The 72,089-nt window shown below is 42.2% G+C and overlaps 2 protein-coding genes across 5 annotated transcripts; one reads left to right on the top strand and one right to left on the bottom strand.

Annotated features, from left to right (window-relative positions):
• Window positions 1-4,890: 4,890 nt before the first annotated feature.
• On the bottom strand, window positions 4,891-38,991 carry KLF3 (KLF transcription factor 3). 4 transcript variants are annotated; one of them, XM_079152868.1, is made up of 7 exons: window positions 38,531-38,991; window positions 23,589-23,684; window positions 17,106-17,592; window positions 16,305-16,458; window positions 11,178-11,338; window positions 7,936-8,763; window positions 4,891-6,972 (listed from the first exon to the last, which is right to left on the bottom strand). In XM_079152868.1, the coding sequence occupies exons 2-6, from the start codon at window positions 23,643-23,645 to the stop codon at window positions 8,582-8,584; spliced, it is 1,041 nt and encodes a 346-aa protein (XP_079008994.1). In that variant the 5' UTR covers window positions 23,646-23,684; window positions 38,531-38,991; the 3' UTR covers window positions 4,891-6,972; window positions 7,936-8,581. The 4 variants fall into 4 exon arrangements, with proteins under 4 accessions (XP_079008994.1, XP_079008992.1, XP_079008993.1 ...); XM_079152866.1 differs by lacking the exon at window positions 38,531-38,991 and adding an exon at window positions 29,276-30,679; XM_079152867.1 differs by lacking the exon at window positions 38,531-38,991 and adding an exon at window positions 20,979-21,089 and having other exon boundaries at window positions 23,589-23,677.
• On the top strand, window positions 38,611-51,217 carry LOC306669836 (uncharacterized protein; the record flags this gene model as incomplete). The annotated part of the gene is made up of 5 exons (XM_079153981.1): window positions 38,611-38,851; window positions 38,899-45,208; window positions 45,891-46,002; window positions 49,776-49,928; window positions 50,334-51,217. The coding sequence occupies 2 exons, from the start codon at window positions 38,611-38,613 to the stop codon at window positions 39,675-39,677; spliced, it is 1,020 nt and encodes a 339-aa protein (XP_079010107.1). The 3' UTR covers window positions 39,678-45,208; window positions 45,891-46,002; window positions 49,776-49,928; window positions 50,334-51,217.
• Window positions 51,218-72,089: the final 20,872 nt, after the last annotated feature.

Consider the following 72,089-nt stretch of genomic DNA (forward strand, 5'->3'; position numbering starts at 1 on the left):
ACTCAAAACAGCTGCAGACATTTACAAACGCAAAAGAATAGGGAAGCAATAGGCCTGGAGGCAGGGATTGACTACAAAGGAGCCTGAGAGGATTTCAGGGAGGGGTGTAAGCATGCTGTGACTTGATTGTGACTATACTGTATGTTTGTCAAAGCTCATTGGAGTCAGGTGTGGTGGCCAATTCCTACAATCCCAGTGACTCAGGAGGATCACAAGTTCAAAACCAACCTGGGGAATTGAGCAAGGTCCTGCCTCAAACTAAAAAATAAAAAGTGCTGGGGATGTAGCTCATGATAGAGCACCACAGGGTTCAATTCCCAGCATCAAAAACTAAAACAAAAACCGACTCATTGGAATGTACACCAAAAGGAATGATTTTACTTTATCTAAGTTACATTTGATATTTTAAAAAAATATACCAAGTCTCTTGTTTACAGAATCCATCAACATCCCCCACAACACAGGCTCTTTTACCCCTTGGAGGAAATTCTGGCCTTGTAGGCATTAGAAAAATTAATATTTTTCCAGTTCAGGATGAATGCCCAGGGTCTGGGATGGTGGGCAGGGCATGCCAGAAGGTGGCTGAATATGGGCAAGCACGTAGGGGGCGACTTTGAGAGGAAGCACTAACATACCCTGGAGGGGAGGTCATCCAGAGACCCATGTGATAATCGAGAGTATAGGCTCTGGAGATAGATGACCTGTATTTAAAATTGGTTCTCCTACTTCCTAACTTTGTGAGCTTGGGTAAATTACCTGTCAGTGCCTCAATTTCCATTTGAGAAATAAGAATAATAGTTGTATGTCTTATCATGATGAGAAGCAAGCTAATCAATACTTGTAAAGTATATAGAATAATACTGGGGAGAGAGTAAGTACTCAATTAGTGCAAGTTCTTACTCTCCCGGTGTTTATTCAAACACCTCTTTGACACACTTCCAAATGCACACCCAGGCACACTTTGTGCCTGGCCCTGGGAACTGGATGCTGGGCACCTGGAGTAGAAACACATTTGGGACATCTGAGATCTAGTGGAGAAGGAGACACGTGGGCAAACTGAAAATATAGGGTGATATGTTCGAATAACTGAGAAAACGCAAGGGTTATTATAGGGCCATGGAAGGAATTAAGAGTATATCTGTGAAGAGGGTAAGTGGAGTTCACTCAAGGAAAAACCCCCCAGAGCCCTTACTTTTGAGTAGGGTTTTGAGGGGTGAATAGGAGTTTGGTGAATACTTCCCTGAACACCTTGTGTACCCATCAAAGTCAGAGCTTGGAAAGTGTTTGAAGGTTCTTAGGGTGGAACTCACACGCTCAATGACAATAGATGAGGCTTTATAGGAGGCAAGGCTGAATTAAGTAAAACCAAGTCCAAGTGCAAAGAGGATCATGGAAGGATTTTAAATGTGATCAGATCTTAGTTTTAGAAAGATGGCTTTGGTGCCTGGTGGAGAGGGTGATTGTGGGAGAGAGTGCGGGTACCTCTGTGCATTCCAAGCAAGAAACAAAGAGGCCCACGACTGGGGCGGGACGGTGGCAGTGGATAGGAAAGGCAGATGGAGCAGGCATCCGAGGTGCCAGTTGCATGTGAAAGGTGAGAGAGATTGTGCCAGAGCTGCCGCAGACCTCAGCTCCTCCTGTCCTTTCACATACTGTCTCACAATGCCTCCTCTGGGTATGGGGCTGAGGACACGCGTGGCAGGATTCCCGGGCAGGTCTTGGACAGAGTGCTCATGCTGGCGGGGAGGGGTCTTGGGCTGTGATGGGAGGTGGGCACTGACAGTGATCTGGGGGAAGCTGGCTCGATGGTGCTGGGGTTTGCAGTTCAGGTGAGAGACGGCCTGAGCACAGCCTGGCAGGCCTGTCGCTGAGCAAGCGGTCGGACTTGGCAGCAGGAGGTCGGGTCCGTTCCAGAAAAGAGCAGCGAGGCTGGACGTCTTGAGAAGCTAGTCCTTGGGTTGATGGAATTTCTGAGTCTTGAGAGGAGGAAGAAGCATGCACTGAAGAAGGAATGCACTGAATATGTGCAGCCAAAGGACGCCATCTAGAAGCCGGAAACCACTACCCAGGGCCAGAGGGAATACGAAGCCCAGGGTGTGAAGAGCAGGACTCAGGCAGTCAACTAGTCTCCACTCCGGAGGCGCACTCCACTGCGCCTGCTCTCCCACCCCCAGGTCATAAGTTTAAACACTTCTCATTGACAGCTCCAGTCATCCTAGTTTGGAAATCTGTGTACATACGGCAGCATTATCAACCGTGACCATGACCTGCTCTGACAGAAGATAGCAGGTCTGGTTTACACATCATAAAAGTGCATGTACCCTGGAGGGGCAACTCACTGTTGAGTTTTGTGCACACTCTGGTCCCCAGCCATTTAACTTACATGTTTATATGTGTTTACTACCAACTCAGCCCATTGTTAAGGATGAACTGGGAGGTGTTATGGTTTAAATACGTGGTGTCCCCCAAAAGTTCATGGGTGAGACAATGTAAGAAAATTCAGAAGGGAAATGATTAGATTGTCAGAGGTCTAACCTAATAGTGGATGGATCTACTGAACAGGGAGGTAACTGCAGGCAGAAAGGGCCTGGCTGGAGGAGGTAGGTCACTGGTATGCCTTTGGGGTTTATATTTTGTCCTTGGTTAGAGTAGCTCTCTCTCTGCTTCCTGGTTGCTGTATCCGGTGCTGCTTTCCTCTGCCATGCCCTTTTGCCACGATGTCCTACCTCACCTTGGGTCCAGAGCTATAGAGTCAGTGGACAATGGACTGAGAGCCAAATGAACTTTTCCTCCTCTAAAATTCAGATCTTTCGGTCACAGCAGCACAAACCTGACTAAACCAGGAGGCCACTAGGTTGAGACAGCTCCAGGGCCTTGGGTCCCCGTATGAGCAAACTGAAATGCAACCCAGATGCTGGTTAGAGCCTGGGAAAAAGGAACTTAAGCTTAACCAATCAGAAATTGCCAATTCACCGCTAGCTAATTTCACCTATCAGAAGCCATCAATTAACCTTTAGCGATTTCACCAATGAGAAACTGCCAATTGACTTCTAGCTAGAAATTTCACCAATCAGAGGCCACCAGGGTCAAACCATGTACTTTTCACTTCAGCAGGTCAGTTTTTCCCTCATAGCTCTTTGATGAAGCCCTACCACTTGGGATGGCATTGTTTGATCCACTAATTGCTGTCTGCTCAAACTGTTTAAATTTTTAACACACTCAAGTATATCTTTTATTTATTTTTTGCAGTTCTGGAGATTGAACCCAGTAGTATTTTCCACTGTACTACATCTTCAGCCCTTTTCTGATTTTTATTTTGAGATAAGACCTCACTGAGCTCAGAGGCTGGCCTTGAAATTGGAATCCTCCTGCCCCAGCCTCCCGAGTCACTGGAATGACACCATCCTTCCCTAAACAGTCCCTTCTTTCTTTTAATTCACACTAGAATTGATACTCTCCTCCCACTGATCCAGCAGATCCCTGCTCTCTTCAACCTGACAGCGTTTAAACAATTGGGCAACGGTTATGCATTGTCTCTCTTGGTATTGAACATCTTTACTTTGTTCAAGCATTCCTTAATATTTTTCTTGTAGAATTTGTATTTGTCACCATCCTGATCATTCACCTGGACAGAATCCATTCCTTGTAGGACAGGTCTCACTGAACATGGCATGTGTCTGGTCCTCAATGTATTAGAAATTCAGTGGACCGGTTAGCCAGTCCTCTGGATAAGTCCCAGTCAATATTCCACCAGGATTTAACAGGGAACTTTTCTGCTTTATAACATAGTTGACTACAAGCTCAAAACTATGTGACGGTTGAAGGGGAGTCATGTGCTAAGTGCAGGTCAGATGTCATTTCATGTTAAGATGAAGTTCAGGCTGGAGGAAGCTGCCGATATCTAACCAGCCAGTATCTTCGTTTCACTTACACTGAGTGGGAGAGATGGGGAAGAGGCAAGGCTATTACATTTTGCCTCAAAATAAACTCTAGATCCCTACCAGAAATTTCCTATTGTCCCGGTGATGCTGCAAAGACTAGTGTCCATGAGCGTGGCCTCTAAAGACATGGAGAACAATCATATTGATCCAGAATCATTTACTTATTTGATGTGGTCACACTCCTGTTTCTGACTACCCAAGCCATGACTCCTGATGTTTTATCCTACTTAAAAATGTAAAGCACTGCCTCAGTCTTAGTCCATTCTCTGTTGCTATAGCAGAATACCCAAGACTAGGTAATTTTTAAAGAAAAGTTTATTTAGCCTTACGGTTGTGGAGGTCCAAAGTCCAGATGGGGAATTGGGGGTGGCCACACATCTTGTGAAGGCCTCATGCTTCCACATGGTGGGAGCTGGAGGGGGAAGGGAAAGTGTGTGGAAAAGACAAACCATGGGTAGCCTCACTTTGTAACAGTCCACTCTCCAGTAACTAATTCCCATGAGAACCGCCTCGGGAAGGCACGAATCCATTCACCAGAGCTCCACCCTTCTGACCCAAGACCCCAGTGCTTCTGCACTGAGGAATTAAGTTCCCAACACTTCAACTTCTGGGGGACAGACTCAAACCAGAGCCAGCGAGGCTCTGCAAATTCTTCTTGGAAACAGGTAAGGCTTCTGACAAATAAATATTTCAAGAATGCACTAGGTGGATTTATAGGTTTATGCTGGGTTGTTTGTTTTATGGTTTGAGCTTAGACTTCCTGCTAGCTGGGTTACAGTTTTAGGGCCAAGCTAAATCCTTCAAAGCAATGCACAATTGGATCTGTTTTTCTTTTCTTCCATCAACTAATGCTCAGAGTGATTTACTTTAACATTTCTAAGCAGGGTATTTCCATGGTTCTTTTTTATTCCTAGTGATCACTGCCTACATAGTAATCACATGATCACACTTAATATTCTGATGGTTTTATTAACAAGTATATAATACATATATTGCATACTGTATATAGTATATGAGGACTGTACAGTACAAATTTATGTTCACAGTTTGACATGACAAAATGTCATTACTGAATTCCCATTGGACTACAGAGTAGAAACAGAGAAGGTACATTAAACATTCACATCTTTAGTAAGAAAGATTACCAAAATGTTTCAATATTTGCAAGTATACTAATGCATGCTAAAAACCTTTACCCATTCAGTCTTATTAGCTTATAAAATATATTACACTTTATTAAAAATTTCTGCATAGTTTATACAAGTATTAAAGTACTGTAAATGTAATAATCCTGCTATACTTGCAGGTATGGTTTAAGAGATGCTAAGCAGAAAGATTATTTTGACCCTCTAACACTAAGTACATAACAGAAAAAAAAAGTGCTAGTATTTGTAAAACATGTTGTAGCCCTCGTTTAATGCATGTAAAATGGCTTTGTAAATGTATTAAGTGAATTTGCTATCATTTAGAAATTGTTAACCTTGACCAAGAAGAGAGTAAAGACAACTCTGAGTGACTTTATGTGTGACAACAATTCCTTCAAGACAACTGTGTATTTTCAAACCAAATTGTTTTAAACCTTAGATCTTTGAGATTGTCTTTAAACCAATCTAACCAGGAATGATGTGCAGATATACAGTCTCAGCAATACAGTCTTTCAAATTCCACATTAGTGCAATACTGATAGTGCAGATGGGTGTTAAATAAAACATACATATACACATATAGTTCCCCTGTAATTCTGTTCCAAGGCTCTTGAAACTTCTGCATATTTAGCATCTCCTTGCTTGAACATAGCTATGCTGCAAACATTCTCCAAACCAAGCAAATCAGAATGTTAATGCCCATTTATGATGTAGATTCACATTTTGAAACTCTAATATGACGGATTGATTTAATTTGTGACTTCTCCAAGATGACACTTGAGAAATAATTGAATAAACTCTGTAATGATTTACATGACACCAACTTCATGTTTACAAATCATCCTCACCAAATTAAAATATTGCAATTAAATAATGATTGATAATAATGTGGCATATCATTAAAACCACATTTCAAGGGCATCTTATTGTATATCTGAGGTCTTCCACAATACAGCTAAAATGACTAAGAGACTAAAATTTCTCAACTATCATAGTAAAATACAAATATATATATATATAAGAAAATTTGGTAAGGGCCAATTGGCATCTAAAGAATATCAAACCAGCATGGGAATAGAGAATGGCCTCTCTGAGTTGTTTTTCTTTCAGAGTTAAAACGGATCTTCGTTAATGAACTGTTAGCAAGATCGAAGCAAGCTGCATAGTAACATAATACAGTCTTTTGAACAAAACTTAAACATGCTGCAGCAGACATCAAATTTCATGAGAACCCATGAAGCCTTCTATTAAACTGCACTCAGACTTGGAGCTGATTCACAGGTCAATTCTACTCTTTCTCGCCTCCTTTCTCCCTTTTATATGGGCTGCAACACAAGCTGGTGATCTCCACCAAACAACTACAACAAAAATCCCCTGCACTCGCTCTCAATCCTTCAGTGTATTGTAGAAAAAACCATTTCAAGACATGAACACTCTGGCATAAGTGTGACTAAGCATTGACAATATAGATGATACCTGCTAGAAAAGAAGCCATTTCTATTCCTTAATTCATTTCATAATTGCAAAGAAAAAAAGAAAAAAATACCCCAATTAGCATGTTGTAATATTCTAAACATTTTGCAGTGCTGAAAGAAAAAGAAATCCAAGTGCCGAGATAAATAAATTTCTTTGCATTTCTCACCTACATTTCCTTCCAGCTGGTGGGCTGATGAGTGGGCCCTCTCAGGGGTGCTGGCCCTACAGCTAACTTGAATATAGCGCCATCAAAGTAAGCTCCCCACACAATTTGCAGGCCTCCAGAATCACTCATTCACTGATGTTTTAAAACAGTTACGTATTCCTCCCGGTTTAGGTTGTATTGGGTCCTGAGCTGTGGCTGGGATGAATCTTCAGGATTCCATTCTTCTCTCTTCTCCTCCTCCATCCTTCATGGAGGGATGAAGGGGCATTTGGTTATGCAACTATATTTGACCACCTTTGCTCATTTTCTTCAAATTTAAGACTAATGGCATTTCTACGTATTGATTATTTTATTGGACTATGATACTCAAAAGCCTGCTTTTGAAAAACTTTCCAATAATGGTGCTATTTCTCTTAAATTCGAGTCATTATTTTCAGTTTCTTCTTCTGACAGAATAATTGATAGTGATAGGAAACTGCTAATTCTGACAGTAAACTCTGGGGAATTTTCAAGCCACATACATATGTAAATCCCTGAACTGTGGTTTTCTAGATTTTTCAAAAGTCTGTCCTTAAAATGAAGGTATATGTGCTTCACAACTAGTTATACTTACAAATAGTGTCACTCACGTGTTAACTGAATCAGTCTCCCAAAGCCTTAGCAGATGCTCACTTATGTTATGTGCCATGAACACAAAGGACAGCCCATCTGGCACCTCCCAGCTCACAGAAGTGTTTAGTATAAAAGCTGTGACTGATTTGATATGGGAATAAAAGTACCACTCAATGTTTCCCTGTATGCAAAAAAGCTATAAGTAAGTTGGATAAAAGAAAGACCATTCATACTCTTACCCAAAAGATTCTTTTTTTTTAACCATTACTGGGCAAATATTATCTGTGGATTCCTTACTCTCAAATCCTGACCATTCATACAAAGGATATTGTATGAATGGAGACAGGTGTGTGGATCACCCCACAGGCATCTGGCTTTGCAGCGTGGTTCTGCACAGCCCACTGTGCACACAGACCGAAGCTCTAGAGATGCACTGCACAGCTGACCAAATCTGGACACCTCAATGACAAAGCTGTAGCTCAAGAGGAACCGCCCACTTCCTCCTTTGCACCCTGTCTCCCCCCTTTGGTGCCCCTCTGCTTCTACTGCATGCTACGAAGCACAGCACATCCTTGAACTGTCACACGTCACCCACCTAATTCAGCAGCCCTGGCTCATCTCCCAATGGTGGCACAGCCCTCCACATAGCTTCAGGCACACAGGAGGGCAAAGGACTTGATTTAGAAGTGATAATCCAGGAAGACGCATGAAGGATAGTGGCAGAGTTGACTGGGCTAGTATGTCATATTGCTGCACGTCCTCCTATACATGGTGAATGGGGCCACCCTTCTCTTTGCTGTCAAGGATAAAATGGGATCACCGGGCAGAGAGGTACGGATGTCTCTGGCAAGGACTAGCAGGCTGGATACTGTATTTCTAATACATTTACTTTGACATTCTTTGAGGAATACATGGAGAAACCGACAATTGGTTATGTTAGTTTACATGTTCCCTTATTCTCATTACATTAAACGTTTCTGTAAGAAGGGTTTGCTTAGCATCCCCAGGAAAAAAAAAAAAAGTGTTCACATTCTTTAGGTCTGACCCGTGGTAAGGAGAGGGAGGATTAGAGAGTATAGACTACTGACCATATGGAAGTTTTGAATGATATAAATTCAGAGATTCAGGCCAGCTGAATCAAAATTAAAATGTACATGTAAAAAATGAGTTAGATAATGGGAGGGAGGACAGAGAGAGAGCCGGGAGAGTGGAGAGTCACAATGAGGCGGAGACGGAGGCTTTCAGACTAACATGTGGCGTTTCCTATGGAGGGCAAGGTGGTCGGAACGGGAGAAGCTGCGGTCACAGTCTGGACACTGGAAAGGTTTGATTCCAGTATGTTTGCGGAAATGTCTTGTTAGTTCATCAGACCGAGCAAACTTCCATGTGCATCCTTCCCATGTACATTTGTAGGGTTTTTCTCCTGCAGAAAGGAAAAAGAAAAGAGCTTAAGTTTTTTGGAAAGATGGTAAAGGCTGAGTTAATGCTACTGAAAAATATTTTTCAAGAGAAGGTCATATATTTGTCCCTTTAACAACACATTTGTTTATAAGGCATTATAGGACAAATAAGAAAAAAATAGAGTCATTCAATTCTACTCATGTTTAACTGACTGCCAACAAAAACAAAACAAAAAATCCAAAATCAAAACCCCAAAAATGGGGATGGATTTTTAAGAGTTATTAAAGCATAAAGGGAATGAGATCCATTGTGAGTGACGGCCAATCTTAGGCATGTGGTGATCTGTACTGGTATATTTCTAAGTCTTCATCCTATTTGAATGCTTAATTATACATAGTACTATGAATTCAATAATTCAAAATTGGAAGTTTGAGGAATTTCCCTATACCCATTCAATAGTTTTCAAAAAAGGTAAAGATTCTATCAACTGAAATCTACTAGGAATTTCAACATCCTATTTTGAGGTTTAGTCAATGACAATTATGCCCAAGTATGATGCTTGAAATTCGCAAAACTGAAAACACAGCAATTCCTTGCCACCTGTCAGAAGCCAGGTTTCTACACCACCCTCCTGGTATTACAGTGATAATGACAGGTGATGAGCACAAGACCCTTATGGGAAAATGATGGGGAGAGCCAGTCTGAAGGCTCTTACAAATAAAGAGGGCAGTTAATGGCAATCCTAATGTTTAAAAGACCAATACAGGTTAAGCACCCCTAACCTAACAATCCCAAATCCAAAATGAGCACGTTGCTGCAGGTGAAAATTCTGTACCACAAAACTTCATGTCATGCAGAAAATTAAAATATTGTACAAAATTAGCTTCAGGCCATGTGCCTAAATAAGGTAGATAGGAAAAAAAATCTTGAGTTTAGCCTTTGGTCCTATCCCCAAGATATCTCATTATGTATTTACAAATATTTCAAGTTCCAATCAAATCTGAAATCTGAATCATTTCTGGCCCTAGGATTTTGGATGAGTGATACTCAGTCTGTATTGGGTAACGGGTATCACAGATTAACATGCTTGCTCTCTAGAAACCTAGCTAGATTTATAGGAGCTGCTTTGCCCACAGACTATACATAGCAAGAGGCATATTTTGTACATCTGAATTGTCATCCAAATATTCAATGCCTTCTTCATTTTAGGCTGGAAGTTGTTAACCATGCCTCCAGTCCCACTGACACCTCAGGATGCGCTGACTGATTTGCCATTGCTGTCTGGAGTTCCTCTGCACACGAGCCTGCCACCCTCAGCTCTCCCCATGATGATGCACCAGGCTGACCTTCTCTCAGCTTCCCCCACCTCCTCCCTAGGACTCACTGAAAACCCTTCACTTCCACATGGACAGCCATTTCTGCTCCCTTTCCTCTTCCAAACCCAAGATTCCTCTTTCTGTAAATGTTTCTAATACGAAAAATTCTCAACACTCAAGAGTAAAGCAATCTGTATTCTGAGTTCAGGAAAATGTGCACAGAGGCAAACTGCAGCTAAACCAAAATTTCACACTGGACAGTCTGAGGTGAGGTGAGCTTACTGTACATATCAGTCAATACTGACTGCAATCATTTAGGCTATTGAAAACATTTCTGTTTGATTTCCTTAAGATTTTTTTTTTATCAACATGCTCAGGAGCACTGATAGCACATTTTCTCCATCTATGTAACAACGTTTAAATGCTCTGGCTGCTCACTCTCTATATTCAATATTGACCAAAATAGAAGATTTCCTAGAACAAATATGGTAGGCAATAGCATAGGAGTTCCTTAAATTTAAAAATGTTGCATTTATTTGCTGTGTGTAAAAAAATGCTCTTTGCTATCATAAATTTTATCATGTGCCTATGCTACAAGAGCTCACAGGGAGGCTACATCCTTGGCGGTGAAAGCACTTTCCCTTCTGTTCCAGTAACAGAGTCCCCATCCCTTTCCTGGCTAGAGGACAGAACTTCAAGTGATTGTGAAGGAGCTGCTGCACTGATTATTCTAATCTACTCTAATTTATTACAAAAGGAAATCATCAAAAACTGTTCTTCATGACTGACAGAGACATCTGTGGGTGACTGCAATAACTTTCCAGATGCCTGAAAAACTTTCATTATACAAGCTGAGAGCTCCTTATGGAAAACCCTCGAGACTAGGGAAGTGTTTCAGATTTCAGAGTTTTTCAGATTTTGGAAAGTCTGTACAGACTTTACCAGTTCAGCTGGTATAATCTAGAAATTCAAAGTGCTCCCCAAAATTTCAGATTTCTGAGCATTCCAGATTTTGATTTTTGGGTTAGGGATGCTCAACCTGTAAATCCTGGTGAAAGTCAGAAGTTGATTTCCACCCTTCTCCTTAAGAAATTGGAAGTGGGGCTGGGGTTTCTACTACCTGTATGTGTTCGTCTGTGTGCTTTCAAGTGGGAGCTTTTAGTGTACACTTTGTTGCATCCGTCATAATCGCATCTGTGTATCCTCCGCTTCCTTTGGGTATCTGGAGATTCCACAGGTAAAGGTCTCTTCCCGGGCTGCACTATGACTGAAGGGTGATTCCTGTGAAAGTCAAGGTCAAGTAAAAACTGTTGAGTAAAGGTGCTGCCTTTTCTTCAGTCTACTAAAAGCATTAACAACACTGGGCAAAAACAAACAAAAAAACCCAACAAAACAAAAAAGAAATTAGCTGATCAACCCAAGAAGCACTGCTATATTCATTCAACAAACATTGAGTGAGCACCTACCATGAGCCAGGCACTGTGCTTGGCACCGGGACACAAAGATGAATAAAAACAGGGTTCCTGCCCTCGAGGAGCTCACACTCTAGGGGGAGACAGACACGGAGATAAGTAATGACAGCAAGAAGGGTTAGGTGCTATGCTAGAGGGAGGTGCCAAGCTGGGAGAGGCTCTTTCCCACAGTAAAAATCCTGCCTGTCAATGGGATTCCATGGTACTAGGCAATGCTGAACACTGTACTGTAATTTTTCCTTAGGTGGCACTGATTTTTGTTATTATTCTTTAAGGAAAAATAGAAAAAGTCAAATTCCTACATCTTGGGCAATGATACTAAAGGATGTCTCTACATTCCATCCTTTACATAACTAACATTCAGTAGCATCTTTTAAAGACTGCCAATTCACGTTTAATTTTCAAATGCCAGCTCTTATGAAAAAATGTTGGCATTGCTATCTTCACAAACTTAAACACATAGTATAGATATCAAAGTCTCTGGCTGCTCGCGAGCTCCACATACGTGGGATAGACTGACAGCAGCCTGTACTGTCACTACCGCTCCTGCACTAGGCAGAGTGCCAGTGTAGTGTAGGAGGGAGGCGAGGGCCAGGCACGGCGGTGCACACCTGTAACGCCAGTGACTTGGGAGGCCGAGGAAGGAGGACAGCAAGTTCAAGGCCAGTCTCAACAACTGAGTGAGACTCTGTCTCAAAAAAACAAAACAAAACAAAAAACCGGGGTAAAGCACCCCCTGGGTTCAATCCCCAGAACCGTCCCCTCTCCCTGCAAATACAAGAGGGAGGCGAGGAAGGCCATTACCTATGACACCGGCTCCCCAGCCATCAATCTGCCAGCTCCCCCCAGGATGCCTGACCTCCTCCCTACTTTCCTGCTTTCTCTCACATTCCCGAGTTTGCACAATTTTCTTAGGTGGATCTGAAATCAAATCCCATTGAGCATCAATACTAGGAACTGTGTCTTTCTCAGCAAGGATACTGGTAGGGGGGAAAGGCAGATGGGGAAAGGCTGAGGAAAGCGAGCCTCATGCTCTCAGGCTCCCTGCTGGTAACACACGTCACCAAAAAGTTCCAGCCCGCCCGTTCTCTCCTGATGGTACGTTACGAGGGTATCTGCTGGCCTCCAACTGTAACGAAAGATGTCTTTCCCTTTTATATTAGAATCTAGCTCCTAAAAATGTTCAGAAACACATGTACGTGTTTTGTATGAGTGTGCAGGGGAAGGAAAAAAAAAAAGACTGGCAAAAAGGGGAAAAGACCCAAACAAACAAATCAAGTCACGAAATCAAAAGGGAGTGCCTGAAATGAAATTTGTTTTTTGTATTGGTGAAAATCTGGATACACAACCCTTGTCAGTCACGTTGAAGGGATGCTAAGAAGGGAGGAGGAAAAGAATGAAAGGTGTGATTATTTTAAGTGACCTTGATGTACTCCTCACACTCCTCTATTAGCAAAGAAAACTGTCAGCTGTGAGTGTCACTTGGCCTTCCTACCCTGATGCCTGCAAGGGACAAGGGAACAGATGGATAAACTACTCGTGGTTAGAGACTCGGAAACGTGGATGTAAGCAGTGGGTGTGGGGTGGAGAAAAAGTCTAATTACACGTGCATATACATATTCACCAACAAACAGCAGGGAAAAATAGAGACGCCAGAGGTTTACAGACAGTTTCTTACAAGGTTGAATTATTCATTTACAATCCTTCATAAAAAAGAAAGTTATCAATTTATTTTTAACTTTCCAGTGTAGGAAACCAAATGCTAAGGAAGAAATTCAATGATTAACTGTATCTCCTGCGTCTCTGGGATACTGGGAGAGTATCTACCCCAGATAACTAGAAATCTTTTCCAATTATTGGATTTTATGGGACAGGAATTCAATAGTTTCAGTGCAATAATTACGACTGCTTTTCCCAGCTGCGTATCTGGGCACACTGAAAGGTTTTGGGCTCCAACTTTAAATTCCAGCTCTGTCACTGACAGCATCTGTGGTCCCAGGCCAGGTACTTACCCTCTCTGTGAGAGGGGATGCTGAACACACTGCTATCTCAGAGTGCTGCTGTGAGAAACAGTATTTCCTCAGAAGGTTATTGTGGGAAATGTGCATGGAGCACCTAAGAATGACATCTGCTCCGGAGGTAAAATTCCTAAATGGCAGCTGTTAATATTCTGAGGTTCTGAAATGCTTTATCTGTTTGGAACTTTGCACCCTTCAGTTCATGAGAATTTTCTTGGGGTGTTTCATCCACTCCAGGAAATCTCTACGCAAGCCTACATCAACCTTGAAAGGCAGTGGCACTGAGAGCAAGCTGAAATTAGAGAGAAGGGTCTTGGGACCTCACAGTTTTCTGGTCTTCTCACTCCTCATTTTAAGAGGTGGTTCAGGATCATAACCATAATATAAGAAGATGTAAGAAGAGTATCAAATATCAGATCTGATCACAATTTATCTGGTCATTGTTCTGAGTTAGGCCAGCCTCTTCTAAGTTTGCTATAACACATACTAACAGAGAAATCTGATCCTTAAGCTTTCTGTTCTAAATACAGCTTAACATATACAAATATATTAACAAGAGGCATCTGATATACCCGTGAGTGCTGTTAATAAAGCTAAAGTTCTAATTCTAGGATCAAACAAGTGGATTTCAAAGCTGTAACCTTGGCCTTTGGGAAGAGGTGCTTCCTAAGGCAAACATTCCTGGTCTGCCATAGTACTGGGGACTTGGTTCAAGTGATTCTTTCCTAGCTAGCTGGTTTCCTACGTGGGCTGCTCCTGGGCCCATTCCAAGACATTACTTAATCACATCTGTAAGAGAATTACTTAAAGAGTACATGTCCCAGTTGTGGTTAATTTGTGTGTGTGTGTGTGTGTGTGTAACAAAATGCATTCTTAGGTCAGCATTAAAATAAGCGTATTACTCATTCATCATTAAAAGCCACTGGTTGTGAGATCACCCAGAGAATATTACATAAAATGGAGGGCAGGAGGGAGGGAGTATTTTGAGCAGTACTCAGAGCATGGGAGACTGTTTTCAAATATTCTTCTAAAATGTTTTATATTATAATTCAGAATAGCCTAGACTTTGGACAACAATTTTTCTGTCAATGGATCTCTCCTTATGTTGATACTTGGCTTTATTCAGTTATGTGGTATCTCTTCTATCACCTGGGCAGGAACAATTACAAGTGCATGTTACCTTGCCTTCTTCATCAAAAAGAGCTAATTCAGCCTACAAGATGTGACCATTTTACTCAGTCACTGTGTTTCCTTTCACCCGAGTGCTGGAATAGATGCAATCAGTCAACTAGCATGGACAAGACAGAAGGGAGAGCACTCAGCCAGGAGCAGATCAAGTGCAGGTCCCCACAGGGAACAGTGTGATTAGGGCCAGTGACTGAATGCCTTTGCTCATCAGTCCTCTATTTACCCTAGGAAATAACTCCTCTGAAAATACCTGGAAAAGCTTCTTTAGGGGAGGGTACTCTCTGAGACCCTGCCTGCTGCTACAGCTGGGTAAGAAGATGCATTCTTTTCTTCACCTATCAGGGAATATACTATAACAAAAACAGACTACAGCTCATTGTAGTGGAAAATTAATATGTGAGCTACGAGGAAGGCACCTTCAAAGCTAAATGTGGGTAGAGTTAGGATATATTCGAAGTCACCAGAAAATAGCTCCTCTAAAACCACAGACTTCAATTCGGCTGTTAAGTGTGTAAGGGAGAAAGGTGGAGAAGGTAAGTGAAAAGATGGGTAGAGCGTTTATTCAGGGTGGAGTAGAAGGGGATGTGGAGGATGATGGTGGGACCATGCAGAGACAGTGGCTATTGCTTTTGAACTAGGAAGCTGGCCACTGAACTGAAGCACCGCACCATAATCACAACAGCAATGACTCCAATCAATAATGAAAGTAAAGAGGGGTGATCATGATCAGCCCATGGCCATACACATGGTCAGCAGAGTCAGGATTCAAAGGCCATCTTTGCAGCAACTGCAATCACAGTCTGCTGAGTGAACACCCCAGGAAGGCGAGGATGTCTACAGTGGCCGATCCCATGCAGGTTATTATTTAATCTGTGTGTGACCCGATCCCATTACAACATGTGCACACAACACAGCACAGGCTTCCGATTGATGGCAGTTCTATAGGACGTGGAACATCTACAGGCAGCTACGACCAAAGCCCTGAAAATAAAGAGTCCTTTCAGCGCTGAGCTTCTCTGGGTCTCAAGGACAACCTTCTGTTGTCAGCACTGTTTACAGAACTCATCTGAGTGCCTCTTTTGGGCTTGAGGTTGCAGGAAGACTTTGACTAAGACATCTCCTATAACAGACACATCAGGAGTGACAACTTGAGAAGAATCTGTGTGCCCACGTGAATCTTTTCATGACCTGAGCTATGTGGACTCTCTAGAACACCAAATCCAATCTATGCAAGGATTTGCCTTTTGCACAGGTAAACTTTTCATATGTAGCCTGGAAGGATGAAAAAAAAAATTTTATGTGGTAAGGTGCAAAATCATGGGTGACGAGTTCACTGAAAAGCCGAGGTAACTGCTGTCGTAATGCTGACTAGGTAAACAGAGAGCACATTGTTTCTGGAGAGAGTCTCTGGTCTTTGAACAGTGATACAGAGCTACTGCCCAGTGGATGCCACATACTATAAGACATTCTTGGTCATCCAGTGCATAGAGTTTGCAACCCTGTCTTTCCATTCCAGGTCCCAAGATGCACGCTATTATGCAAAAGCCAGGTATGCCTAAAGATACTTACTCTTGCAACAATGCTTGAGGGGGGGACACCGAGTTCATTAAAGGGGGTGGTGACATTTCTTCGGGATAATAATCTGTTCTCTGTGGTTCAATCCCAGGTTCAATTTTAATTTTTTTCTGTAATATGGGCTTCTCATATGATTCAATTACAGGTACTAAAAAATAAAAAAGGAAAAGTCACTCTATGTATAATTTGCCAATTTCAGCTTTTAAACGCTCAATACATAGCTCCTATCTACAGCATTAATGTGTGGATAACTATTTGCCTTTGGCATGATTAGAGGAAGAATAAATTTGTGAAAGATTGTTTCTCCTGACTATTGTTTTGCCAGTAAGCAGCAAACACAGGGACCTGGACTTCCTCACAAAGATTCTTCCTTATGACTTTTGGTTGTTTCTTTCAACCCCATAGTCTTATGTATGATCAGCTGGTAAACAAAGTGGTTTTTCAGAGGCACTAGTTTATTATCATGACCAAAAAATATTTTATTAAATGCCTTCTGTACCCCAAACCATGTTGGAATTCAATAAAGTGAAATACAAGGTCAAGATTTTTACTATCCCAAGGCTGACAATCATATCATGAAAGTAATCATCTCAGGATATTAAACATCCTAACCCTTGGGAGTTCTTCCAATATGGAATCTTCAAAACGAAAAAACAAAACCAAGGAAGCGCCTCAGGCTGATGACTACTTCCTTCTGGGAACTCAACGCTTTGCCTGTGTTCCCCCCACCCACCACTGTCGGGGAAGACCAGGTACACCAAGGTGGTCAGCAGCTCCGGTCCAGGCAGAACTTACCTTGCATGCTACTGTTTGAGTTTTCCATCTCTTCCGACAAGGAGACCATGAGCGGCTGCTGGAGGTGGCTGGTGTACATGAAGGGGACGGGCTGCACCACGACCGGCTGGATGACCGGCAGAATGCCCGGGCTCCGGATTCCGTGCCGAGAGAGGGCTGCCGCCATCACTGGTGGCATGGACAGCGGCACGCTGAAGGGCTGCACGCCTGGGGAAGGGGGTGAGTACTTCTTAATCGGTGGGCTAGACGAAGGCATGCTCAGCCCAGGCGACGCTCTCCTGTGTGAGGATGGGAACTTGAGCGACGATGGAGAATTCCCAGCCGAGGGCGGCGAACCCCGCTTGTTCACTGTGAGGTCCACTGGCTCCATCTGTATTCCGTGGGACAGGCCCTCCGGGGTCTGAAAGAACTTATCAGGTAACGGTGTGGAGTAAATGACCCCATACTTGTTGGGCTTCATTGACTCCATGTAATTAGATGGGTAGGACTATTGGAAACAAAGAAAAGAAAAGAAAAAAATATGTAACCACAGTCAGGTGAGAAGGGTTATTTGCTTGACATGCAAAGTAAGGCAAAAATATATAACAGGGTACAATCACATGGAGTTTAAAAAGCAGTTTACATATATAATTGATCCCCCTGCAAAAAAAAAAAAAAAGAAAAAGAAAAAGAAAAAAAAAAAAAGACCATAAAAGAGATGGTCTAGCAAGAATATGAGAAGTAATAAGCCCAAAGTGGTCCTGGGATATGTGGGAAATCTGAAGTTTAATTCCAAGTTTGCCCAGTTCAGTGTCAAGGTTGATACCTGGCGAGGCTCTAAAGCAGGTTGTACCACAGGGCAACCTGCCCTGTGGGCTTTTATGATTAGGACTCAGTGTTAGAGAACACCAGGACCTAGCCAAGCCACACTAACCGTGTTGCTTTTCTGATGGGACTTCTTCAACTGGAAGCGAAAGCTTTCTGGCTTTAGTAACTTTAAACTCTACAGGACAGGAAATATTTCTTATGATAGTAGTACCTTCTGATGGGTTTCAGCTATGAAGAACCCTTGCCTAGAACGGCAGAGGCAGAAGGATTTCAAGTTCAAGGTCAGTCTTGGCAACTCACTGATACCCTCACTTGAAATAAAAATGAAAGGGTTAGAGGTGCAGCTCAGTGGTAGAACACACCCAGGGTTAAACTTCCAATACCAGGGGCTGGGTGGAGGTGGGGAACTCGTAGTGGTTTTGACTGACTGAGACCTCTACTAGGACCACAGCTTTCCTCTCTGGGCCTAGACTACATTAATCTCCACCTGGCTACACATCAGAATCACCTCCTCTTGCTACAATTCCGGGTGCCCGGTCCCCACTCCAGGCTACTAAGGATCATCAGAGTACCCAGGAGTAGGGGATCAGCCACTTGACTTCATTTGTCTTCATCTGGCTTTGATGTCAGTTCCTTCGCCTTATGCTTCTGGGTCGTGTTCTTCTGCCCTTTCTTTATCTGGAATCATTATAATCTGTATAATCTCCCCAGATAGCAATTCCAGCAGTAATGTGCATCCCCACTGGGGACACTTACGATGCTCAAGGAAACGTGCATAGCTTTAAAATGCTTATGTGTTTACTTAAATGTGTAAGAGAAAATGGTTCTATTTCTTACAGTAGTGATACATAAAGGTCCCTTCAAAACAAATTTACTACGTTAAAAAAGCAATTCCAGAAAAGAAGGCAAGAAAAATGACCAAATGTTAGAAGTACAGGTGCTCTGAAGATGGGTACCCCAAACCCAACTTCCTGGAGGTCGTGAGGTCAAAATTAAAATTGGATTTGAAGAGATAGTCCATGTAATGAGCTTAACATAATACTTGACACACCAGGTTGTCCTCGGAGTCCCTTCTTGTCCCTTACACAAGAGATGCAAACTGTAATAGGCTGTGCAATTCCAAACAAGGCTTCTGTCTGCTCAAATTCACTTGGGAATCTAGTTAAAATGCAGATTTTGAATGACCTGGGAGTAGCCCAAAGTGCCAGAGACCACTTTTTGAATAGCAAGGCTCTAAATGACAAAGAGACAGAATAAAGATCAACTGAAAGGGGGCAAAAAGAATTGTAATTGCTAATACTGCTGAAGGACATGAAGGATATAAAAATCAGGAAATACAAAAAAATATAAAATTTTAACACCAGCTTTGAGTTATAAATTGAGGACTGAATGAAGAAAAGATGATTTCTACATTTCTATAGAACAAAGAACACCACCACCAAGTGAGAGGTCCAAAATACCCAGCCATATTAACGTCAAATGTCCAATTTAAATATCAAAAAATCGGTATGATGAATAAGAAGCACTAAGCTCACTAGAAATCATTATAGATTATGCATAGTGAAGGTTTCAGGAATTAATGAAATTCAGGGAAGACACAGATTTCTCCTAGTTCTAAAGTTTTATGTGCTTTCTGTAATTCTCCAGAGGAGAACCAAAAGTTCTGGTGCTAGCAGAAAACGTCAGGAAATGGAAGGCAGCATCGCTCCTATTTACCAAAATGTAGCTTCTCCCTCATTTTCAGCCCTATTCTTCCAAGACCTCCCTCTGACCTAGATTTTAAGGCCAATAGTTATTGGCAGCTAAATAGGAAGCAAAATGAGGACATACTTTTATTGCTGTCATTGCTGGATTTTTCCATCCATGGCACAGGTTTAAGGCAAGTAGGAATTTAGAACCTTGGAGGATTTGCAAATTTAACATTCTCAGGTTTCTCAAGCCACCGAGAAAGAAAAAGTCATACATGAAGCTAAGTTTTATAAACATGCAATTTCACCAATATTTTGCTCTCAAATACATACCCTCTCCCCTATATTGGATGTGTATTTATTCTGAAGTGCCAGGGAGACATATGTCGCCAGTCACCCAACTCCTGAGTACTAATTAACTATTTCTAGTCCAACTGCCTCACAAAAAGGGTGAAGAAATGTGGTCCTCCAAACCAGCTCACTGGCATATTGCACTGTAATGTTTACCAGAATCTTCTCTAAGCCATGTTTACTTTAATTATTTGGGTGGAACACACAGCTACTGCAATCAGCTGGCAACAATTTGGATCTCCACAGCAGTAAGGACTGATACAGGGTTCCATCTGGGTGTGCCCTGGGCGAGTCCACTCTGGTAACAGTTGCTTCCCTTCTGTTCCAGACCGTTCCTATCTTCTAACAAAGCAATGCAAATAGGCGTGGCTGTACTGGCCTCAAATCTAAATCAGAGGCAAGGGTCGATGAAACAGAAAATTCTTTTGTGGCTATGGATGGACATCCAATACCCACTGTGTTCCAGAACAGATCATCCCAAAGGCAAGACACAAGCAAGTTCTACCCTACCCCCAGCCTCACCAAGGGAGCTAATGGGTCTACTTTTCAAAACCATCTGTTATGAAGGAAAGTTCTTTCCTTCTGTTGTAACGTGTGTGCACACCTCCAGTGTGTATTTATCCACTGGCTGCTGCTTCTTACTGGAATGTGAAGCGAGGACCTGGCGTAGGTGCTCAATAAACACTTGACAACTGCTTGGAGCGAATTAACATGCTCTCAGCAGGCCTTCACTTCTGCCAGGCTAAGTAGAGTACCAACTCTTTTGAATCTTGGGGGGAAAAATATGTTGGAGAAAAAGGCAGAGAGTTTGAATAATTTCCCAAAAGGTCTATCACTTTATACCAAAGCGAGATTTTCCACAGCTTCTTATTTTATTAGGAAAGGTTTTGGTGAATTTTCCATTACAAGTCAATTTAAGTGGGTAGGGTGACAAGAAAACACAAAACCTCTATTTCACTTTTCACTATTCATTAATGTCAGGGTTGTGGGGAAGCATCCTGGCAGGACCACTCAGGGATCCACAAACCCAGGGTGGGGCTGTGTGCACAGGAAGGCCTGGTGTGCTCATCAACACACCTGGAAATGACAGACATCCTGTCTTGTCCCTCTGGGCAACCAAGGTAGATGGCTCTTTCTACTAGACCAGAAAAACCACGAAAAGTTAGTTAGGATGGAGCAGGGGAAACTACTGGTTCTAAGTACTTATCCATCTATAAGGAGTCTGAAAGATGACAATAGTGACTAAAACAAGAAAGAACAAAGAGGAACACCCTTCCTCAAAAGTAATCTTCCCATAGGAACACAAGATATTTATAAAAGGATATTAAAGGACACATTTTAAAAATTAGCTTTTTAAAAAACAATGTTTTCTGACTTTCTGAATCAAACCTTTTAATTTCAACCTTTTTAGAAATGGTAAAAAACAATTTCCTTACATGTGCATTATTTCACAAATTAAAAAAATCAAGGCCCAGGGAACTGCTGGAGTCTGCCAACTCGGGGCCAGGGAGCAGCAGAGACCCTGGCGCAGACCTGGGAGTGGGGGATGCTCTGCTCCCCATTCTCACACATTTTAACAGGGTGATCCAAAGCCGTGAAGCACAAGGTTTAGCAGCCAATAGTAGGAAGGTTTATATTTTGGTAAGAGAGAAAATGACATTTTTCACTTTTTCTAAGTTATGGCAAAATACCAAATAAGCAGATTGCTTCTGCTGGGCTCTCCTTTCAAGGGGTGAGGAATAAGTTACCATAAAATATTTTTATTCATAAGAGGGACTTAAAAAAATTTGTATAAATGTCCATGTTGTCTTAACATTTACAACATATACTTGAACAGTCAAATACTCTGACCCTCAGGCCAAAGACTGAATTAAAAAGAAAAAAGAATGACAAATTAGATTCATATAGTGCATCTATGAACACAGGGAAGATGAAATTTGAAGATTTAAGAGTGGAAACCCAAAGCTCTTTATTTTAACTTTTTAAAATAAAAATAATTACAACTCCCTACTCCTCTAATAACGTTTCTTCTCTGAATTAAGAAAAAAGCCCTTCATTATAAAGACTGACATTAACTTTTGGTGAAAATATCTAATTAAATTCTGTAAGTGCCAGCTGAAATTCAGCACATGAAGGAGAAAAAGATCATTAATGGCAAAAAATATTTCTACATATTTTAGCTTCATGTATTAATAGAACTTACAACATTACAAGTTTAAGAGTTTCTTCCAATTTATTTTATTTCCCATTTTTTTTCACTTAAGTGCATTTCCTTGCACTTAATTATTTCATATCAATTTAGCAATGTGGATCTTCATTTTAGCTTGAAATTAGGCTCTTGAGCCATATTTCCATGCTTGATTAAAAGCACTGGAAGTACACCCAAGAGTGAAACGCATCAGTGATGGTTCTGCCTCATTTGTCAAATCAGTCATATTCTCTAGCACTGAGGACCATTCACATTTCAGAGACAGAATTAATGGGAAATCTTTTCACCCTGATTTTCCTCCAAGAGGACCATGCATGGTTGGGGGAAAAGGGGTTGATAAATGACCACATGGACTAACACCAGAAGCAAATTTAGTTTTTCGATTAATAAGATTCTTATTGCTCGGTTATTATCACATTCCTACACTCAGTTATCCAGTTATCATGCTGGAATGTAAATGTCATTTCCTTCGAGATGCTCCGACTTAGCTTTTCATTACAGACACTGGTAAATACTTCACCGGCTTAGTAATATCCATGGCAACTTGGTTTCGAGGGCCTCCAACTGACCCCCTCGTCTTGTATAAACAGTTTTGGCAGGAACCTCCTCAGCCAATGCATAAGGATGATCTAATTTTGCAAGCGTGTCATTACCAACCTTCAGATACATAAACTCAGGCCAAGTTCTTCCCCTTGTGAATATTTTCCAAGCCGGAGGAAGAAAAGAGCAGGACAGAGTGGGAGCACTGCTTTGTTCAATTTTCACTAAAACAGATCACCTCCGGTCTTAGCCGCTCCTGCTCTGAAGTCAGACACCTCTCTGTCACCCACGCCTCATCTCCATGGCACTAGAATTGTACCTACGTAAACACCCGGACTAGTGACTAGTCCCCTGGCGTCGGACAGCACCGAGGGGCCTGGCTTAGAGTGAGGCCAGCTTAGCACAAAGACGTTAAAGAAGACAATGAATGTAATTCCCACCCCGCCAGACTCTTCCCAGTGAAATGAGATTCTGTCCTCACCGCCACGTTCCATCTCTCTCTGGCTTCTCAGTCATTTCTTGTGTAGTCGCAAGCCCCTTGTGGCTGTTGTCAATGATTTTTTAGCAAGTCATTTTATTCTTAATATGGTTTTACATACAACAGATTTGATGAGTTTGTAAACCTACCTGTTATGACCAGATTCGCCTGTGGCCTAAGCGCTATCCTAAGCATATTTGGGGAGTGTGGGGTACACACCTTAAGGAAGCATGGGTCAGGTTCATTAAAGGACGCAGCAGCTGCTGGGAGGGTATGCACCTCATCTGTTACTGCTCTACCTGCCAAATGACTGGCAAGTGGTGAGTAACTTCAAGGACTGACACAATACACACCTGTGTTGGTATTACTTGGAATCAACAAGGAAAGGTGTTCAATTCTGGAAAACTTACCACCGAGACAGGGTCCATGGCCTCTTGCTTGACAGGGACTGGGTCAAACATTAGCATTCTTTTAGTTAAACCTTCTAGGGTGTTCTGGTATTTGGCCTAGAAAACAAAACATGGTGTCCATCTAAATTCCAAGGTCACTTTAGATATAAACTAGTAAAAATAAAATTTCACACTCCATACACCCTGACCCGACTGTGTCTACCCCTTTTCTCCACCCTCAGAATGGCCGGTATTTGTTTCCTTTACCTATGAAAAATGCCCTTTTATAAAATTAAAACCATACTCCATAGTCGTAACCAGATGAGAATCAACCAGCATAGCTAACTCAAATACACAACCCTGACATTTCTGGAACAATATGTACAGCCCCTTTAGAGTAGCAAAACTTGCATAAGATTGCTGTGTGACTCAACAGAAGTTCATATTACATATGACTGCTAAACATCTTTTCTTCTCTGTGTTCATCACAGAAAAATGGCACGGGGGAGATGAGCCAAAAGAAAACCTAGAACCAACCATCATTAACCCTCGTTTTTATGCTATCAAACCTTCACTTTATGTGGGAGCAAAGGATACATACTATTTAGTGCCTATAATTCCATTTACAAATTTACTGTGAAAAATACTTTTATTCCCCTAAGTATGGTTCCACAACAAATTCAGCATGCCACTGTACAAATCAACTTAACTTATCCCTTTTTATCAGGCACTTAAGTTGCTTCTAAATTTTCACCATTACAAACACAGCCTTTTTATACTTGTATCTTCCTGTATGTTCTTCATTCATTCCCCCTGCCCCTTTTCTTCATTAGTTTTTAAGATAAATTTTCTGTAGAAGAATTGCTGGGTTAGAAGCATGTATATTTTTCAAAACATTATGTTGATCTCAAATGATAAATTATTATTACTGGTAAAAGGGACTGAACCCAGGGGTGCTTAACCACTGAGCCACATCCCCAACCCTTTTTAAATTTTTTTTTCATTTTGAGACAGGGTCTCATGAAGTTGCTTAGGGCCTCACCTAAGTTGCTGAGATAGGCTTTGGACTTGCAATCCTCCTGCCTCAGTCTCCCTAGCTGCTTGGATTACAGGCATGCGCCACTGCACTTGGCTCAAATGACAAATTATTTTTTATTTTACATTGATTTAATTACTAAAGTAGAATTCATCTTTACCATTTACTTCTTTGAGAAATGCCTATTCAGCTTGAGCCCCATCCCTCTCTTATTGTTTTCTAAGCACATTTTATATATGAGGAACATAAACTTGTTATTTCTTAGGAAATTACTCCAATGTAAAGGAAACATCTACCTTGAACCTCTGCTGTGCTTCTCTTCTGTTCTACTTTTTAATCACACTGCTTTTCTTTTGTGTTCTATACAGCTCCACTTTTAACCCTAATCTACATCAAGCCAATTGCTTCTTCACAGGACAAAATATCTAATCCGCACAATGTTCAAATGCATTTCACAGCCTACAGAATCACTGCCCAGCTAACATATGGAACTTCAGAAACCTGCTTCAGGTACTTACCATGCAAATTTGCTCAGTGCTTTGGTTAGAGGCAAGATTTTAAACATCACCCTGGTTTAAGGGGCAAAGTGAACAAGCTCTAGATTTGAGTTCTACCTGAAAAAACTGCAGAAGTCCCAGGTTCTGGGTTATTTCCTGTGTCTCAGAACCAAAACCCATTCATCCCACATCTTCCTGACTGCAATTCTGTAGTTTGCTGCTTGTGCTCTATGGGTCGTCATCTAAGCCACCTTCACATACGATTATGGAGGTAATAGTGAGGTTCCTCGATTCCCTTGAAGGAAGCCTGTTTTGAGTCTCATGACATGTGAACTTCACCCATAACATTTCCAAATGACATTTTCCTACATCACAGGATGTATTACAATCTACAAACACAATCTGATTCCAGGCTGCTCAAATCCATGGTGTCACCTCTTATGAGTCCCAGCAGGAACAAGCCAACAGCCAGTGAAAAATGGAAAACTTCATAATGAAGGATGAAAATGCTTTTGTGCCTTGAGATCTATAGCAGCTGTATGAACAGTCATGGTACTAAGAATTATTGTCCACGCCCTTATCAGACCATAAACAAGAGGTGAGATCTCTTGCTTATCCATCAAGTCACATGATCTGCTGCCCTGATGCAGGCTCCCACCAAAACCATCCCCCCAGCCTTTAAAATGAATGTACTCATAGATTCATCTATTCCACAAAAGTGGGATCTTGATGCAAATCCTTCTAAATAAAAGCATTTGCATTCTCAGGTGTGAATCAGGGAAAGAGCCCTGATTGAAGCAGACTGCAACCCGCCATGGGACAACTCTTCCCATGTATGATGAAGAGCACACCTGCCTTCTCTACTCCTAAACTTTTGGGATGATTGAATGAGATAAAAATACAAAACAACATCAACAACAAAAACACATGAGGGGTCCAGTGGCCCCCCACTGGGTTTGGTAACCCCAGTGACTGGGGAAGCTAAAGCAGGAGTGTCAAAGCTGGAGGCCAGCCTCAGCAATTTAGTGAGGCCCTAAGCAACTTAGTGATACCCTGTCTCTAAATAATAGGGCTGAGGATGTAGCTCAGTGGTAAAGCAACCCTGGGTTCAATCCCTAGTACCAAACAAAACCAAAACCAACAACAAAAAACTCAAAACCAAGACAAAAAAATAAACAAAACCCTGCAAAAAAAAAAAAAAAAAAAAAAAAAAAAGAGAGAAAGAAGTCAGGTATAGTGGTGTGCACCTTTAATCCCAGCCACTTGAGAGGCTGAGGATTCTGGGTTATAGGCCCACTTCAGCAAATTAGCAAGCCCTGTTTAAACAAACAAACAAACAAACAGGACTGGGGATGTATCAGTGATAAGGTGCCCGGAAGCACAGTGAAACAAAACAAAAACAAAAACAAACCAAAAAGGTTTTTCCCTCTAAATTCTTTCTACCAACCAGCATGCACACAAACGTGCACAATTTTTGGATATACAGGTACATGCCATACACACAAAACTAGATTTCTTGGTTTCAAATTCTGAAGCGATATCTCATATTTGCTTCTTTGCTAATAACATGCCTAGCCTTAAGTCAATCCCCCCAGCCTTAAGTAAGACTCAAATTAAATTCAGTATAAAAGTTAACAGCAGCCTCCGCCCTTCATGGGGCCTTATGCAGGGCTTGTCACTTCACATCTGCCCTGCTGCAACAGCTTCCAAACTGGGCTGGCATCTCCATACAAGGGTTACCTTGTACTCCTGTCTACCAGAAATTGCAGCATAGAATTAATCAAGATGATGGGCTCTGGGGTTCCTTTGGGTTAAAATTCTAACTCTACCCTTTGCTCAGAGAGTCTGCAATGACTTTGTCCAAGGCCTATCGCAGTGACTTTTAGAAATAATCCTGCTGTATCTTTAAAACAATATTTAAATCACTACTGTCCTTTAATTTTTGACATTTTATCTAAAATTCAAGAGAACTCGTGCTTTGTAAGACTTGAAAGAAAAACAAAAGTCAAATAAAAAACACTGGGCCTAACAAAATCTACTTTGTTTTTATTAGAAAACCATAAAGTTATGTTTATTTGTCCAAAACTGTACCTCAAAGTAATTCAAATGTGACAAAGAGATATTTCTAATTACAGAACTATTTCATCTATTAAATTTAGGAGGAATAATAGAATTAGAATGCTTCACTTTGAAACACCTACCGAAATAATGCATTACTGGACGATAAAAAAAATCTTTGCAAAATTCAAATATTGCAATGAACAGAACCAAGTTCACTCACTGTATGTTTAATAGCACTTTGGTCACAATTTGGTAGCTCTGAAAATGACTTACATGATATTTTAGTGATGATCACAGGCTACGGAACAAGATGTGAAAAGCTAAGAAAGGAAGCAAGTTTAGGAGAGAATCAAATACATTAAAATAGATCAGGCTTTTGCTTATTTACTTGCAAAAATTTCTATATTTTGAACTAACCACTGGACTTTATGGGTTCTGGTCTAGAATCAGAAGAGTGACTGCAATGTCTTCAAAGTGCCTTCCACCGGACTGAGAAGTAACTTCACTACTGTAAGAACTAGAGTCCCTCATTTGATGGCCCGTTTTACCCCTGGGCAGCTCAGTGCTCTGAGGATATTATCAGAATGCTTTAAAACAATGCTGAATAAACAAAAAAATTATACACAGCAGCAATCTTAAGTAGAACAGTAGGTGGCGCACTAAAACAGGCATTGGAGCCCAGTCTCCGGCAGCAGCCCGAGTCTGCCAACCTCAGGGTCTTTAAATTCAGTGGGTTTTAATCAGGCTGAGGATGGGGTATTCTGTGATCCACTTTATGTGGGTATCACAGATGAGGAGGCCTCAGATATGGTTCTGTTTTTTTTTTTCCTTACTATTTTCTAGTCACACACATTTACATCTCAGTTACATTCAACTTGCTTAGCAGAAATACATTCTAAATGAAGAAATCCCAGGATAACAAAACTGCATTAAAAAAAAAAAAAACCCTAAAACTTTTATGTTACTGAGGTGCTTAGAAGCAAAAAACCACTGCCAAAAGAATTTCCCACAAATGGAGCAACTACTTATTTTACTGGGAAGGGCCCATAAAACTGAATTTTCCTTAAAAAAAATAAAAATAAAAATAAAAAAAGAAAGAAAACACAGAAAAGCATTTATTTCCCTTCAGACTCTTCACTTCTGACTTTTCAGATGTCAAAAAGGTCAGATCTGTCAAAATGCAAAACTGTGATTATGGGTTAAAAACTTGGTGAATCACTGACATGAATTTCAGGAGCAACAAGGCTCTGCCTCAGAGTCAAGGCCCCCTGGATGCCGGCTTCATGAGAGGGGAGGCACGAGCTGTGGGGCTCAGAAACACAAGGTCCCTATTGGAAGGCTGGTTCTGAGGTTACCAAGCCTCCTCTGCAGGGAGCTTGTCTAGAGCGTTTTATTACAGAAACAGCCTTATCAATGACAGCCCCTTGCTCAGAAGGTGGGTGTGAGGGAAGCTGCCCGCCCCCATGCCCTTTCTGGGGGATGGAGCAAGACTTGCCTGACATCCTCTCTTCTTATTCCTGTTCTGCGTCCTTATTTCTTTTCTCAGATACTCAAAGGGTTCCAGCATTATCTCCGCCCCCAGTCTGACCTAGGGCTCCCCATTAACCTGCTCCCCTCAAAGCATACCTTGATTCCTAGCTGACCTCCACCAGGTGTAGAGATCAGTACCATTAAACCCTCTCTAAGTACCCTCTCCGCAGTGTTTGGAATTAAATGAAGAAGACTGTGACGTTCCCGCACCCTTTACTCCCCAGAGGAGCAGAGGGGGGAGCCGGTGGGGGGGGGGAGCCTGTAGGCAGGCGCACCCAGTGTATGAGTGTGTGTCCCTCTCTCTCTCCCCCTCTCAGCCAGGACTGCCAGGCAGGCAAGTGGAAGTCCTTGCAGCGAAACTTCTTTTCCCACCTAACATCTCTTTTCACTTCTTTAACCCAACTCTTGGAAAGCTGCCGATGGGCTGAATAATATTTAATGGCAGCTGCCCTGGCCAAAAATACAAGGGGACAGATGACACATGTGAGCAGGCATAAGCTGGAAGGTTCTTTGAAAAGAGGGAAATGCTGGCACCTACCTGGAAAGGCGTCCCGTTCTCATACCACCCAAGGATTTCCACCTACCTCAGTCTTCTATTGTTGAAAGGAAAAAAATTCCACGGAATATTTCCAAATCTTTGCCCCTCATAAATTAGTTATTTTGCATTAATGTGTTTTATAAATGGGAGAGCAGTTAATTATTTTGTTTCAGATGAAATATAATGATCCAGTGAGCAAACAATCCGCCCTCTCTCCTCTCTCTGCGAACAAGCCACCCAATTTTACTTTCCTGCCTCCACCCATCTGCTCCACCCCATGGAGAATTGCCAAGGCAAGTCCAACTTGTCCAAACAGGACATGGCTTCAGATAAGATTCTGCCCACACCCTGTACTTCGGAAAGACCAAGTGAAGCAATTGATTTTGCATGTAAATAAGGACAGGTGCAAAGGTAACAAGCTAGCAAAATCCCAACACATTTATTTCCAGGCTGGGGCTCAGCAGAGCAGGGGTGGGTGTGGGGAAACCCAAAGCCATACTCCCCTTTAGAGAAACTCCCAAGTTCAAGGGCACCTGGTTAGAAGGCCACACCCTTCTCAAAAGAAATTTTAGCAAACACAAATGATTTTCCCTACTAGGGTTACACACTTGTTTTCCTTCTTTATGTTCTCTGACGATTTTGTGCTTCAGTTTTAAGGGCAGGCAACTGAAGATAAACTGAAAAATATCCACAATGTCTAATCCTGCTGTGCACATAGCTCCCAAGCCTCGCCTAAGCCCTCACAGTCCTCCTCTGTGCAGCGTTATATAATCAAATCCAGAAGGGCTGCGTGAGGCCACATGGCCTCTCATCTGCCTCTGCTCGGTGCCCTCCCTATCACTGGAGACCCACCCCACTCCACCCTGCAGGGCCTCCACCCATGCAGCTCCACCCTGGAGGGAGTGGGAGGCTGGGAGGGACGGCTGGCTCGGGGCAGCAGCCAGTTCCTGGAAATTCCAGCCTGAACAAGGATGGCTGGAGCCTCCACAGAACCAGAAAGCAAGTCAGGGAGGTGGCAATTCCCACTGCTCCTGAGAAGCCTCACTGCAGTTTATCTCAGAGAACCACAGGACCTTTGGATACAAAACCTCCAGCTAACACTGCCCTGTCCCTCCAAAAGTAAACAAAAAGAAACAGAAAAGCATTTGGAACCACTGCTATTCACCAGGGCCCAAACCCAAATCTTCCTCCTCCCGGCTCCTGCTCCACAAGGCTGCCCCCGACCCTCCCATTTGCCTGATTTTCTGTCATTCACCATGGAAACCTAAGGTCATCAGGGAAGCCTCCCTCACCCCCTCTTTCCATCTCCAGTCCAGCCCTCAGGGCCAGGCTCCAGAGCCTTACGCCCTGTCCTTGAGAGCTTTTCGCCCCAGTAAGGCAGCCCACTCCCTTGCCACCTCCGGATTCCAGTTCTTTTTAAAACCTGGTCCTTTCCAAGCTTACGCGCCCTCCTCCAAGGGGACCCCAGGGCTACGGGGTGGGTTCAGGCACTTGGTCCCCCCATTCCAACTGCTTACCCCCCTACCCCCGCTCCAACAAGTGCCCCTCATGCTGGCCCCCTTGCCTCCCCCTCCCTGCCCCAGGCCTTTGTTCATTTTTGGCCCTGATGCTGGGCAACCAGTGCGGAATGCCCCCCTCCCCTTCCGGCTTATCTAAATCCTCCTAATTCTTCAAAGACCGGCTCAAGGCCCTCCCCACCGGTGCAGCCAGCTGAGGGCTCCCTGGAAGATGCCAAGCCACCTCTTCTTACCTAGATTTGCCTTTTATTTCCTCAAAGGCACGTACAGTACCACCAGCAGGACTGGGAACACCTGGAGGCCAGCAGATGCTTCGACCTTCCTCAGAGGACTCCCTCTCCACTCCCCAAAGGAGACCTGGCTGTCTCATGAACTGTTCAGGAGTGCCATGTTGGTTCTTGGGTCGGGCCAAGGTGCTAACAGAAGAAACAGCCTGAGCAGGGGTCCTGCACCAACAGGAAACCTAGTGAACCAGACTTCCTTCAGGAAACTCACTGTTCCTAACTTTAACCTCCCCTCCCCTCACCTGGCACAGTCTGCCCGGGTCCTTCCTGGTATCATTCTCAAAGAACTTTTTATAACACACCCAGTGAGGTCTTCCAAAAGTCCAGTGTCAAGGTCTTTACTCTTTTTAAAATCTTAAACAGAAGACAGTAGAAAGGAGGAGGAGGCAGTGATGGCGGGGGGAAAGGTGTGCAGTGGGGCAAACCCTGGGATTTAAAAAAAAAGGCACTTCCACTAACCAAGAAACACGGAGCTAAGTCACCCTCTTCTGCTGGTCGTCACCAGCTTCAAGACAGGTAATTGCAGGTGTTGTTCCTTTTTACACTATGTCACTTAATGCCCATGAGGGGTATACTGCCTTCTCCAACTTCCCAAGACCACACAGCTGCCAAGCTGTAGAAACAGGATTTTAACCAAGGTCACCACCCAACTTTGAGGCTGGTGGCCTTGGCACTCCACTCTATCACCTCTCCAGGCAGAGAGCAACTACACTGTGAACAGTAAGGATGGTGATTTCTGCTATCTGATGGTCCCTGGGGATTAGGGACAGAGGGACAGTCTTACAGTAGCCAACAGCCATGATTTCAACCACTCCCAACTGGCCCCAGCTGCCACCCTCTCTCCTTCAGAGAGCACGCTCAGATGCTTGGACGCAAGATCAAAAGACACATTTTGAAGGCCCCAAATTAGGCTATTATTCTTCCTAGCCAATGCACCTGCAATTGGTCCATAAAACTGCTGAGAAAAATTGGCAGCTTTACCCAAGTAAATACGGAAATCCTCATAATAACTGTACAAAGGTGGAAGGGTCAGGTCCTCATCCCCATTTTAGAAATGAGGAAATAGAGGAACAGAGGTGAAATGACTCGCCCAAATTCACAGAGCTGGCTGGAGCTGCAGCCAAGTAGAGAAGTGTGCCTGCCTGTAGACTGGGGCTCTTTCTGTTCTGCTTCGCAGCCCGTGTGGTGGGACCCAGTTTTAGGTGAAATCGCCTCCTCCTGAGGTCACTCCACAGCATGCAGGGTGTGGGTGTGCACACGGTCTATGTTAAGCAGTGCCATGGGAGGTTCCTACCAGCAATTAAGATTTCAAAATGCCTTTTCAGGTTAGATCACGGCAGACCTACTCCATCCTGTGGCATAACTTAGAATAATGATTGCACATAATTTGAGATCAGCACTAATGAGTAGGTGCTCAATAAATACTTGTGAGATGAATAAATGAATGGATGTCAAACTACACTTCTCACATGCTAGGATGAAAATGAAGGGCAAGGGCCCTGGAATGATTGCACGGCTGGTGTTCCACATGGAAAACTGGTCCAGGGACCAAAATCAGCCCGAAACATCGTCTTCCCAAGATGTGAAGTAGGCGTGAAAACTTCGGAAGCTTAGGAAACAGAGAAAAACTCCCTTGTTTGGAGAACTATGCAGAATAGGTACTTGATCTTACTAATGAAAATAGTTTGAGGTCCAAAGTTTCAGAAGGTCCCAGAGTATGAGATTCAAGAACAGATAAATGAGTAGATTCCAGTGATTAGACTCAAGGAACAGTAGTAACAAAAAGAATGGCACATAGGCCAACTGAGAAAAACCTTCACTGGATTCACAGGTCGCTCTCCAGGGTAGAATGAACTGACCTCAATACCCAATCCATTGCTGCTGTTTAGATTTAGCCAAACTCCACCTATCTGGGTTGAGGATAGCTCAATCGCCCCTGGTGGGATACTCAAACCTTCTGGAGACTGGAAACCACCATTAGTATGTCCCAGACTAAGTGAGGCTCTTCAAAAAGGTCTCCTGGAAAAAGGACCGCCTTAGGGGGCACCCTTTCCTGAAAATCAAGGTAAGAGCTGGACCCAGAGGTCACACCAAATGCATAGGCTGAAGGGCCACACAATTTGGTGATCTCTGTCACCAGCCCCTTAATTAGCTGGTGAAAATGATAATGTATTCAGCCCACCAACATAATGGTACAAATTTAAAAAATCTCCAGGAACCTGTTTTGCTTAAATAATTTCACTATAAACATTCTGGACAAGGGACACAAAACATAATTTCTTTAGAGATAGTTACATTTCCGAATCAGTACAGGCCAGTTGAACGGTAGATACACCTAACTTTTTTTTTTTTTTTTTTTCTTTTCTTGGCTTGGGAGAAAACACCTCTAATTCTGTTCAGAAACTGTCTACAGTATTGTCTATCTTTTATTACTACTAAAGTTCATGGAAGGAGAGTTTGGGATGGGGGAGCAGGGCTACCTCCTTTAGACAATGCCCTCCCTTATCAGGGCAGACTGCTGTCTGGTTTCCTGTCTCAAGCTCCAGTGTGACTGCTTAAGATGAGAAGCAGGGCCTGGGTCTAAGAAAGGGGCAGACCAGGCCAGGCTTGAAAATAAGAATGCTAAAGACCATAATAATCCTTTCCCAAATCACTCCAAGAGGCACCTCCACTAGAATAGCATATATTAGCAAACCAGGTGTCAATTGTTTTAAGACTCTACAGATTTTTTTTAAAGAAACTAAAACCAATGACAAATGAAGCACTTCAGAAAGAAACTCCATTTCCAGAAGAATGTCATTCCTAGTATTTAAAGGATGAGTTTGCTTATATTTATTTATTTTTCTTAAATACAACTGGGTGTGAAAATAGAGCAAGAAATACTGTCTGTGAAAGCTGCTACTATACAGCAAAAATGTGGATTCAGAAATATTAAGAAAGGCGAGTACTAAAAGGCAGGATGGAGAAATGGAATGGAATTAAATTAAGAATGATGATTTATATTATTGAGAAAAAATTCATATTCTTGGTTTTTTTTTTTTTTTTTTAAGAATAGTAGCTATTAGAGATTAATTTCCTTCAACTATTTGGCACAGCATTTAAAAGTTGGCAGAGATTTTCCTGATTATGCCCCTACTCATTCCTATTAATTCCTATTAATTATGCCCCTCTCCATACCAAAGAGGAAAGAATAACCTGGGTAAAGCCACATCAACATTCTGCATACCAAGTCTACTTGGATGGTTAACAACTTTGGAACTAAAACCAAAAACTTGCTTTAGTTTGGGTTATTTCCGAATTTCATTTTAAAGACCTCCTGTTCTACAAGTCAGTCTAATATTTCAAGTCGTTTTTCCTAAGGGAGAAAGGAAAAAAATTCTCACTGGGACACTTTAAAACTCCCATCAATTTTCAAGGAAAGCCACCAGTAGTCAACTATTTGATACCAGTAACTTAAACATCAACATATTTTATATTTTCCTTTTATACATGAAAAAATATGATGGGATATGATATTTAAAGCCAAAGTCCTATTATCAACAACATCTGAGAGTACCAGGCCTGATCTGCTGCTTTGGCAACTCTTGGAATTGATTCCATTAGAGGACACTGTAGATCTGTCCTTTAGATTTTAAAGAAAAATCCCAAAATGAGTGTTAAAAAAGATACTTTCGAAGAGTTTTCTTTTCCAACCATTTCTTTAAAACTTAGTTTTTGAACATGCAAGAGAAAAAATAATGTGTTAGGGTAGGTTTTAAATGGTTAACTCAGAAATTCATGACTTAACAACTGAAAGAATATTTTAAAAAATGGAATTCTGAAAACATTTGTCACTGAGAAAAGAATAAGAGCATTCTTCTGTTTTCAAAATATAAGATTAAAATTTTCCAAACTATCATTAAATGAATTTCTTATTGCTGGTTCCCCTTTTCCTTGAGCTTTCTATTCTTAAAATGGTTTAGAAGTCAGATCCAGAATACAGTAAAATCTTTGTCCTTCAAAACTTATCCTGGTATTTTAATCTCTCTTCTTAAAAAGCAATAATCCTGGAATTTTTCTCAATATATGTTTTGGTTGATATTTTTTTTTCCCAAAGATTCTCCTTCAAAACATGAGCATGACTTAACTTAGCCCAGGTTGCCAGAACTGCTTAAATTCTCCATTCACTCACCACAGCCTGCCTTGGGCTGCAAGTGTTCATGTTAACAAAAGTGGGCCACATCCTCCAGATAATGCAAGGTCTTCTCTGCACTAAGGTGTTAATCCTGATCCAAAATTGACAGCTTCAGGGCAAAATGCCTATCTTAGAACAAACACCCTGCCCATCTTCACAGGAGAATTACAAACACAAATGAGAACACTTTCCTTAGGATTTCTTTGCCAATATGCACACAAATTTCTTCAAATCACAATCTAGCTATGAAAAATTCATAAAGGTAAAAGTATTGATTCACCCATATAAACACAGTGGAACGAGCGTGTATGTAAAAAAGGTTAACTGACTTCTCATTATGACATAACACATGCATCTTGAGCAATCTCAAGTGTGTAGAGACATGATAACTCCCAGGGAGGGGATGCTGAGTTTAGGGGCAGGGACCACAGCCTGGTCTAGGCTACTGATCTACCAGAAAACAGCCTGAAACAGGAAAGAGCACACATATGCCACTTGGAATGTATGACGCAAACCCCAGCCTTGAAACAAAGAACAGGAAACAGCTCTGCTGGCTGTGCTGGAGAGAAAGCACAGAGAAACATTTAGCCGGCCCTCCCTGACCCTATATTCATGAGCAGCTGGAGTTTTTTAAGACAACAACAGGGGGGTGGAGGTGTTTGTTCTATGGGTGTGAATAATAACACCAGCTTTATACTGGGGACCTGCCCTATTTACAAATAGGAGCTGCCACATATAGTAAACATCCTAAGTGCACACGTGATTTTATCATAGGCAAGCTGCAGAGACCTTCCAAATTAACACCAGCCTCCCTCCTGATTTCTTTTGTCTCTTTCTGCTCCATCCCAATAGCTAATCCCTAGCCCTAACCAAATTGGGGGTTGGGGTAATGATGATCATTCAGTCTCATGTCATCAAGAGGAAAAGCAAGATATAGCCCTCCTGTTAAGAATTCAGATTACAACTGGTTTACCCCACACAACTGAAATTGGGCCAGTTTTAAGACTCCCATTAGTCACAGAACAAAATTCCAAGACACAGACTGTGGGCCACTGAGAGTCACCCAAAATTTTCACTGTCTTTTTCAAATGCAGTTACAGACATAGTTGAAGAGATGCTCATCTGTTCTACATGTTCAAACATCTACAGAAATTTGCCTTTTGAGATGTGATTCTGTCCCTGACATTTCATTAATCCAAAATTGTTATGCAGTCTGCAGACTCGAGTACCAATTTTTACTAGATACCTTAAAATGTCTGTTTTCCTTTCAGGGTTTTTAAGATAACAAAGTGTATTTATAGTCCCATTCCCATTATTTCTCTTCGGGTTGTTAGCCAGGACGGATCAACTCAGGTTTCCATCCTCAAAGATTTGAGGATTGGTGTGGTCATAACTACAGGTTAAAAGGGGGTGGGGGGAGGGTCACCGTGCCCCTAGCAACAAGATGGGATTTTAATTTAGAAACTTTGCAGTGAAGAAAACAATAGCTTTCTCCAAAGCTATGTTGTTGTTTTATATCTGACAAGGTTTTGTGGTCTAAGCAGCTGCTTTTCTTTGTTATTCTCACAATGCAAGTCTTAGAACTTGCATTCTCCTTCATGCAAGGCCAAATGTTCTTCATAGTGTATCTTCACTGAACTTACCCAATAGTACACGAGGCTCTTTTCTTCCCATAGTTCTGCAGCAAACCCCACTGACTATAGAAATTGAGAAATCAGTTTCTCTAGGGAGTTTAAATTAATCAAACATCTTATTCTGGGTTTCTATTAACAGCCTAAGGTTAACTACCATACACACTTCATGTTTCAAGCCAAGGAAATAACTTGAGGACTCTTTCTTTAAACAATACCACTAACTTGCAAAATTCTGGAAATGTTAATGCTACCAGATTTTTTTCTCTTCTAAAAACAAGACTTCCCTAGGGTGAGGCAGATCATCATCCAGATGGAATTCTCTTACAAACATGTTCCTCAAATTCATATGTAGGAAAGGACAGCGTAAAATTGCTGTGTGAAAAACCTGTAACGAACACTGACCTATGCCCCACTTGATTTTGCTTAATAATTCCATACTAAACATAAATGAAATCAGAATACCACTTCATACTTTTCCCCATACACCAGACTCCTGTGAGAATATAATCAATATATTTAAGGTGTCTTGGGTGATATTAATGGGAAAAAAATTTTGAGTTAATAAAAATTCCGTGATTCAGTGCAAAATGTTTATTTTTGTAAAATGCAAGTAAGGTGGGTAATTTCCAACTTCCATTTAACTCGATTATTAAAAAATAAGTCTCGGATTCTTCATCTAGTATCACTGTATATTGCTGTAAATTTTAAAGCATTAAAGTGTTTCTCCCTGTTATCTGCCGAAGAAATGGATATTACAATTCCAGGTCTTATCTGCTGTCTGCAAGACAGCCCTCTGAAATGTTACGTAGGTCCCAAGGATCCAGGTGCAGGGATCAATCCCTGGTCCCCACCAGGCTCTCGAGTCCCTAACGCTGCAGGCGGTCGCCTAGGGCGCTCTCCGCCTCCGGCCACGCTGCAATCCTTGCTCCAGGCACTGCGGCAGGTTCTCTCCGTGCCCCCAGGAGGACTCCAAACCCGGTCGGCTCTCTTCCCCTGCCCGGGGGAGCCAGGCGCTCTGGCAGCTCCCGGGTTCCGGGACCGAATGGGATGCTCCTCCAGACCCAACTGCCCCAAGTTTCTTCCCAGAGGGGCCAGAGGCTGCTCCAAGTTTGCTCTGCAGGACGAGCGGCTGCGCGCCGGGTTCAGGGCGGGGGGGGCTGGGGGCGCGGGTGGAGGGCGGGGAGGGAAGGACGCGGAGCCCGGGTGTGTGCTGGGGGTGGGGGGGACAGGAGGGGGAGGAGCAGGAACGCGCGGCCCCGGAGCTACCTTTCTCCTTACAACGCTGCCACACGCGGAGAGCACTGGGGTTTCTGGGGCTTTGGAGGGAACCGCGAGCGAGCGAGCGAGCGGGCGGGCGGAGGTCGGGGGACCACACAGGTGAGCCCCGGCCCGCGCCCTCCCCGTCGCCGCGGGCACTGCGGGCCTCGCTCCCCCGCACCCAGGATCTGCACGGTGTCTCCCCAATCCCACACTTTTGGCCGCCAACCAGGGGCCCCCTCCCCCTCGCTTCCCTCCGCCCCCACTCCCGGCTGCTAGGAGCAGCCGTACTTTCCCAAGCCCACAGGCAGCCCCCGCTGCACCCCACTCCATTCCCTGCGCCCCCCTCCAAGAGAAAAAAATGAAACCAGACAAGGCGAAAGGGGGGTCGCAGGAGCCGGGGCAAGGAGCAAAGGTGAGGACGAGGGGACTTACTTTGCGAGGCGCGGTGCTGAACGCTGACGGTGGGAAATAAAGGCCCAGATCCCGCTGCCTGGAGCCCCGCGAGTGCTGTAATGTCAGCGGTCCAGTCCGAGCGGCGTTGGCGGCTGCGGCCGCAGGGGACAGGGACCGGGACGGGCGCGCGTGCGGCGCGGCGCGGTTCGGCTCGGCTCGGCTGGCGCTCGCGTTGCGCTCCGGCTCGGCCCCGGCTCCGCGCGGCTCCGCTCCTGGCTCCCCTCTGGCTCCTGGCACCAACTCTGGGCAGTCACATGACGCCGGCGCCACTCGCTCTGCGAGCCTCCCGGGGCTGGCGGGGTAAGTAGAGGCTGGGACCCGGGGTGGGAGGGTCAGGGAGGGGAGAGGGAGCAGCCGCGGCCGCCCGGGCTGGGCGGGTCCCCACCCACTTGGGTGGAGGCAGCCGCCGGAGGGGTCGGCCGAGTCACTCGCGCAAACACGCACCCCGCCCTGCGCCCTTCCCCCGCCACCCCCGCCTCCCGCGCCGCCTCCGCCCCGCCCCGCCCAGTCACCCGGGGACGGCCTGACAGACACTCATTATTCCCCGGAGCGGGCGCCGCCCCGCCGGCCGAACCTGTCCCGCGAGGCGCGGCGCGGCCGTGGGGCTGGGCGTGCGCGGCGCGGCCCCCGCCCCGGCCCTCCGCCCTCGGCCCCCGCCCGGCCTGGCGCGCCCAGCCCCGCGCCCCGGCCGAGTCCCGCCCGCGCCCCCTCCCCGCGCCCTCCGCCCCGGAGCCCGCGCCCCGCCCGCCTGGCCCCGCCGCCGCGCCGCCGCCCGAGCCCGGGGGGAAGGAAGGGCGGTGCTGCCCACTCCGGGCGTCACACTGCTGCTGCCCGCTGCGCGGCTTCCAAAACACACAGCCGGGCTCGCGGGCGAGCCGAGGCGGGGGACACGGGCGGCCGGGGCCATCAATCACCGGCTCCGGCGGGAAGGGCGGCCCCGGGCGCGGCGGGAAGGGCTGGGCCCCGCGGCCAGCGCGGCCCCTCCTCGGCCGGCCGAGCACACACAACTCTGGTAGAAAAAACGGCGCAGGCGGCAGTGGTGGAGAAGCGGGTGGACCAGGACGGATTCGGGAGAGAGCGAGGAGCTGCCGGAGTGGGGGGACAGCTGGAGGGGCTTCGAGCCTGAAATGGTCCCGAGTTTCCAGGATCGGTGGGACACCCTGTTGGCGCGCTCTTTCTTTTTTGCCCCGGGACTCCCGGCCCCCTCGTCGTCCGCCCGGCGTTGGGGTGGCCTGGGCGGCGGCCCCCCGACCCGCGGAACTTTTCTATGAAAGCTGAGCGACCCCCCAGGGCATGCACCTCCCGCAGGCCTGCCACTGGGGCGAAAAGGCTGCGGTTGCTCAGACCGGCCTGCCAGAAAACTTAGCAAACTTGGGTCAGATCCTGCTGCCCAGAGCGAGAGCTCCGGCCGCTGAGGGCTCGGCCTGGCGACCTTTCATTTAGGTTGCTACTCGGCTCCAGCGCCAGCGAGCTCAGTGGCCTTCACGCGCTGCAAGCTAGCGGAGCGGCGGAAACGCGCTTTCTGTCCAAGCCAGGCCCCTTCGAGGACTTTGTATAGCTTGGTGCTAGAGTTTAATGCCTTTTGAATTTCTTTTTAAACAGTATTAATATAATAAGGAATGCAATAAAAAGAACAAAGAACAAATTGGTTAAATTGTTTTAGTCCCGTGTAATGTTTAAAAACACCCCTGTTTCAGTCTGTAGCTTGTTATTGCTTCAAGATGTTTTAAAGGCCCTTTAAGTTCACCATTCTCACTTTGATGCTTCATCCTGGCATGGTCCTACTTAAAATGCAGTGATACATAGAGTCCCAGCCCCTTTATGTTGCTGCACAGCATTATAATAGTCTGGTAACCTCAACCAGTGAAATTGCATATTGCATGAACGACCGCGTGGAGGACAACCAGAACTGACACCAGTTCACGTGCCATCATGCTGTCCCGTATGATTAATTTTTAAAATGTAAAGGGGTGAGGGTTTGGGGTTTTTTTAAATGAATAAAACACAAGAAAAAAAATGTTGAATGTGTCAATTACTAATTGTAATTCATTGATCACTGACCACTAAGAGTCTACTTGAATGCCTTAGAATTATATTAGCTGAAAAACTGTGTTAGACTGCTGGACGTGCTTGCATCTTAGTGCCTGGCTCGTAGTAGGTGCTCAGAAAATATGGTTTCGCTTGAGGGGCACAGAGTGACTATAACTTGAAGCCCAAACTTGAGTGTTTTAATTGTTCATGTGGACACAGGCCCAAAGGGGAAAAGTAAAAGAGAAAAATATGATCTGAAGTAAGAAGGGAGCTGCTATGATATGGAAGGTGGTGAAGGAGAAAAAAGTCATAAAAAATAGTTGAATAAATGAGCACACTGTGTTCAGCACCCCGTGGGAGGCAGTGCAGATGAAGTGTGTTTAAAAACTGCATCCATCCAGTGCTGGGTAGCTCAGCAGAGGACACCACCATCCTTCCAGGTGCCCAAACCAGAAGTGCCTGAAGTCACCCATGACTCCCAGCTCCCTAACAGGTCCTACCTATCATTCACAGAATCCTCCTTGGCACTACCCTGGTCCACCCTATTGCCAATAATGCTTTGCTGGTCACAGCATGGCTGGAGTGTGGGAAGGAGATGGGAGTAAGGGGGTTTTCCTAAAACGCAGACCTAAATGTCTTCAATGACTTACTCCTTTAGGATAGGATCCCCAGTCTTCCCACTCCTGTTGCCCTGGCTTCTGCTGATAATTCCAGACCCCTTTCTGCCTATTCTCCCCTCCCACTCTCCCCTGCAGAAACCCCGGCTTCGTCCCTTTCCTTTCCTCACTCTCCCCACCCTTGGACGTTTGTTCACACTGAATTTTCTGGGTGGAAAAATCTGCCTTCTCTCCTAACTCCTCTACTCTTACTTCCCTTAATTCTATTTATCTTTTAAGTCTTGACTTCATGACGTTTTCTCCAAAATACATCTTCTCTTTGCAGCACCATCCTGTACCCACCTCACCTTTGGACGGGTCCAGCTGCTCCTGCGCGTTGGAGCACCTGCATTTGACCTCTTGTAATGCTGTGGGTTCTTTGTTCTAAATGGCTATTTAATGAGCACTCTGGCACCAGAGTGGAAACTCTGTGAGGACAGGAACGACTGTTTTTAACATTTATTCATCTCACTGGTTTATGAATTGAGAGGCAGGAAAAATCATCCCCAACTGAAGAGAGGAAGGTCCAGGAACGCATGTGGCTATGAACTGTGCCTTGGTCAGTCCAAGGACTTTGAAATAGCCAAGAGGAGGGAAGGGGGAGCTCCCCTCACTGAATGTTCTTAAGCAACAGAGAAGGTAAAAGTGGTGCCTAAGTTTTCTTTTTCTCTCTAACATTAGCACAAGTGTCTAGCACTTGCTGGGGTGTTCATTAAATCCTGGATGAATCAAATATCTCAAGGTTAGCCTTTGGAGTGGCCATTTTATCCTTGTTCCTTGCTGACAACTGGTGGGTCTGGGTTAGGTTAGGGGCAGCAAGTGCTCAGGGAAGGATCTGCTTCCCTGGTTTCAGCGGCCATCTTTGTTTGCAGCCTGCCATAGAAACCTCGGTCTCAGGCTGGTGATTGGTTGGAAAGTTAGGTATGTGACCTAATTCTGTCCATACAGAAAGGGGAGTGTGTTAGGAGCTTGTGGGTACTATTTCTCTTTCTAGTAACAGGACACCCCCAGACCTATTTTGGAACTTGTGATATGAGGCTGTGATGCTTGAAGCTGCAGCCATTTTGTAATCTTGAGGAGAAAGCCAGTGCTTCCAACTTCCATATGGATAGTTATTTTCTCACCATTTAGTTTTCGGCTCAAATATGACCTCTTCAGGGATGGCTTCCTGGACCACACAATCTAAAGTATCCCACCCTCTCCATTCATTGTCTAGTCATTGTCCTATTTTATTTATTTGTTTGTTTATTTTGTTTATTATTGAACCCAGGTGTGCTCTACCACTGAGCTGCCTCACCAGCCATATATATATATATATATTTTTTTTTTTTTTTTTTTTTTTTTAATTTAATTTTGAGACAGAGTCTTGCTACGTTGCTCAGGTTGGCCTTGCATTTATGGTCCTCTTCTGCCTCCTGAGTATCTGGGGTTACTTTCTTTTTAAAAATACTTCTGTAACTAAAATTACTCTGCCCTTTTTCTTACGTACTTATTACCCTTTTTTCTCACGGAGGTGAGCTCTGTGAAAGCAAGGATCTCTCACTCCTTTTTTCTGAGCTCCTAGAACAACGTCTAGCAATGGAAGGTATTCCATAAGCATTTGTTAATTGACAAATGACAACCGAACTGTCTTGAACAGTAACACCACATTGAAATTGACTCAGGGCCTGGCAGACATGAGCCACGACCAGTGCCCACTTTCTCCCTTGTGGCCATGGCACGATTAGTTCCATGGCAGGTAATCATTCTGATGCAGAAATCGATATTCTTAAGATTTCTTCTTACTTCTCTAATGTTATATTTTGAGAGTTTCTCTCTTCCTTCTCTGAGACATTTTATCCTTTTCATTGGATGGTGGCCAAATTACAAAGGCAGAAAAGTGTCATGTGCTTGTGAAATTATGAGCAGTACAGATATGTACCTGTGTTAAAGGAAAGCAGGGTCATGTTTTGAAGTAAAATTGGAAATACGAGGCCATCCATCTCTTACACATGACAAAAGGTGTAGAGTCCAGCATCTTACAAGTTCCCACTTATACCATCCATCCGCTCGTCGGTTTAGAATTTCCAGGAGATCCTGAGGTTGAATTACATGGCCAAGAGTTCTGAAAAAGATCAAACTGCATGCCTATAATCCCAGTGGCTCAGGAGGCTGAGGCAGGAGGATCACCAGTTCAAAGCCAGCCTCAGCAAGAGTGAGGCGCTAATCAATTTAGTGAGACTCTGTCTCCAAATAAAAAATAAAATAGGGCTGGGGATGTGGCTCAGTGGTCAAGCGCCCTGAGTTCAATCCCTGGTACCAAAAAAATAATATGATCAAACTGGATGCATGCTTTCCTCACCCTACTGCACCTACCCAGGAGCTCTCAGCCCTTCTAATGCACATGGACAGTTGTCCAGTATTACGTTTGGCAGGACCATCCAACCCAAGGGCAGTGGCACAAGAATAGTTGGAATGTTGGATCTTGGAATCTGAGCTGGAGAGGTAAAGCAGGAAGACTGTGGAGAGATAACCAAGGACCTGGTGATCTGGTCGTTCCAAATAGTTAAAGAGTGGGTGTGTTGGAAATAAGGAGTGACCTGCAGCCTTTAGAGGTGAGTTGTCAGAGCGTGGAGACCTGTGAGATTAGTACCTGGAGGTGAAGCAGTCCTGGGGCACAGTAGGGTTCAGAGTATGCCTGTGGGAGTGGGGACAGAGGGGAGTGGAGAAGATCCCCGAAGATGAGAAGAAAAGGAGCAGAGTGACAGGTGTTAGACGTGGTTCCCTGCGGGGCCTGAAATTACTCAGAAATGTAGTCACAGGGATGCAGAGTAACACTTGGACCCTCAGGCTACATCTTCATTCCACAAAAGAAGGACTCCAAGAAACAGTAGATGATGGCAGCCAGGAGAGAATGACTGGGAAACACACTTCTTTTTCTGTAGTTAAATCTATTTTCCTGAATCAGGACCAAATTAAAAAGAATCACTTAGCTGGGCGTGGTGGTGCATGACTGCAATCCCAGAGGCTTGGGAGGCTGAGGCAGGAGGTTTGCAAGTTCGAGGCCAGCCTCATCAATTTAGCGAGTTCTTAGATAACTTAGTAAGATCCTGTCTCAAAATAAAAGATAAAAAGGACTTGGGACATGGCTCAGTAGTTAATCACACCTGGGTTCAATCCCTGATACAAAAAAAAAAATTTTTTTTTCATATTTGGTGGTCTATTGGTTGTTTTTCTTGTAAAATGTTAGTAGCTTCACTTTCTATATTTTATTGCAAATATGGTATTTGTGCATCTTTGAGAGTATAAATCAGCTTTGGGGGACTTGTCAGAGATCATAAAGCATTGTGTTTAATATTATTTCAAAGGGAAATAATTTATAATTTCCATATCAATGACACAGCCATGTAAAGATTTAGAATGTAACTCATTGGTGAGTTGGGAACCGTCTTGGTTTGGTTTCTGTTGCTCTAGCAGTATCCCACACACTGGGTGGTATGATTCGGGTGGAGTGTGTTCCTCAGAGGTTTGTGTGTTGGAAGCTTAGTCCCACATGTGAGAATGTTAACAGATTGTGGAACCTTTAAGAGGTGGAATCCAGTAGTCCTTAGGTTACAGGGGCATGCCCACAGGAGTCCATGGGACCCTGAATTAGTTCTCACAAGAGCGAGTTGTAAAAGAACCCCTCCCTCTTGTCTCTCTGGCTTCCTGTCTTACCACTTGATCTCACACACACTCCTGTTATTGTACCACCATGTGCCATGAGGTGATGCAGGCAAGGGGGTCCTCGAAAGAGCCAGTGCCATGCTGTTTTGATTTTTCAGTCTCCCAAATTATGAGTTAAATAAATCTTTTTTTCTTTATAAATTACTCATCCTCAAGTGTTTTGTTAGAGTAACAGTGTATGTGTATAGACTGGATAATTTCGAAAGAAACTTATTCCTCACAGTTTTGGAGGCTGGGAAGTCCAATATCAAGATTCTGGCATCCGGTAAGAGTCTTCTTGATGTATCATAGGATGGTGGAAGGGAATCAAGATGTGCCATAAGGAGAGGAAGGGCGGGGTCTGATTTTTTTCTCTTACAGGAACCCACTGCATTAATTCATTCAGGAGGACAGGGCCCCCAGGATCTAATCCCCTCTTTAAGTCCCCACCTCTCAGTGTTATTTTCATTGACAATTAAATTTCAATGAGTTTGAAGTGGACAGTCAAACCATAGGATGGCCTCCTAGACTTCTGTGCTGCTAGGCAGGGTAAGAAAAAAAACAGGAGCCGTTCCTTCATTTTAAAATTAGGCTGTTTTTCAACTTGTTTTGAAGTGAGATGGACTCTTTTATTTCCAACCCTTCTTCTCTCTGTTAAGGAAAAATTATTGCATTTAAACCTTGGGTTCAGTTTAGTTCAGAAAGTATTATTTGGACATTTACCACAGGTCTGGGGTTGGGGGGAGTAGATGTGTAAGAAATATGTATAAAATGGTCTCTGCACTCAAGGAATTTGAAATGCTATATTATTTTAATTAGCTGATATCACATAATATAGAATAGAATGAGTAAAATTTAGAAAAGGAATATGGTATGGGTGTTAAAACAGACAACAAGGTAAATTTTACAACCTTTTCAAAAAATTTGAGCATTCACATATGGTGTCTTAGGCTGTTTTCTGTTGCCAGTGTCACCATATCACAAACGAGGAGACATACAGAAAAGTGGTTAACTTGACTTGATCTCGTCCAAGGCAGAGGGGTGCATCTGGCGATGGCCTTGTTATTGGCAGAATCCCAGGTGGGTGCAGGGCATCACAGGGTAGGAGACAGGGTGCACGTGCGGGTGTCATTTCTGCTCCCTCTTCCTCTTCTTATGAAGCTACTACCAGTCAATCATCAGGACTCCACCTTGGTGACCTCATCGAATCCTTACCCCCTCCCAAAGGCCCCACCTCTTAACGCCATATTGGGATTAAGTTTCCACCCTCTTAATGGCTTGCAACAGGGATTATATTTCTATTCGTCGTGAATCCTTGGAGGACACACTCAAACCAGAACCAGACCCTAGTATGCATTGCACGGCAGAGCATGGCTTCCAGGAGCTTACAGTCTTGCAAATGAAATCACACTCGGTAAGGAAATCCACAAAAATCTTCACAGAAGAAGTAAGCCTCTTTCATGGATCACTGGGTGATGTGGGACAAGAGAGGGCTTGTCAGCTGAGGCTGTGTCATGAAGAAAATTGGAAATTGATGTTAGGATCCATGGAAGGTTTTTGAGCAGGTGAGTTGCATGATAACACATAAAAATGACATTGAATGCAACTTTAGCATGAAGTCCCAGCAGCGCAGAGAAGGTGGCAGCAATTGCGATATATATACCAGTGGGCGAAATACATACAGACGCCCCTGGACCTCTGATGGATTACATCCCAATAAGCCCACTCTACACTGAAAGTATCATAAGGTGAAGATGCATCGATACACCTAACCCACCAAACGTCCTAGCTGAGCAACGCAGTCCACTGTGGAGTGCTAGTGGTTGACCCTCAGGATCACAGCTGACTGGGAGTTGCCACTCACCAGCATCACCAGAGTCTCTGACCACATATCATTAGCACCGGACAAGATCAAAATTCAAAAATTGAAATATGGTTTCTACTCAGTGTGTATCACTTTTGCACCACCGTAAAGTTGAGAAATCATTAGGCCAAATCACTTATTGTAAATTAGGGGCCTTCTTTTTATGTATACATGTATACAGGCATATGCCACCTTTCTCTTTGTTGCTAATTCTACACAACACACACACACACGCACACAGATTTTTTTCTTCCTCAGTGACTATGCCTGCAAAGAGACAGTGTGAAAATGTGCTCAGGGGACATGGGCTTGTCATTTTCATTTGTCGGGTCACTCCTGTAGACTGCAAACCCACCCCTCCAAGTCTTAAGTTAGAAACATCTGCTTCCACATGCAAGCACAGCCGCATAGGTCTTGTGGTGCTTGGCTGTGAAGAGGACATGAACCTTCTATTCCTCCGTCTACAACCTGGCTATCCCATCTACACTCCTAAATGCTTTGGAAGTTGTACTGATTGTTTCATGAAAATCAGCACGTAGTTGTATTTGTGAACAACCAGGAAGTCTTCATCAGCCTTGAAATTAAAAGAGATTTACTAGCTGGGTGTGGTGGTGCATGCCTGTAATCCCAGTGACTCAGGAGGCTGAGGCAGGAGGACCATGAGTTTAAACCCAGCCTTAGCAATTTAGCGAGCCTCCAGGTAATTCAGTGAGACCGTCTCTAATAAAATATAAAAAAGGACTGGGGATGTGGCTTGGTGGTTAAGTACCCCTGGGTTCGATCTCTGGTATATATATAGAGAGAGATTTACTAACTAGAAAATATGAAAATTATAATGATGGTTGTATCAAAGCAGTAATATATTTTTCTTTGCCCTTCACAGTACTTTTCTGTATTTTTTTTTTCTTTAATGAGCATGTATTACTTTGGAAACAAGGAAAAAAAGAAATTAAAAATAACTAGAAAGAAATGGGCAAGCCATGTATAATTAAATGCAGAACCCCAAGCCCGATGGGCAGGGGGGCTTCCTGAAAGCACCCCAAACTCAGAGGTTCTGAGGTTCTCTGCTTGCGAGTTTGGAAGGGGGCCGAGGGGAGGGACTTTAGAGGTGAGGGCACTGGAGGTGGCGAACATCTTTCCTCAACTCTTTGGCTTTTTAATGGCCACTTGATATTTGGACCTGTGCAACTTCTTGGAACTAGAATTCTTCCTGAAAAGAATGTTTTTACTTGAAAACCTCTCCAAAGAGAAAAAACTAAAAGCCAGAATAGCCAGCAAACTAAATTGAATAGAGCCCAAGTTTCTATTCTCAAGGCAAATGTGTACTTCCTGGGGCACAGGGTCCACCTCCTGTTCTGGGTCCTTTGCCAGGATCTGTTGTGTCCAAGGTCAGCAGAAGAGTCAGCAGTCGGGGACACGAGTGCTAGGGATCTGACCTCCAGCCCCAGATGCCAAGAATACCCTGGTGCATGGTCTCAGTTGGAGGGCTTCTGGCTTCCCTCCTGTTTTCTTCTAAGTTATCTTTGTTTGTCTGTTATTGTTAAGATTTTCTAGGTAACAGATCTTGTTAGTTCCTCTTGAGATTGCCCACTACTCCCCACACTTACTTCTCACCTCCCAGCATCCTGTTTGTCTCCCTGACTCTCTTCCCCCACCCCACCCCCACCCCACCCCCACTTAGCTACTGTCCTTTGAGCCATGCTCACTGAATTAATTTTAACTTTTATTTTTATTATGTGTTCTCACACCAGAGAAGGCAGGCCATTTATTCAGTTTTTAATTCTCTGTGTTATACTTTCTTCTATCATGAATACTCTAAAACATGTCTAGTAGATGTTCCACTGTTCATCTCCCCCTTGTCTTGAAGATAATATATTTCCAGAACATTCAAAAAGAATGAAGGGAGATAGAAGCAAATATATGGAACTTTGAGCTATGTACAGGACTTATTTGGTCTTTGAAACTTTAAAGTGAAGTGGTTGTGAAAGGAACAAAAAATCTACAATGCTCACATTAGCATGATGTTCAGTTTATTAGATTAAAAAAAATTTTTTTTTAGTTGTCAATGGGTCTTTATTTTGTTTATATGTGGTGCTGAGACTCAAACCTAGTGCTCCACATGTGCTAGGCAAGCACTCTACCACTGAGCCACAACCCAACCCCCAGTTGATTAGATTTTAAAGAGTATTTAGCTACTCATTAATTTTGTATGAATTGTGTTAGCTATTTTTCTGGCATTGTAATGAAATACCTGAGATAATCAACTTGAAAAAAAAAAAGGTTTATCTCTGCTTGTAGTTTTGGAAGTTCCAGTGCATGATGTGTTGGCCCCCTTGCATCTGGTCTGTGGCAAGACAGAACATCATGGTGCGAGAGTATGGTAGAGCAGAATTGTTTGCCTCAGGGCTAGGGAGCAAAAGATAGTGAGGAGGGCATGAAGGGTCCCATAATGTCCTCCCGCTTGACTCCACTCTTAAAAAGTTCCACCACCTCCCAGTTGGGTCGCTGGGGAAACAACTCTTTAGCACTTGGGCCTTTGGACAACATTCAAGATCCAAATGTAGCATGAGCTATCTAAACTTGCACTTCAATTTTTCTCATTATTGTTGCAAGTGGATCTATTAGCTACAAAACATTATGAAATCTAGCACTTAAAACTCACAGGTTTATAAAAAACATTAAACTATTTTTTTTAAAGAATACTGTCATGTTTGGATCTAAAATGTCCCTCAAAGACTCATTTGTTGAAAGCTTGGTTCCCAAAATGCAGCAATGTTCAGACATGGGACTTTTGGGGAAGTGACTGGATTAAGAGGGATCTCATCAATGAAGTCATCCACTGATGGGTTTATGGTTTAATGGACTATTGGGAGGTGGTGGAAACTGTAGAAGGAAGGGCCTAGTTGGAGGAAGTAGGTCACTTGGAGGTGTGTTCTGGAAGGATGTATCTTGTCGCAGGCCCCTTATTTGCTTTCTCTCTGCTTTCTAGCTGCATGAGGTGGACAGCTTTTCTCCACCAACCCATCCACCAAGATGTTTGCCTCACCTCAGGCCCAAAGCAATGGAGTCAGCCAACCATGGACTGAAGCCTCTGCACTATGAGCCAAAACAAATCTTTCCTCCTTTAAGTGGTTTTTCTCAGGTATTTTGTCACAACAACAAAAAGCTAACATATATTTAAAAAGAAGTAATTAGTGCCCTAGCACAGCTGAATATGCAATTCTGTCCAGTAGTCATAGTAGTATCATTACACCAGAATAATGTAATATTCTAAAAAAGAAAAAGAAAAATTCATTTTTTAAAAAAGGAAGGAAATATTTTCAAACTCTAGTAGAACTACACAGTAATTTATCTAGTCAGTTCCCTTTTCTGTTCTGAACAGGAGAGAAATGAAAATTCAAAAGAAGCAGAAATTGATGATGGTGAAGTCCCAAATCCATATTAATGTCAGGTTTCTTTCACTATTTGGTGGATATCTGAAAAATGAAGATTTCCCCCACATTCACATAGGTCTTTCTCCATTTCCCTGTTTCTTTATTTCATACAGGGCAAATTATCAGATGCCATTCAGTTGCTTTCACTTGGCGCTGAGATGATCAGGGCAAGATGACACGGGACAAGTCTCATCGAGGGTTTGTCACCATGTGCTGGGGAGACGCTCTTTCCATCATCATATATCTCAAGATTCTCCCTGTTGTGCAACATTTGAAAGTGTCTTTCCAAAGTCCAGCGCTCAGGACTCTGGTTTTGATGAGGTGAGAATGCTCTCACATGAGTAGTGTCATGTGGGTAACAACAAAATTACTGACTTTTCTCCATGATTTCTTCTCATCTGTACTTGGAGAAAAAGTATGCTTAGATCCTTGAAAAAAAAAATTCTATTTAATTTAATCTAGACCATTTGGTACAGATGACCTGACAAAGATGCATTGTATAATTCAGACACAGTGACTACAGTGTCTGATGCCTCCCCAATAACACTTGATTATGTTTTTTCAATTCCAGATAACAATCTTTCTATTCCACAGCTTTTAGAAACTAGGAAAGGAAAGCAAAGCTTATTTTAAAGAAAATCTATGTTTTTTTTTTAAGAAAAATGTGTATAATTCACATTTTCTTTTCAAATCTAAAGAAAATTCTCCCAAAAATATTTTTAAAAATTGTTTTTATGCTTTAAATTATTACTACCACCTCCTTTGAGGTTAATATTTCTAGCTAGCTGAAACCCTAGAAGTTGTTTATAAGCTAATTAGGGCAAGGACTTTATAGATTTTTAAAATTTTCATTACAGTTCTTTGTACTTAAAAGACAGTTCTATATTATTTTAACAACTAACTTCCTTAACAATATAAGTGACTTTAAAAATTTAAGTGTATTTGTCCATAAAAGGATGTCTGTTATGACTAATAAAGTTCGATTTTTATTTTCATATTTATGCACTATTATTATATATTGCTTGCTTTTTTAATCTTTGAATTATATTCTTTTAAAAACAGCTTTTACTTTTCTTTCTTTCTTTCTTTCTTTTCTTTTTTTTTTTTTTGTGGTGCTCAGGATTGAACTCAGGGCCTCACACATGCCATGCAAACCCTCTACCACTGAGTCACATCTCAGCTCTTTGAAATATGCTTGATAAATATAAACTTTACTCAAAGTAGTATCACTTAGAACCTTATTTCCCTAGGAAACACTATAATTAAATATTATATTTAAAATATAATTAAAGGTTTCATGCGAAATGCTCTATTATATCACATAAAAATGAAGAGAGCCAGGCATGGTGGCGCACTCCTGTAATCTCAGCCACTTGAGGGCTGAGGCAGGAGGATTGTGAGTTCAAAGACAGCCTCAGTAACTTAGCAAGACCCTGTCTCTAAATAAAAATACAAAGAAGGCCTGGGGATGTGGCTCAGTGATGGAGTGCCCCTGAGTTCAATCCCCAGTACAAAAAAAAAAAAAAAAAAAAAAAAAAAGAAAAGAGAAAAAAGAAAAAAAAAAGAAGAGAAAGACTGGGGATTAAAAAAGGAGGAATACTTACTAAGACAACCAGAGTTTGACATCATCCCTGCTTATGTGTGACATCATTAGAAGTCCCTCCCCTGACCCCAGTGATCTGTATTTATCATTATTGCTTGGATGTGATTAAATGAAAAAAGACACAATGTGACTTTTCAAGGTCATATGAAGATGGGATCAAGTGGTTAGGAAGCAATTTGAGGAACGTCACACCCATTTTTCCTAAAGACTTTGCAGCAATTCAAGAGGAAAGAATTTTCCTTATGCTGCCTCATGTTTCATACCATGTGAATCAGAAATCGTTGACAGTACAAATCGACAAAAGCCCACGTTAATTAATTCTTTACAGTATTTCTTCTACCTGTGATTGCATAAAGCCACTCCAGCTGTTTGTCAAGGTCGGTGAAAGCAGAGATTGAACGCCTTTCTCATCCTGCTGCTGATTTGGTTATCTGAGGTAAGTGCCCACTCAATCAAAAAACAGCGGATGGAAAGAGTAGTATGATGCTTTGGAAAGGGAGCCTCTAGCATTAATCAAATAGGCATTACTCAAAAAATAAGCATGATGTATGTTATCATGCTGATGTTAACAGGGAGGCTCCTGTACTATGCCTTTTAGATGCTGCAGCATTCCGCTGACTCTATTTCTGCAGTTGGGTACTTTCTACTTTTAACAGGCCTTCTTCCCAATTTGTTAAAGAGATGTGGGTTTGCCAGCATCTTCTCTGGCTGTTGCTGCTGTCAGTGCTGGGATTGGGTGTAAATGCCGACTATGCTGTTTCCCAATGATTTCATTAAAACTCTATAACATTTGCTGGACTCCTGCTTGGTGATAGAATCATATCTTTTTAAAAGTCCCTGACCTCAAAGAACTTTTGCTCTAGAAAGGAAATCAGACAGATCCACACAAAGATTACTAATTGATATATTTTCAAAAAAATAGTTGGAAAAGACTACATTACTTTGGCTTTAGAGTGGGAATCTGAGCAGAACCTAGAACAGTGGTATATCTGGAGGTGAGACAGAGACAGGTGTGGTTTCAGCAGGTGACCCTGTAGCAGTCTTGGGGAACTCAGGTTGGACTGGCAAGAGAGCTACACAAGACAGTGCTTAAACTTAGGCCAAGGAGTTTGAACGTTAAACAACCAATGATCTATTCTACCAAATGTGACTTTTCCAAGACCAGCTTGGATTTTACCACAGTTAGCCCTTTTCAATTAAGGCAATTTAAACGTGATTTGATATTTAAAGATTTATAAATCCTATATAGATTCATTTAAAAATCAAGTAACATCTTTTTCAGACTATGTCCTCATCTGGAATTTGGGAAGTAGAATTCCTTATTTGGTTTTCAAATATTTGCTAAATATCTGTGCAAAGCTCAGGACTAGAATTTATGCCATATTTCAACAAGTATATACTAAGCATTCACCGAGTGTCAGACCTTCTTCTAGGCCCTTAGGGCATGTTGTAGAACAAAAATAAAACCCCTGCCCTCATGTAGCTTTTATTCCAGTGGTCCATTTGTTTGCTAGGGCTGCTGTGGCTGCGAGGCTTCAACAATGGAAACATATTTATTCACAGTTCTGGAGGCTGAAGTCTGAGATCAAGGTGGTGTTGGCAGGGTTGGTTCCTCCTGAGGGCCCTGAGGGAAGGAGCTGGTTCAGGCCTCTTCTCTCGGCTCATAGGTGACCATCTTCTCCCTGTGTTATCACGCTGTCTTCCTCCTATTCTTGTCTATGTCCAAATTTCCTCTTCTTACTAGGACAGCAGTCACACTGTATTAGGGCCTATCCTAATGACCTCATTTTAAATTAACTTCCTCTGTGAAGACCCTATCTCCAAATACAGCCACATTCTGAGGTACCAGGGATTAAGATAAACACCAGTGCGTGGATTTTGGGCAGGGACACAGTTTGACCTTTAACCAGTGGGCTTTGATGAGAGAGCACTAAACGAACCCTTGAACTTGGTAGTTGGGTCGCAAGGTGCCAGACAGTGCTCTGGGCCTCTCCTGTGCACTGCTGCATTAAGTATTTGCAGCCCACCAGGGAGGCAAGTATGGCTGTCCCACTGTTACTATGCAGTGTTCCCCAAAAGCTCATGGGTGAGACAATGCAAGAAGGTTTAGAGTGAAATGATTGCGTTAGAAGAGTCTTAACCTAATTAGTGGATTAATCCCCTGATGGGATTAACCGGAGGTGGGTGGGGAGTGCTGGAGGAGGTGGGTTATTGGGGATGTGCCTTTGGGGTATATATTTTGTATCTGGTGAGTGGAGTCTCTCTCTCTGCTTTCTGATCATCATGTGAGCTGCTTCCCTCCACCACACTCTTCTGCCATGATGTTCAGCCTTACCTTGAGCCCTGTGGAATGGAGCAGCCTCCTGTGGATTGAGACCTCTAAAATCATGAGCCCCCAGACAAATTTTTCTTCCTCTACATTTGTTCTTGTGAGGTCTTTTAGTCACGGCAGTGAAAAAGCTGACTGAAATAACCACTTTGTAATGAGGAAACTGAGGGCTCACCACCTTAATGTGTAGGGGAGTTTGCTCCGGGGATGGTGTGTTTAATGTTTCCACTGTGTTGAGCCACAGCTGAATGTGTGGGGCATGTAGCCATGGCTAATTCGGAAACAACTGACATGGAGATGGGGAAGCGGGGAAGGATTTTTGTGTCTGTGTGTGTGCACCTGTGTGTTTTACTTTAGGTTCTAGGAATATGATCAAAATAGAAGTAATATTTTGGATAATTAAGTATCTTTCCCTCTCTTTAGATTGTATAATATACTATAGTATGTAGTAACATTGTTATATATTATAATACATTGTTAAAACAATGATATTTATAATTAATATATAATGTATTATATAACTAATACATTTAATGTAGTAGTAATCATTTCCTTTTGATTATGTGGATTCAGATGAAGTTACAGATGATTTCTCACTTCTGTCTTTTGAGCTATGCCCTCTTAGCAGCCTCTCCTCCATTAGAAGGAATCTTTCTTACATTTTCTGATTTGCCTGGCAGCTCTGCCATGATGATCAGCTGTGGACAGATTCAGATTCACTAAACAATTATGGAGGATTACCCATCTTTTCACATAAACCTACACTTCTCAAAAATATGGAAAACCAAAGGATTAGAATATGAACTTCTATGGAGGGTCAATTCAATTTAATTATTTAATGGATGAAACAGTTATATTAATTAACCAGTGAATAACTTAAAACGTATTTCAATAACCATATAGATAAGTTATTTTATAAAATGTAAACATTTTATTTCATGAACTTTCGTGACATAGCCTGTTTCAAAGAAGTTGCTTTTGTTTTGAGTGTGCCTTTGGTTCAACAGAGGTGTGAACCCCGCTTCCTTCCAGCAGGTGCTTGGGAGAAAATATTTGAGACCTACTGAACACTCTTCATCCAAGCCTCATAATAACCACGATCCTCATTAAAGGGTTCACAAGACAGAGGGTCCAATGAATTATCTTATGCTAGTTAAGGAAATAAGTAGACAGCAGAGGCCGAGGTTAAACTTTCTCACTCTGACTCCTCAGGTGAACAGGCTTTCTGCATCAAGAGACTGGGTAGTTCCCAGGGCTCTGCATTTCTGGATGTCACAGCCTTATTCATTCATGAACGCATGCATTTACTTATGCATTCATTCAACAAACATTTCTTGGGAGCTTAATGTAAGCCAGGATTTATGCCAGACCCTGAGACCAAAGGGTTAACAAAACGGCGTGTAGTTCTTTCCCATGCAGAGCCTACAGATGAGTGAGAGAATAGACATTAAACAGTTACCCACAAATTTTTTAAAAACAATGATAGGTATAATAAAGGAAAAATATAGGCTGCCATAGAGGGAAAAAAAAAAAAAAAACTGGTTAATTAATTTGGATTGATGACCAGGGCATGTCTCTCTTTCAGGAAGTGACCTTAAAGGAAGTGACATGAGGTTTCAAGCATGAGTTTACTGTGTGTGGAGGTGCTATTTGCACTTAAAATAGTTACAGATTACCACTGTCCAAAACCCATCGCTACTGTTCCCTCAGTCTCCATGAGACTCCTCCTCTGTCTACAGCAGATCAAATGCTGACCCTCAGCATCACATTTATCCCTTTCTGTTCTATTTTCCCTACCATTCATCCATCCAGCTACCAGTCTATCCAGCTATCCATTATTCATCTAATAAGCCTTTACCGAGCACCTACTATGAGCCTGGTACTATTGTGCCCCAAATCCTTTTCTTCTCCATCTCTCCTCTCTTTGCTTTTGACTGCTTTTACCACCTACCTCTTTTTATGATTCTTGAATCTCCTAGTTTTGACAGAGCTTTGATGGTATCTTCTTCCCAGTTCTCTTCCATTCTCATTCAGCAAATGGATTCATCATATTTTTATGAAATATTTTTTCTAATCAAGCACCAGAAAATAGACATGAAGTTTTTGTTTCTGTTGTTAATTGATTGGAGTTCCTATTCCTTAATAAAGAAATGCCACTAAAACAAAAACTTTTGGATTTCTTTCTCTTTTTTTCCCCCTCTCTCCTGTGTTTTGGATCAGTTCTTTCTTTTAACTATAAATTCCTGGAGGTTGACAATTGCTTTTGCTTAACTTAATGTAGCATTTGGAGCTAATGATAATCACTTCCTAAACTTTTCACATCCTTTCATGGGTCTGCCAATATAATCATTGTATCTCTAGTATAAATGAAACAAATGAATTCAGGAATACCTAGTGCAAGATTAACCTGCTTTCACCTTCTCCTATGAAGTCTTCTTTGTTCTTTCTGTCATAACCTGGACATCTGTCAAGAAGAATATATTATATCATCAAATATTTAGGTAAAGGCACCAAGGAAGTTTCTGCACGCAAGCCAGTCAAATCCACCAGATCTCCTTTGGAAGGTGTGGGGCCCCAGAGTGCACTACAGAGAGAATTCTAGCTATCAAAAGATAAGTGGAGAGGATGTCCTTTTATAGTCATGATGAAGTAGGAGGGAACAGACCATAAATATAAATTATTAGAAAATTGGAGAAAGTGTGAACAAATGCATTGGGACGTTGGACAACAGTTTACATAGAACTGTGATCCTGAAGAGCAGACAAAGTGAACTCCAGGATTGCCTTGGCCTTCTGCCTGGAATCAATTTCTAGACTGTGAGCAGGATGGAGGGACCTAAACAGATCCTGGTGACCTTGCTGAGTTGATGCAGTGGAGACCAGAGTTTGGGGAGGCCTTGGTGGCTTGAGGTAGCAGGGCAGAACTGTGAGAAGGAGGGAGCTGTGCAGGAAACCACTTCAAGAAATACACGTGGGAGGCTTTGAGTCTTTGCTGAGTACCAGGATACAGGTACGCAGAACCACCGTCTACAAGGCTGGGCGCAAAGACCCGGGAGTGGTAAACTGAGTCTCAGAGCACACTTGAAACAGACAATGCTTGGGGTCTGACTACCAAAGAAGAGTCCTTGCTCATCCTTGGAACATCTAGTGGAGACCTCAGAGTAATTGTAATTAGTAAGGCTGACCTGTCCTTGGAGAACAGGACACTCTAGACTAGGGGTGACATTTTTTTTCTTAACTATACAAGGAGCAAATATTTTAGGCTTGTGGATCATACAGTTCCTGTCACAACTGACCACTTCTGCCATTATGGTGTGAAGGCAGCCATCGGCAGTACTTACGTGCATGGTTTTGACTGAGTTCCAATAAAACTTTATCAACCAAAACAGAATGGCCAGTCACTAGTTTGCTTACCAGCATTGTCCATAGAAATATAATGCAAGCCACACATATAGTGAAAACACAAAAAGAAATTAATTTTATTAAATTTAATAATATATTTTCCTTATATACAATACATCCAAAATGTTATTAGCTCAGTGTGCTATCAGTATCAAAATTATTTAATGAGATAGTTTGTAATCTTTTTCTTATATCAGGTCTTCAAATTCTGGTGTGTATTTTATACCTATATCACATATCAATTCAGTTTAATTTCAATAGTCACATGTAGACAGTGACTACCACTTTGGACAACTCAGCTCTGTCCTTTTTTCTACTAAAGCTTAAAAACAAATCTTGGAGGTTAGCGATTAACTTTACTACCTGGTAAAACAGCCCTGTGTTCTTTAATGGAAGACAGTACGATGCAGGCCCTTAATAATGTATCAGTAACAATGTCAGCATCAAAGTTGCTAGACCCGCCAAAAAGTAGGCAAAGGAAACACCTAAAACAAGGAGCCAAGAATCAGTTAAGAGAGACCAGAAATGACAAGGTAATGGAATTAGTAGGCAAGAATGTCAAAACAGATTTCATTGTGTTGATAATCATTAAATAAAAACACAAAAATGTTCAGAAAAATATAGAGTATATTAAAAAAATAACTAAACAGAATATTTAGATATGAAAAATACAATATCTGAAATGAAATTTCCATAGGATGGGATTAACAGCAGATTAGGCACTACAAGAAAAGATCAGTGAGCCTGTACATACAGTCATTTAAACTATGTAAGATGAACTATAGAGAGAAAAAAGACCGAAAAGGTAAATGAACAGCGCTGGGGATGTGGCTCAGTGGTAGAGCCCTTGTCTAGCAGGCACAGGGCCCTGGGTTTGATCTCCAGGGCTGCAAATGAATAAATAAATAAATAAATAAATCAGAGGTCCAGTGATTGGAGGAATAATATCAAATGATCTATTTTACATGGAGGAAGAGAGAAAGGACAAAAATTATTTGAAGTACTAATGTGTGAAACATTTCAAACTGTGATGAAAACGGTATTTTATAAATCCAAGAAGCTTAACAAATCAGAGGCTGAAAAATCTCATAAAAAAAAGAAAGAAATTAAGGCACATAATAAAATTGCTGAATACCAGTGTTGCAGCAAAAATCTTAGAGGCAGTTAAGGAAGAATGCATTATTTATGGAGAAACACACATAGGAATAATCAGACTGACAAAGACACTTTGCAAAGCAGAAGACAATAAAATAACATCTTTAGAGTGCTGAAAGAAAGAAGTCAACTTAGAAATCCATATCCTGTGAAAACATTCTTTAAAAACAGAGGTGAAGGACTGGGGTTGCGGCTCCGTGGTAGAGTGCTTGCCTAGCATGTGTGAGGCAGGCACTGGGTTCGAATCTCAGCACCACATATAAATAAATAAGATAAAGATCTATTGACAACTCCAAAAATATTTTTTTTTAAAAAAAGGTGAAATAAAAACTTTATCAGACAAACATCCATGGAATTTGTTGCTGGCAGATATATACAACAAAAAATGTTAAAGTAAGAATTTCAGGCAAAAGCAAAATGATACCAGATGGAAATACAGAAGGACACTCTACAAGGCTGGGCAAAAAGTGTGGTGAGAGGTAAGCTGAGTAAATCTCAGAGCACAAACAGAGTAGTCAGTTTGGGGTCTGATTAGCCAGAATATGAATTAACAGAAAAGGAAAATATATGGATAAATAGATAAGATTTTGTTTTCTCATTTTTAAATTTTGTGAGAAAGTAATTGACTACATAAAGAAAAAATAATAGTGTATGTTTGAGATTTATCAAAAGTATCATAATCCCAGTAACTTGGGAGGCTGAGGCAGGAGGATTGCCAGTGTTCAAAGCCAGCCTTAGCAACGGTGAAGTGCTAAACAACTCAGTAAGACCCTGTCTCTAAATAAAATACAAAATAGGGCTGGGGATGTGGCTTAGTAGTCAAGTGCCCCTGAGTTCAATCCCTGGTACCTGCCCCCTGCCAAAAAAAAGTATCAGAAGTAAAATGTTTGACAATAGGCTGAAGTTCAGGAGATCAGGATGGGGAGAAAAGGAAGTCTTTAGCTATAAGGTTTTTACATTATGCATGAAATGGGATAATTCTATTTGAACATACAGGTTAAAGTGCATGTTATAAAGTGTAAAGCAGTCATCAAAAAAATAAAGAGATTTCATATGCAGATGCTCCTTGACTTATGGTGGGCTTATCCCCCCAAATATCATTAAGTTGAAAATGTTTTTAATACACTTACCCTACCTACCGTTATAGCTTAGCAACACAGTACACCGTAGAGTATGGGCTGTTTCACCTCATGATTGCCAGGCTGTGTCTTGTAGCTGCTGCCCAATATCAGGAGAGAGTAACATACCGCATAGTGCTTACTCAGGAAAGGAGTAAAATTCAAAATTCCAAGTTTCTACTGAATGTGTATTGCTTTAGCACTATCATAAAAAAAAAAATCCTAAGTGAACCATCGAAAGTCAGGGACTCTATATTTGTGTGTGTGTGTGTGTGTGTGTGTGTGTGTGTATGTATAAATACTGTGGAGATAAAATGGAATATTAAAAAATGCTAATTCAAAAGAAGCAGAAAAAGAGGAAAAATTAATAAGGACAAATGATACATTTAGAAAACCAATACCAAGTTGTAGATTTAAACTCAACAACACTATGTTAAATGTAAATGGTAAAAAAAAAATTGTGATTAAAAGTCGGAGATTGTCAGACTGAATAAGAACAAGTAATATCCAATTATATGCTATGTAAAAGAAAATCAATTTAAATCTGTAGATCACATAAGTTTAGAACTGAAGGGATGGAAGAAGATTAACTATACAAACATTAATTACAAGAAAGCCTGACTGGCTATATTAATATCAAATGGAGCAGACAATGTGAAAAGGAATAAGGGGGGAATTTTCATAGTGATAAAACTATAAACTCATGAGGAAAATATGACAATTCTAAATGCATGTAGTAAAAGCTGACAGAATTGAAAGGAAATTTAAAAATCCACAATTACAGATGAAGAGTTCAACACTTTCCACTTAATAATCAATAAAGAAAGAAGACAGAAAATCCTCAAGGATATAAAAGACTGGAATAACCCCATCAACCAACTGGACCTAACTGACTCTCCCTAATGACACCAGAAAACACATTCTTTTCAAATTCACAAGGAACATTAACCAGTGGAAACCATATGTTAATCATAAAACAAGCCCCAACAAATTTAAAAGTGTTGAAATCATAGAATATATCCACTGACCATAATGAAATTAAATTAGAAGTCAATAACAGCTATTTGGGAGATCTCTAAATATTTGGGAATGAAACAACACACTTCCAAACAACCCACTGGTCAAAGAAGAAATCACAAGGAATGTGGAGAATAGTTTGAATGAAAATGAAAACACACATATAAAAACTTATAGGAAGGGGCTGGGGTCGTGGCTCAGTGGTAGAGCGCTTGCCTAGCATGTGTGAGGCACTGGGTTTGATTCCCAGCACCACATATACATAAATGAATAAAATAAATGTCTATCAACGTCTAAATATATATATTAAAAAAAACTTATGTGAGGTAGCTAAGGCAGTCTCTCAAAGGAAATGTATAATAATAAATGTTTATATTAGAAAAGAATAAAGGTCTAAAATAAGTAATCTAAAATGCACCCTTAGAAATAAGAACAGTACAAATTGAATTCAAAGAAGTGAGACAATAACAAAGATAAAAGCAGAGATCAATAAAATACAAAACAAAAATAATAGAGATAATCAAGAAACCTTACCTTGAATCTTGGGAAATCTCAACAAAATTTATAAACCTCTAGATAGACTTATTAAGAAAAAAGCGGAGAAAACACAATTTATCAAAACCAGGAAAAAGAGTGGGACAAATTACATCAGCAACAACAAACATCTAGAAGATAATAAATTAATATTATGAATTATTTTATGTCAATAAATTCAGCAACTTAGATGAAGGGGAAATTCCTTAGAAAATAAAACTTGTCATTTGTCTGAAGAAGAAGTAGAAAACAAGAATAGCCCTGTATTTGGTAAAGAAATTTAATGTGTAATTAAAAAATGTCTCACAAGGAAAACTTTAGGCCTGAATGGCATCACCTGTGACTTCTATCAAATATTTAAGAAATACAGTGATGCTTCATGAACTCTTGTAGAAAAAGAGGGTGAAAGGAATACTGTCCAATTCATCGTATGAGGCCAGCATCACCCTGGTATGGAAATCTGACAAATAAGTTACATGAGGGAAAAAAAAAGAAAAACAACAATGAGGAAGCAATGTTCTTCATGAAGAGAGACACAGAAAGCCTTAGGAAACTGCTAACAAATTGAGCAGTTCAGTCATCTCTTAAAGAAATAATGTATCATGACCAAATGGAGGTTATTACAGGAAAATTAGAGAAGCTGATGAAAAATTATGTGGTTTTATTTTGTTTTGTTTTGTTTTTTGTTTTTGGTGCTGGGGAGTGAAGCTAGGGACACTCACCACGCAGCTACATCCCCAGCCCTTTTTTGTGTTTTATTTAGAGACAGGGTCTCACTGAATTGCTTAGGGCCTCGCTCTACTGCTGAGGTTGGCTTTGAACTCTGGATCCTCCTACCTCAGCCCTCCTGAGCCACTGGGATTACAGGCATATGCCACCACGCCTGGCTTGAGGAAGAATATAATAGTCGGATTTTTTTGCTGCTGTACCAAATGATATCTGAGATATAAAGAGAAAAGGTTTATTTTGGCTCCCAGTTTTGTAAATTTCCGTTCATAACCTGTTGACCTTGTTGCTTTCAGAGAGGCAACAGTGCATCATGGCAACAAATCTGTGGTGAACTAAAGCTGCTTACCTCAGGGCCAGGACCTAGGAGAGACGGGGTCGGGAGGGAAGAAGAAGGGACTGTGGTCTCACCATCCCCTTAAAGGGCTTGTCCCCAATAACTGTAAGAACACTGGCTAGGCCGCACCTCTTAACGTTTCCACTACCTCCCAATAGCGCTAAACTGGGGACTGAGCCTTTGACACATGGGCCTTCAGGGAACATTTCAGATCCAAACTACAAAGCAAAGACCATCAAGGGTTGGGGTATGTGTCAAAGGCAAGTGAAAATAAAAGTAAAAAGACAGCAACTTTGGCTCCAATAGTCTGAATTTCTAATATTGCAGCTCACACATTACTGAGGTCAGCGCTTTCCTTTAGTTTTTATAACAGTACTGTGAGGTAGGTCCTATCCTTGTGGGTATTTAATAGATGAGTAAAATGAAGCACAGAGAAATTTAAGAACCTCTTTGCAGTCTTATAGCTATTACAAATTAGACTTACACTGTTTATGTTTCTTTCAAGTGAGTTGAACCCCTAGCTCTGGACTGAATGTTTGTCTGACTTCTGATTCTTTACTAATGCACCACTCTGCCCAGAACTGCCCATTTTTTGTAACTTTGCCTAGCATGGTGTTATGGTTCTGATATGAAGTGTCCCCAAAAGCTGTTGTGTGAGACAATGCAAGAATGTTCAGAGCTGAAATGATTGGGTTATGAGAGCTGTAGCCTAATTGGTGAATTAATCCACTGATATGGATTAACTGGATGGTAACTCCAGGCAGGTAGGGTGTGGCTGGAGGTAGTAGGTCACTATGGGTGTGTCTTTGGGGTTTGTATTTGGTCCCTGGTGGGCGGAGCTCTATCTGCTTCCTGTTGTCCTGACCTGATCTGCTTCCCTCTGCCACACCCTTCCACCATGATGTTCTGCCTCACCTCAGTCCCAGAGCCATGGCGTTGGCTGGCCATGAACTGCACCTCTGAAACCATGAGCCAAAATAAACTTTTCCTCTGCAGAGTGTTCTTGTCAGGTCTTTGGTCACTGTGATGAAAAGCTGACTAAAACACATGGCTTATTTCATTAATCCCAAACATTCAGCCCCTTCCTCAGTACATGATGAAGAACTGCCATTTGAGTCAAAATAGTAAGCAGTTTCAAATGCAACATATTTCCAAAGTAAAATTATGTTTATTGAATTGTAAAATTCATTAGGCCAGAGTGGGAGGTGTGCTCCATTATCCCTTCCTAAAATTTTATGCAGCTACCAGTGTTGTGGTTTGGGGAAAGTGGGAAAAAATCATTCCCCCTTCCCTGTGTGCAGAAAGAAATGCCTTTTCTTTTCTCCACATCTAGCTCTAGATTTCAGTGCTACACTATGACCTGATGGCATAAGGACCCAGGCATGTCCTTTAAGAGCTGAGACTTCAGTTCCCCCATTTGTAAGGTGGAAGGTTCTGCCTTAAAACAGGATAGCATGAGGACCAGAGCGTTATGTGGGACTGGGCACAGTGATGCACGTCTGTAACCTCAGCAACTCAGGAGCCTTGAAGCAGGAGGATGGCAAGTTCAAGGCCAACCTCAGTGACTTAGCGGGACCCTCAGAAACTTGGCAAGTACCTGTCTCAGACTGAAGAAAGGAAAGAAAAGAAAAGGAGTCGGGGTGTAGCTCAGTAGTACACTGAGTTACTGGGTTCAATCTCTACTACAAAAAAAAAAAAAAAGGGTACTCAGGCAGTCTAGAATATTCTTTTCTTCCTTCTACTTCTCGCTCGCTTTTCCTCCTTCCACTCTTCCAGAGCTTCAGAAGGTTGAATCTCTGAATAAAAGTGTTTCTCACACTACTGGTGTCCCCTCTACTTCAGTCTCCTCAACCAAGTTGTTTTTTGACATAAAATGAAGGGACACCAGTTTCCTCTTCTCTATTCCTCTTTCTTTCAACTTACTCTGCTTTATTTTTCTAAAAACACTACATAATTTACTTATCCATGTTTACTGTTTCCTCCTCCAAGAGCAAGCTCAAGGAGAGGATTGGTGTGTTTTGCTCACTGTGGCGTCTCCCAGTTCCTGAAAAAGTGCTTACCCCATACATAGTAGGTTCCTGATAAATACTGGCAATGACCTGACAGGTTAGCACACTTCTGTGACGAGGACATACCTACTACCTTCGCATATTTGAATGCAAGTGTAGGGGAAGATAAAGACCTACAAGGAATCATTTATAATAGCATCCTTTTTCTTCCTCCCTTCAATAGCATTTATTGATCACTGGCTCTGGGTCAGCCTTGCTCTCCTTTTATTGTTAGAAAAGAACAAAACAGATCCCAGCCCTATCTTCAGGGAGCTCATCTGCCACAGTAGAAGCAGATGTTAGCGAACCGTATCATTGCAAATTTGGGATAGCAGCTAAAGAAAAAAAAGTAAGAGAGTCCCATGGAAATGTGTTAAGAGCAGCGCAGGATTTGGCCTGAGAGGTCAAGGGAAGTTTTCTTTTAGCTGGGTAGACGTTAAATCAATGAGAGAGGAGTGGGAGAGAGGGCACTCAGGCAGAAGAAACAGAATTACAAAGGTCAGGGGGTGGGCGGGAGAATGCCTCAATGTTCCTGGTGTGGCGGGAGCCAGAAGGGACGAGGGGGTGGCATGCGAGAAGACGCAGGCTGAGAAGAGGGGGGCTCTTCATCCAAGAGCAAAGGGCGAAGAGCTGGGCATATTGAGGTGAAGAGAAAGCTCTGGGGCAAGTGTGGGCAGTGGCTGGAGAGGTGGCGGAGGGATTAGTGGGAAGTCAGCTAGGAGGGCGCTGCAGAGGCCCAGGCCTGACCAGAGGACTGGAGTGCGGACAGAGAGGCGGGCAGGGGCGAGAAATATTGAGGACACACAGTTGACATTAGTGACTGTCCCAATTTCCAATAAATAGGTATGGCATATATACAGACAGATCTATCAATATATGTAATTTTCAAATATTTCTACAAACCGAACATAAAGAAGCACCTTGGGTTGTTTGTCATTGTTCTCTGTGATCCTTAGAAAAATATAAATGAAGAAGTGGACCAGTTCTGCAGTAGATCTAGCAGCTCCTGTGGCTGGTGGACTCTGGGGAGGGAGAGGAGAGGTGCTGTTGTGAAGGACTGAGGTAGTGGAGGGTGAGATAATAAAAGGTGTGTGTAGCGGGTGGCACTGGAGCTGTAGCTCAGTGCTAGAGAGCTTGCCTAGCATTGTGAGGCACTGGGTTCAATCCTCAGCACCACATTAAAATAAATGAATAAAATAGAGGTCCATCAACATCTTTAAAAAAATTTAAATAAAGGTGTGTGTGCATGCTTATGTGGAATCACTTTTACATCCTCTCTTCTAACCCCACTTCTTTCTTTCCACAGTTTCCTCTCAGCCTACCGATCAGTGGGTCTTAATACTCTTAGGTTCATGCACATCCCAAAAATAAAGAAATTTCTTATTAGATCAGGATCTCTGGGATGGCATGTTAAGAATCTCTGACCTGTAGAATACGTAAGTAAGCAATTCATTGATAAAAATTTATTTAGCCAGTAATACATGGAAAGAAGTTCAAACCAAGTCACTTAAAATAAAATAAAATAAAATAAAATAAAGTCAACTGAAATAACCATGAGATAACATTTTTCTCATCTGTTAAGTTACAAGGATTCAAAGGCATGATAACACCTAACTTTGGCCATTGTGGGGGAAATGGGGACTCTCATATTCTCTGGATGACTATACAATGAAGTAACATTTTTTTTTTTTTTTTTTTTTTTTTTTTTTTTTTTTTTTTTTTTTTTTGTGGTGCTGGGGATTGAACCCAGGGCCTTGTGCTTACAAGGCAAGCACTCTACCGACTGAGCCATATCCCCAGCCCTGAAGTAACTTTTTAAGAGACCAACATGGCAGTTGTTTTCAAAAATTTAAATGCATAGATCCTTGAACATAGTAATTCTAGTCCTACAAAACTATTCTTTAGAAACACAAACATAGGTGTGCAAAAAGTCAAGGACATCCCTTTTAATACTGAGTAGAAAACTGGGAACTGCCAAAGTAACCACTCACAGGAAAATGCTTCAATAAATTTGAATCACATCCACATTATACAGTGGAATTTTATACAGTCCCAAGGAGTGAGATTGATTTGCACTGACAATATATTAAGTGAAAAAAACAAGTTGGAGATCAATACATGCAGCACAATACATTTTTCTATTAGAGAACGCCTCTAAAACCTATTTGTGTTGTATATAAATGCATTTCGTATGTATGTGTATATGCTTAGAAAAAACATACATGGATTTATTTTAATAGTTTACATGAAACTAATCATTGTGATTGGGGAGTAGGATTTGGTTAAAGGGATTGAAATTTCCCTCTTTTATTTTATGCTCTTGTATACCGTTTGAATTGGTTTTAATGAGCTTGTTCTGCTTTACCTTCATTCTTAAAAAACGAAAATAACAAAGGAATTCCTACCCTGGAGTTTCTTTAAAAATTTGATTTGGGGGAAGACGACAAATGCTAGATGTGCCTCTGATTAAAACATTTCAGTGACATCCCAATATGTTGGGGGTCAAGTCCACACTCCTTAAAGTGGTATTGCAGGTTTCCCTGGAATTGACCACTTGCCTGATTCTCTACCCCATAGACCTGTCCTCTCTGGAACTCTGGTGTGGGGTTCCATGGATTCTCCATGGTTTCTGAGGCATGTCAGCTTTGTGTGGGATGCTCTTTGCTGTCATGGAGCCCTCTGATGCCAAGACACTGTGAGCATCCTCTTACCCAGAAGATCCAGAAGAGGCTCTTTAGCCTCCTCACCCCACTCAGGGTAGAGGACCGCTCCTAAATACCCCCAAGCATCCAAGGCTTACCTCCTATATTATGTCACTTGATGTGCTCTATGCGACTTTATTTTAGATGACCTGGGTTACGCTTTGTGTCTCGTGGCCCAGCTCCTGGTCTCAGGAGGCCCTCCCCCACTGTCTATTGGATGGTAACATGCCCACACCCCATTTATGGGATCCTCTCCTTGGTGGTGTCAGCGAGGAATGAGAGACTGGACTTTAGAAGTCTTTACAAGCTACATTTTTACAAAGAGTCTAGAATAAAATTTGGAATCATGAAATAGAACATTTTAGAACTGGGAGTTATATGGAGGAGTTGCTTTTGGTCAAGATTCAAGGGACTAATGTAAGCTGGTGACACAGCTTGCACCCTGCAGGGCCACAGCAGAAGAATGTGAGCACTGGAGCAGATTATTTAAAAATACTGCATTAAATGCACTCAACTTTAAGGATGTTTCTAATTCAAAGATTATGTCTCACTCCTCATATTTTGAAGTTGTTTATGAATGATTTCCTGATAGGTAGTGGAGTTTGTGTGTGTTTTGTGTTTTATTTCCTTGGTAACCCTATGTTAGTTGTTGGTTCCTTCTTGATTTGTTTAGTTTAATTGGCTTATTAAGTCCCCAAAGTCTGGAAATCCTAGCTCTTATGTCTTTTCCCTCAACTTAGACCCAGAGAGATGATGGCTTGGTTCATAATCAAATAAATGAATGTTTCAGTTCTATGTCTTTCTGTAATGCAATTGGTGTACATTAAGAAATATCATGTACATTTGGTGCAATTGGTTTTCTGTTCAACATTTTAAATTGAGAAATGAAACAATCCATTAACATATTTGTTGTATTGCATTTGGAAACAGGTTTGCTCTCTGCAAAGTGTCAACAACCATATGGTATTACTGTTTGTCAGTATTTAGGGAGGTTTTAAGAAATGTCAAAGTACTAAAATTATATGTATATGTAATGTTATTATTGACTCTGATGTGGAAATAAAGACTGTTCTCTTTCAACTTTTGATTGCTTACTAAGTTTGAAGGTGTTGTAAGAACCTTAAAAATAGAAGTTAAAGTGACTTTGAATTTAGTTCTTTCTTTAATTCTAATTTCAAACATCTGAATATGGTCCAACTTAGCTGAGATTACAGGCACGCACCACTACCTCTGGTTATATCTTCTGTTTTTATGTAACTTCTGTACCTGAGACTGAGCTGCTAGAAGTCACCACGCAACGCCATGGAAGGCCATCCATTTCATCCTGAGCACTATACCCTCTTGCAAGTTCCTCTTGGAGTTCAGAGATCTTGGTTCACGGCTCGATCTCCATCCCTAGGAGCAGTGCACATATACCCCTTCTGTGGCTCCTCGGTAACTGCTTGATGATATGTCACTGTCACAGTTGACTACCATCTTGTGTTCCATGTGCCCTGTGGCTATCGTTTACACAGTTAAGAACTTGAAATGCCTACTGTTTATGAAAAGGGTGACATTGCTCATTCTCTCCTCAAAATTATAGTTCCAATACTCTGCCACACAAGCCTTCCAAACTGGACGTCAGTTCTCCCATTTTTACTTCACCAAACATGCCAAGTCATTAATATTGCTGACCATGGACAAGTCAGGAATGCTGTTATAAATTTCCAAATCTTCTGATCAGCCAGACTTTATAAGTATAATAAATCAGCTATTTTTTTGTAAAGTGCTGTACTGTTTAATCAATGTTTTTCACAAGAATACCAATTTTTGCTATGTGCTCCAGAAATTAGGGAGCAAATGGTGATAATACATGCTAAACTTAAGATTAGTGTGCCTTCTTTTGTAGACAACAAGGACTTTGTCACTTCCCAGCGTGCCTTGTCACTCAGGAGACTCAGAGCTAAGATTTAGGCCCACTGGTACTACCTATTCTTAATTTTGATTTTCTGCAGAGTGATTTTATCTGTTACTCTTTGTACCTTATTTTAATCTTTTTAAAATGGCATTATATTTTGTTGAAAGTGGCCTCAAATTCTTTTTGGCAAAATGGAAATTATAATTAATGAAAACAAACAAACAAAAATGTTCCCTTACCCTTCTTAGGTGCCTTTGAAAGCCTGCATTCCATGATGTAACTGATGCCTCCTAACTCACTGGATAGCAACCCTCTTAGCAAGTCTGGCGTCTCTAGTTGCAGAGGTCCTGGGAAATGGGCATATTGTATGGAACATTTGGGTGCAGCAGGGAGATCCCTGGGTTCAGAGTCTGCAGATCTGGTTCTTGCTATACCTCCACTTACTAGTGGAGTGATCGTGGACAAGTCACTTAACATTCAATTCTCTTCTGATGGGTATAAAATCACATACCCAACCAACTGCTGAGGGTTCTCAGGATGTAACAAGATAATGCATGTCATCTTGTCTCGTAAACATTTCTGTCATCTGCCTTTCTGTGTCCCCCACAAGTCTATAAGTTTCTTAAGAGCAGGGACTGCATCGCAAGTCTTGCTCAGATTTGTGTCCCTAGGATCTGGTCTGTTGAGGTGAGGACACACTTTAAGAAAGGGCACTGAAGGTGGTGGACACTAAGTTACTGATTGTTTTCTTCCAGAAAAGTTTCACTGGTGTTTGTTCATTAACAAACCTGGTCAGCCGGTCTTAACTGAGTACCTTCTGTGTGCTTTCCACTGCCCTGGGGTATTCAGTAGAAACACACACATATACATTGTGGATTCAGACATGTCAGAGGTCACACCATGGTGGCTAAAGGGCTACACCTGCCTCTAGACATGCTTTCTTCAGCTCAAACACTAATATTTTAAAAATGTAAACGATTTATAATCTATAGGTCAATGTTTGTCTTCTATTGAAAATATGAAGAGCTAGTCACACGGGGCCAGGTCCCTCGATGAGGACCGCTGGCTGAGGCAGCACAGCTGCAGCCTTTCAGGCATGTCTTCCCTACTTTATTGCAGAGACAGCCACCATCAGTCCCTGTGGTCTCCGAAATTCTGAGGCAGATAGGAGCCTCCATCTATTATCACATTTATTGTGTGTCCATCCGTCCGTCCATCCATCCATCCATCCATCCATCCATCCATCCCTCCCTACTACAGGTCAGGAAAGGGAGGCATGGCTGGTGAGTGGATCATCTGGTCATCTGGTCATCTGGTTTCTCAAGTTTTTGCTTGTAACTGCTCAGCTGGATCTCACGGGGTGTGTGTGTTTGGGGATGGCGGCAGGTATGAAAAAGTAAATCTAACAAAGTGCAAAGGTGTTCCAGAGCCCAAATTTGACGAGAGTCCTTGTTCAGGACACTGTGTTCTCTTTAATTAGAGATGGAATCATAAAGGAATGATCTTGTAGTTTTAAACAAAAAGAGTCCAGGCGTGTTGAACGCACTGTGCAAAGGCCTCGCTGGAGATCTGACAGCAGTGCAGATAGAGAGAAAGCCAGGCGAATGGAGGCACAGGGAGAAGACAAGCAGGTGAGGTGCTCCCGCCAGGTCCACACCTAGGAGCCTGCAGCTGATACCCGAGGAAAGGAGACCAGCCTGGGTGGGTTAGGGTGGAGGTGATAAGGTTAAAGTCCTTTAACCAACGTGATAGGCGGGCGTTCTTACAGGAGTTCTGCTGAACTTCATTCATTGCTTTCACAATGTACGAAAGTCAGTTTTGTAACATAGGTGTCCCTTATAATACTGGCCTGTTTACTTCTGCTTCTGTCCCTGAGCATATGAACAAATACTTCAGGCACTATTAACGAGCAGAAACTTGAGACAGAGCTTATCTTGTAACGCTGGGTTTTGCATCACATCCAGGGTGTGGTATCACTATAGAAGGCAAGTTAAATAATTACGTGTTTACAGATTGAGCAAACAGTACATGTGCCCTGAGAAGGTTCGGGATCTATACTTTGAATGTCCAGTGAACTTAATTATTCAGCTGGAAGGTAGATTCAGTACCTGGAAATATTAAATGGTTTCAATGTATTACATATAGACATTTACAAGCACTTAGATACATACACATATCTGTGTTTGTATATAATGTGTCCTTATGCTTATATTGAATATTTACGTATCACCTTATATTTAGTCAGACATTTACAAAATAAGTATTGAAAAAATACCCCAGATAACTTGTGGAAGTTAAATAATCAATTAAAGCTAATTTGGGCAAGCTCCAATCATTGATCCACCCAATGTTCCCTGTCTGGTTACATGTGATGCATTAGGTATAGTACTTTGTGTTTTTGATATTTCCTGAAGCATAATGAAGTAGGAAAAAAATTAATGTTACATTAGTAGGGTCACCCTGAACTACCTTTTTTAGAAAGTAAAAACACCAGTCAAATAGTATGTGCTTTATTCTCTTATTTTATAGTTATTTCTCTCTCCTGAGAGAGAGACAGGAACTGTGCTTGACTATTGTTTTGTTTTGTTTTTTGAAAAGATGGGTCTTGCTGTGTTGCCCAGGCTGGTCTCAAATTCCTGGGCTCAAGTGATACTCCTGCCTCAGCCTCCCAGGAGCTGGGACTATGGGCCCTCCACAACGAGGTAACTTTGTCTTGGTTGTGCCGGTCCACGCTGACTATTCTTAACAGTGCTTTTCGACTACTATCATACAGTGAAAGACCACGGCATCTACAATAAAGATCCCCAGCCACACCCAGGACCTCCTCTCTGTTTCCTTGATTTGTTGCTCTTAAATAATTTCTTCCTTTTCTATTGTATGGTTTATATGTGGTGTCCCCCAAAAGCTCACATGTGAGACAATGCAAGAAGGTTTGCCAAGCAAATGATTGGCTTAGAGCATTAACCTAATCAATGAATTAATCCCTGATGGGATTAACTGAG

This window comes from Sciurus vulgaris (genome assembly GCF_902686455.1).
Source record: "Sciurus vulgaris genome assembly, chromosome: 9".
Lineage (NCBI taxonomy): Eukaryota > Metazoa > Chordata > Mammalia > Rodentia > Sciuridae > Sciurus > Sciurus vulgaris.

Bases quoted from the DNA above. Each gene is read 5' to 3' on its own strand.
- KLF3 (XM_079152868.1), bottom strand. From the start codon at position 23,645: ATGCTAATGTTTGACCCAGTCCCTGTCAAGCAAGAGGCCATGGACCCT. The intron at 17,593-23,588 runs GTAAGTTTTCCA...TGTTTCCAATAG, and splicing joins CCATGGACCCTGTCTCGGTG to TCCTACCCATCTAATTACAT. The intron at 11,339-16,304 runs GTAAGTATCTTT...TGACTTTCACAG, and splicing joins CCTCAAGCATTGTTGCAAGA to GAATCACCCTTCAGTCATAG.